Source organism: Poromitra crassiceps (genome assembly GCF_964638095.1).
Source record: "Poromitra crassiceps genome assembly, chromosome: 2".
NCBI classification, from domain to species: domain Eukaryota; kingdom Metazoa; phylum Chordata; class Actinopteri; order Beryciformes; family Melamphaidae; genus Poromitra; species Poromitra crassiceps.
In genome coordinates, this window is record NC_139624.1 from 52,424,117 (window position 1) to 52,496,205 (window position 72,089).

The 72,089-nt window shown below is 44.0% G+C and overlaps 2 protein-coding genes across 2 annotated transcripts in view; both read left to right on the top strand.

Moving 5' to 3' along the window:
- Window positions 1-2,492: 2,492 nt before the first annotated feature.
- ppfibp1a (PPFIA binding protein 1a) lies at window positions 2,493-60,288 on the top strand. The gene is made up of 25 exons (XM_083658707.1): window positions 2,493-2,627; window positions 16,837-16,916; window positions 18,676-18,881; window positions 20,884-20,973; window positions 21,107-21,220; window positions 21,363-21,473; window positions 22,342-22,434; window positions 25,211-25,319; window positions 27,817-27,878; window positions 28,581-28,647; window positions 29,285-29,403; window positions 29,619-29,698; window positions 30,023-30,080; window positions 30,425-30,578; window positions 32,077-32,212; window positions 32,315-32,443; window positions 52,562-52,715; window positions 52,929-53,040; window positions 53,644-53,732; window positions 53,849-53,971; window positions 54,096-54,221; window positions 56,327-56,515; window positions 57,560-57,718; window positions 59,453-59,518; window positions 59,659-60,288. The coding sequence occupies exons 2-25, from the start codon at window positions 16,853-16,855 to the stop codon at window positions 59,722-59,724; spliced, it is 2,676 nt and encodes an 891-aa protein (XP_083514833.1). The 5' UTR covers window positions 2,493-2,627; window positions 16,837-16,852; the 3' UTR covers window positions 59,725-60,288.
- A 4,243-nt stretch (window positions 60,289-64,531) lies between these two features.
- LOC310799808 (sortilin) overlaps window positions 64,532-72,089 on the top strand; it is a gene marked incomplete at its 5' end in the record, with an annotated part of 38,639 nt that continues 31,081 nt past the window's right edge. The window contains 4 exons of the mRNA XM_083662425.1: window positions 64,532-64,792; window positions 65,396-65,458; window positions 67,269-67,345; window positions 68,538-68,634. Of these exons, the coding sequence (XP_083518551.1) occupies window positions 64,532-64,792; window positions 65,396-65,458; window positions 67,269-67,345; window positions 68,538-68,634 (498 nt within the window). The remainder of the gene's footprint in view (window positions 64,793-65,395; window positions 65,459-67,268; window positions 67,346-68,537; window positions 68,635-72,089) is intronic.

The following is a 72,089-nucleotide window of genomic DNA, read 5'->3' on the forward strand; positions in this document are numbered from 1 at the left end:
TGTGAGAATACTGTATGTTAAGGCACTGGTTCTCAAACCTTTTCATGCCAAGGACATACTGACACAAATTAGAATCCCATTTGATAAGATTTTGTCCCAGGGTCCCCCATCTGATGAAATTTTAGCTTTTGCGACGACTCTCTCCTGGCCCTGTCTTGCAGCCTGGTGTTGTGGTCGTTAGGCTGATGGCTTGGTGTTCTGTTCCTTTTGTTTAATGTAGTTTGTGTTGTCTGTTTATTTCCCCATTATTTTAGTTAATAAATTATATTGTTTTAACTTTAACTTTTTACTTTGTAGAGTTCTCAGTTTCAGTCCAATGGGACTCGACCCAGCCCAATGGGCTTGGGCTCACAATTGATGCTAATTGGTCAGGTCGGGTCAGGCCCGGGCTTCAACTTACTAGGGTACGGGTCAGGTTTGAATTTTCAGGCCCGGTGAGAACTCTACTTTGGTGTATGACTCCTTTCATTTGTTGCTTCCTTGAGCCGGGTTGTAACATGAGGGGAGATATACCAAAGTAAAAGTTAAAACAATAATTTATTAACTAAAACTAAGGTAAAATATAACACAAACTACATTAAACAAACGAACAGAACAAAAGGTTATGCACCTTTTGTTCTGTTCGTGAGGGGGGAGAGACTGAATGGTCTGAAGGTCTTCTTAATCCCAATGCGTGACGTGCACGTCCCCGTTGCACCTAATCAGCCTAACGACCCCAACACCAGCTCCTGCAAGACAGGGCCAGGAGAGTGGGGGGGTCATACGTTTTATTGCATAAAGTGTATGAAAGCTGGGGACCCCCGGGAACCCCCCGAGTACCACTGGGGGGGGCCCCCTGACCCCACTTGAGAATGACTGTGTTAAAGGTAAACAAGTTAGCCTACAGAATTCTCCAAACCAAAGGCAAATTTCTAAAAGCTGTTGTGGTATCACAGAGCAGAGGAGGAAGCATCCAATGGACAGGACAGTTTAGTTTTCCCCCAATTATAGCATTAGCCTTTTTATTTCATTTTCAGATGTGTTTCAGTGTGTCTGTCTGTACATCACAGTGACACCAAGGCACCAGGGAATGTCCATAACATGCTCCTACTCCATGCAGTATGTTATTAGAAAGTTAGGACTCAAAAGGCAAATGCAACCTGCTTTGTCCCTGCTCTCCAAAGATCATGGGAACAACTCTACCGCCACCAGCTGGTGGATCTGACAATTACAACATGTTTCTGTCTCACTCTGTTTCAGACCACATCACCCTCTAGTTAGAGAAAGATTTCGGGGCTTTTTGTGCAAAAGAAAGTCAACATCAGGAGGATGTTCCTAATATTTTGCATAGCCTATGCATTGCATTTTTATATTGGTGAGGTGCTGATTAAAATGATCAGCAAAAAGTCGTTGTATGATCACTTTCACCATCAGTTGTTGGCTATTTGAAACAATAAAAAAGCAACTGGTATCAGAAAACTTCCACAGCACAGTCCACACCTTCCCCAGTAGGGTATTTCACACAATTGCGTCTAAATAAGGTCATATAGCCTACTCGCACTAATAGCGCTTGAAGACAGCATGATGCAAGGTCAATGTAATGTAATATTTGAAAATGAAATGGAAATGATTGCAATCTTTTCATGTGACCTTTTCAACGAGTTGGAGAAACTACGAGGTCTTGCGATTGGTTGAACCTATGCACAGTGTCAAGACAGCGTAATAACAAATAGCACTTCCGGTTATAACTTTCGAAATACAACTCCTACATGATTGTCAACACCGACTTTTTGCGGTGTGTGTGTGTGTGTGTGTGTGTGTGTGTGTGTGTGTGTGTGTGTGTGTGTGTGTGTGTGTGTGTGTGTGTGTGTGTGTGTGTGTGTGTGTGTGTGTGTGTGTGTGTGTGTGTGTGTGTGTGTGTGTGTGTGTGTGAGTGAGAGAGTATTTTCTCTTCCTCTTTGAATATCTTCAGATTTTGTGATTTATGTTAGGCTACTGGGTAACAAAATGTCTTGTTTTCTGTTTTTGATTCTTTGTAATTGCTAATATAAGTATAGGCTATGCTTTGGCAATGTAAGATGCACCTTATCATGGCAATAATGCCCTTTGAATCGAATTGAGAGAGAGAGAGGGAGGGTGGAGGGAGGGTGGAGGAGAGGAGAGAGAGAGAGAGAGAGAGAGAGAGAGAGAGAGAGAGAGAGAGAGAGGGAGAGAGAGACATGAAATAGTAAAGCAATATACAGATTTGTCCAAACATTTTGTGACAAAATGTATTTCGCTGGCGAATATTTTCGTGTCAACTAAGGTTACATTGATTGAGCTATATCATATGTAGGCCTATGAGCGGCTTTTCCCAGCCGAGAATGTATGAAAACACCCCCTCCCCCAACTGAGTCATGCGTCATGCTTTTATCTTTAATGCCAAATCGTCCAACTTCCTGAAGCATTCTGGTCGCATCTGTTTAACTTGACGTTCATGTCTTCCTCTGTTTGGAAATGGGGAATTCAATTGATTTACAAATTCAATGGAAAGCTGAACGCCATGCAGCGATGAAGCTCCGCTGAAGTGCAGAAAGTTTGGTGTGGTTAAGGGCAGGCTGCTGGAGAGCGCAGGGTCCCGTCTGGCACAAAGTCTGTCGTGGAAAACGGTAAGTGTGCCGAAGTTTCAATCAACTTGTTGTCGTTTTTAGATGATGCATGAGAGAGCTGTAACGTTATGTTAATCCAGTAGAAGAAGAAAGAAAAAACGAACCGCTATTCATAATCCCTGCATGGACGTGTGGCAAGAGATTTTAACTTAGTTATTTTTCAATGTTATAGCCACGTATTAGTAAACCTTATAGGCTGCAGTGTGGCATAACGTTAGGCATTGAGTGTATTGACCTTATTAGGCTACATACAATATCCTTTTGTTTTATTTAAGGTATCACCCCCATAACGTTATTCCATAGTGCTTTCTTTCTGTTGGGACGTGTAGCGTTGCTGTGATATTTGTCTACTAGAATCACTTTAAAATCTGTCATTGGACAAACTATAGCTATAGCCTACAAATTTGGCAAACAGCATGATTGAGCTGCTTTGCGTTTTGTGTGTATTGTAAAGGTCAAATTTCATGACTAGAACTTTGATTATATAACAGCAGAACATGTACCCAAATAGGGGAGAATGGGGTAGGTTGAGTCACTGGGTAAATTGACCCACCCCCTGTATCTAGAATCTAGATTCTAGGCAATGTGCATATGTGTTGTCATGTGACCATGAATTCAGGGGGCATGTATCATTTCTACTTGGCTCTGTTGGAGAGAAGCACATGGGATAAGTGGTAACTACTTATTTACATAAAAAATTAAAATGTTTTGCTTGTCAAAGTAAATTTTCTGCATGTCAGGTATAATCACTGTTATGTCAGAGCAAAATTATCCAGGTCTAAAAAGAAGCATGATCCATATTGATGATTTGCTAATGTATAAAACCATGTGAATCACTTAAGCTGTGTTCACACCGAGATATTTATTTGTCTTTCTGTTGCTCGATTCAACCCTTTGGAATCGCTCTGTCGCTCTGTTTAAATCGCTCGTCAACAGGCACAATAATTGACGGACATCTGGGGGCTATAACGTTACGCAATGTCATGATATTTGTCCACTACAAGCCACCGTAGTTGTTTACAAGCTAAGCCTATCAGCGGGCTCCTAATGCGAGCTCTATACCGGTAGTACAGACTTCACTTCATGTCAGCTGTCAGCCTGTCAATCAGCTGTCAATGCGGTTTGTTGCCACATAATAAACCAGCGGTTTGTTCCAAGCCAGTGTGATCCTTGACTCACTCTCACACGGCAGCCAATCAGCGTTGAACAGCGAGTGACTGATGCCAGCGTAATTTCGCTCGAGTTGGGATATTTCATCTCGGGCGAAGAGCGAATTTTCTCCCTATCGCTCTGTCTCTGTCGCTCGGACGCCCAGCGATTTTTCTCCCGGGCGAATATACGCTCAATCGCTCGTTTGCATTGACTTTGTATGTAAACTCGATGCCAGCGAAAAACTTTAATAGGTCGGTGTGTCCCGGCCTGGCCTACCCTCCCACGCCTTATGTGTGTGGGGGCGCGGGCCGGGGTGGGGGGCATCGGTGCTCTCCATCACTGGTCGAGGGTTGCTGGTAGGTTAGAATAGCTTAGGTTAGGCTAAAAGTGGCTAAAGTGGCTCATCTTACCCCACTCTCCCCTACTACTAAACTGTGGAGGATAGGATCCCCCTCTGTACCAGAAATGCACGACATTGGCAATTTGCAGTCATTTTTCTCATTCACTCCTTTTTTTATCATTCAATATTGAAATTGTTAATGTTAACAATTCATGCGCCCAGCCATCAGCTGCCATTGGCCTCCCCCCCCTTTTTTGCTAGCCTGGTAAACCAGCCCGTCACGTGAACTCACATTTCATTTGGTTCTCCATGGCGGTCTGGCCCCGACGCCAGTGGGGGGGTTTAGCAGAAGCGGAAGAGCGGAAGAGCCAATCAGCGACCCCGCTGTGATTGACAGCGCAAGTTGGCCAATCAGGAACGCCACTAGCACTGCACTAACAAAACAGTAATTGCCGCCTCCTTGCCTGATCGTCTCGAGGAGTCATGTCAGCGTTTGTCTAGTTTAAACAGCCATAAAGTGCAGTTATTGCAGAAATAGACTCAATAACAACAATTAAACAAGTACAGGGGGAGGTTCCGGTGAGACGAAGGAGGTGCCCGGCCTGGAATCACCCCACAGGGCCTTAGACCTCCATGCACCGAAGGTCTCTCAATACTGCGGTGTAGCACTAAACTCTATTGCAGCGGATTGAGCGTGATCAACCCTTCCGCGGGCAACGTTGCAGACAGAGTAGGAAGGCTGATCCGTGAGCGGCTGCTTCTGGGACGCGGGTCGGGGTCTTAATCGGCCTCGGCTGGGTCTACTGTGCGAGGGTGTATGATGTTGACAGACCCGAAACACCCCACGACCCCAGTTAACATCACTGATGACGCGTCCCAGCGCATGCAGTAGTATGTATATTTGAACCTAAACCCCTGGCTCCCCCTGGCCAGTGACACTTGGGAATAGACTAGGTGACAACCAAGTATAGTTTGGTGACAAGCTGGAGAGACAGTTGACGGTCGGAGAGACGGCATCCGGTACGGGATGGGTTTTAGCACCCCAGCCTGGCTCTCTCGTGAGGGAGAAATCCACAAACGCTACGGATCAGCATCCTGAAAATCTGCGTAAACATCGGCGCGGCCTGTGGTCCTTCAGGCTAGAGCGAGGTGCTCGGCGCAGGTGAATGACGTGCAGCGCACAGGCCTCCTTGGGGCATCCTCCCTGCCCATGGTACGGCATGGTAGGATTGCCTTTTTCTGTGGGAGGTTCTGGTGAGACGAAGGAGGTGCCCGGCCTGGAATCACCCCACAGGGCCTTAGACCTCCATGTACCGAAGGTCTCTCAATACTGCGGTGTAGCACTAAACTCTATTGCAGCGGATTGGGCGTGATCAACCCTTCCGCGGGCAACGTTGCAGACAGAGTAGGAAGGCTGATCCGTGAGCGGCTGCTTCTGGGACGCGGGTCGAGGTCTTAATCGGCCTCGGCTGGGTCTACTGGGCGAGGGTGTATGATGTTGACAGACCCGAAACACCCCACGACCCCAGTTAACATCACTGATGACGCGTCCCAGCGCATGCAGTAGTATGTATATTTGAACCGGAGTATCACCGCAACCGCAGAGTTTCTCGGCGGAAAATATGTTTTTGCCATTCTCCCGAGTGGATTTGGGTTTGATTGGATCCGACGCTGATTGGCTGAAGGAGTTGTCTGTCAAGGCAACTACGCCCGCCCATGGTCCCGCCCCTGCTAAAATCCCCCCATGGCATCAGGGCCAGACCGTCACGGAGAACCAAATGAAATGTGAATTCACGTGACGGGCTGGTTTACCAGGCTACTTTTTTGCTGCACTGGATACATTTTTAAATGGCCACCTTTTATAGCTATGTACACCTCTTTCATTTCAGAGCTGACTTTTTGACTCATGTCTATTAATTAATAATGCAAAATATGAATCACAGTGGTACACCTCCATTCAGAGTCAGTTTGGAAAAGCTAGTAGCGGCCCAAACAAAGTTCAAAGATTCTTGTGCGAGCCAACCGCTTCTGTCACTCACCCCCCCCAACCCCCCCCCCCCACACTTCTGCAGCTTTTGTTTGGGTAAACCTGCACAGTGCAGCGCTGTTCAGGAAAGACCTCCCTCCTGAGGCATTGTCTGACCTGCTGGCAACCATCCACCGTACGTCTGAGGCTGTCTTCTTGGCTTCCGCGCAGAGAGCTGAAAGCACAACAAAAGGATCCCCCGCCCCCTCCTGCCTCTGACAATAACCATATTTGTATCTTGTGCTCCGGAAAGAAACAGAGCAATCACTAGATCCCTATCAATTTGCTTATGCAAGGAATCGTGGAACTAGTGACGCGATTTCTGCACTGACCCACCGATTATTAAAACACCTTGAAGATGATAAAACATATGCAAGGCTTCTGTTTGTTGATTTCAGCTCCGCTTTTAATACAATCCATCCAGATGTCCTCCTAGGAAAGTTGGCTAGGCTGGAGGTGAATCCTTTTCTAATTAAGTGGTACTTTTCATTTCTTTCAAACAGGCCACAACAGGTGAGATTTAACTCGTCACTCTCTGATGAGACAGTGAGCAGTACAGGGGCCCCCCAGGGGACAGTTAGTTCGTCCCTGTTGTTCACTTTATACACAAATGATTGTGTCAGCTCACAACCCAATCAGTATGTGGTCAAGTTCTCTGATGACACTGTTATACTTAGTCTACTCACAGGTGAAGGAAACATCAGTAGCCATACAACAGGAGTAGACAGGTTTGTAGGATGGTGTGATGAACATCACCTACAAATTAACGTAAGGAAAACAGAGGAGATTGTGGTCGATCCCCGGTCTATAGGTGACCACACCCTGATTGGTATACATGGTCATGACATAAAACAGGTTACCTCCTACAAATATCTAGGAGTCCAGATTGATGGTGAAATGAGCTGGCACCCTCATGTGACAAATCTATGTGCAAGAATACACCAGCGCCTTCATTTTTTACGTAGGCTTAGACTCTTTGGTGTATGCAGAAATATAATGCTAATCTTTTATAGAGCCAGCATAGAGTCCATGTTAAGGTATGGTATCACAAGCTGGTTTGGAAACCTGACGGTAAAGTATAAAACTGAGATTCTTAGATTGGTCAAAATGGCAGGGAAGATTATGGGGATGTCTACACCTCCCATTACTCCCCAGGTCATTTTTGAGCAGTCTACCATTGGGCAGGCTAAGAAAATTGTGTCTGACCCCTCTCATGTACTTCATCCAGAGTATAGGTTACTGCCGTCAGGCAGGAGGTATGGGGTCCATAAGTGGAAATATAATAGGTACAAGTATTCTTTTGTCCCTCTGTCAATTACACTCCTCAATGGACTCCTTGCGGAAGGCAGACAGAGGGGTAGAAGGCTCTGAGGTGGAGTTAAGGTGTCTTATTTATTACGTCGGTGAGTGACGGGATTTACGTGTCACTGTGTGCCACATTGTTAATGTTTGTAGTGCACTGTACTGTGTATGTTTGCTGCTGGTCCGTGTCCAAGACAAATTTCTCCCTTGGGAGACAAAATAAAGTAACCTTGAACCTTGAACCTTGAACCTTGTCAGCAGCTGAGAAAGGCCATGCTGTTGTTGCACACCTGATTGTTACAGTGGGGGAACTAGTGTAAAACATCACAGCACTACAACACTGCATTGCTTGTTAAAGATGCACAAATCAATAGCTGTATTTTGAAAATGCTGAAGTTTCTCTTTCCTCGGGCAACGCACTCGTTTGTTGCGGAGGTAAAGAGGAGCCAACAGAGGTGGCAAAGTCCACTAATAGGGCCTGGTTTGCATTAGCGGAAAACTTGGCCAGCAGTAAATCAACGTATTCCATGGAGTTATACTGGACAGACCCCAAAGATCTCTTGCATTCTAGCTTATTATATTTCTTCTTATATTTCTTTCCTTGAAGCCATGTGTTCAGAGAGTTGACTGACTGGGTCCTTTCCTAGGCATTTGCATTCCTTGCGTTCCTTGCGTGATACTACAGTGGTGGTGTGTATTTTGAAAGGTGGGTGGTGTCACGTCAAGTCACACATGATATATCGGGATGCTGACATGCTTCTCTAATGAGATGCATATTTAACTTGATTTGAAACATAATTCACTGGGAGACAAATAGAGCTCAACAGTCATGTGATGTTTCTTGCCCCAGAAGTGAATTCCACATTCATTTTCTCCATAGACATTTTGAAAAATCTTTATATCATGAGTTTTAAGGCTTGAACAAAGTCAACCAGTCTTCCAGAGAATCGTGAGTGACCATAAAACATTTCACTTTCAGCAAAAACAAAAAATAAATGGAGGAAAAAAAGATAAAAATTTGATTTTTTTTGTTTTTGCTGAAAGTGAAATGTTTTATGGTCAGTCACGATTCTCTGGAAGACTGGTTGGCTTGGTTCAAGCCTTAAAACTCATGATATAAAGATTTTTCAAAATGTCTATGGAGAAAATGAATGGGGAATTCACTTCTGGGGCAAGAAATGTCACATGACTGTTGAGCTCTATTGTAGGCTCTCTTCTTTTTTAGATTAGCAATAAATTCCAATCTAAATTGGGAATAGTCCAATGTACTTTCTATGGAACGAGCAGTCTTTGAACTCTCAGCTTTTAATGCCGTTAGTACGCTGCTGGTATTGCTGGGAAAAGGGGCAGCTTGTGACTGAAAGGAAGGATTTCTGCAGAATCGTCCAGGAAATGCTTCCTGACCGAACAAGCGAAGGTCATCCTGAGTGTGGGGATGTGTCTGCGTTAGTCTTACTGTATGTTACCCCTTTCAGTCTATACAGTTCATTCACTTTAGGCACCAATAGCTTTCAAGCAAAGCTGAATGAAACTTCAAAAATATATAACTCATTCTGTCTACTGTATATGCTGCAGCCCAATTTTACAGCAGCAAGTCTGACGTATAATACACCTTGAATATAAGATCGAAGTCAGACCTCAGAATGCAGTGGTTCTCAAGAGCGTGATAGCAAACGCAATAAGAGGCAGGTCATCTTGCTTCATCTGCTGGCTCGCTGCAAGCTTACTCAGTTCCTCCAGCTTCTTTCCACCATAAGATCCTTTTCCCCTCTCTGCAGTGATTTCTTTTCACTGTGATTTATGTGGGCCACGTGGAAAAACTGCAGTACCTCGGGATCAGTATCACTTTGCTACCATGTGAGTCTCTAGAAGACAAAGAGTTGTTTGTGCGCATGGTGTCTCCGTGTGGTGACTGCAGTGAGAAGCAAGGGCGTGGGAAGCTGGGTGCGGTGGGTGCTGCAGCAGCCCCTGGTGGCAAGAGATGTAAAACATCTCTTGTGCACAGTGCACCTGAACGCAACATGCAAAATACCCACTGAATAAGTGTCCAAATGTTCATGTAATTCTGGCCAATACTCCACTTCTGTTATAACATTTCAGTCTGGAAGATATAATCTTTATGACTAAAAGGCTAAATGAATAGCTTAGAAAATGAATAGCCCCGGGGGCCCATGGTGCTATTAATCCGGCCCTGGATATATGGGAGGAATAGCAGGTAGGCTATCACTGTCCCTGATTCCTGAGGGTAAATTGAGTAATGCTGCAGAGAAGAGGAGAAGACACTGAATAATGACATCACAACAGTATAATCCTAATGTTAATATAAAATTAAATATTCCTCTAAATATGGCTAAAAGTCCAAAAAGGGTGGGAGAGAGAATGAGGATTCCAACACAACACAGCAGTGGGAGCAAGTGGTGACATGGAAGTGAGTGAGAAAAGGTGACTGAATAATGACACAACAGTCTAATCTTAATGTTAATATTCCTCTAATCTGGCGACAAAGTGGGCAAAAAAAAATTGGCGGCGACCTTTGCCAAATTTTCTGGCGCCCGCCCTCCAATGTTGAATCGGTGGCTACGGCCTTGCAGCACCCCCTACCTAAAAGTACTTCCAGCGCCACTGGTGAGAAGTAAACCTCTAAGACGTCTCAGTCAAACAGCCTGACCTCAAGGCACTGACGTCTCAGTCAAACAGCCTGACCTCACGGCACTGACGTCTCAGTCAAACAGCCTGACCTCACAGCACTGACGTCTCAGTCAAACAGCCTGACCTCACAGCACTGACGTCTCAGTCAAACAGCCTGACCTCACAGCACTGACGTCTCAGTCAAACAGCCTGACCTCACGGCACTGACGTCTCAGTCAAACAGCCTGACCTCACCTCACAGCACTGACGTCTCAGTCAAACAGCCTGACCTCACAGCACTGACGTCTCAGTCAAACAGCCTGACCTCACAGCACTGATGTCTCAGTCAAACAGCCTGACCTCACCTCACAGCACTGATGTCTCAGTCAAACAGCCTGACCTCACGGCACTGACGTCTCAGTCAAACAGCCTGACCTCACGGCACTGACGTCTCAGTCAAACAGCCTGACCTCACCTCACAGCACTGACGTCTCAGTCAAACAGCCTGACCTCACGGCACTGACGTCTCAGTCAAACAGCCTGACCTCACAGCACTGACGTCTCAGTCAAACAGCCTGACCTCACGGCACTGATGTCTCAGTCAAACAGCCTGACCTCACAGCACTGACGTCTCAGTCAAACAGCCTGACCTCACAGCACTGACGTCTCAGTCAAACAGCCTGACCTCACCTCACAGCACTGACGTCTCAGTCAAACAGCCTGACCTCACAGCACTGACGTCTCAGTCAAACAGCCTGACCTCACGGCACTGACGTCTCAGTCAAACAGCCTGACCTCACCTCACAGCACTGACGTCTCAGTCAAACAGCCTGACCTCACAGCACTGACGTCTCAGTCAAACAGCCTGACCTCACCTCACAGCACTGACGTCTCAGTCAAACAGCCTGACCTCACGGCACTGACTGAAGAAGAAACCAGAAAATATTCACGTTTAAGAAGCTGGAATCAGAGAGTTTTGTACTTTTTTCTTAAATTACTCGAACCGATTAATCGATTATTCAAATAGTTGGCGATTAATTTAATAGTGGACAACTAATTGATTAATATAGAATACTGTCAAGTAAAGAATACTGTCAATGCGAGTCAAGTGTGTTCTGGAAGGCACATCTGTACCACAGCTGGAACTAGGTTATTAGAGAGAGAGAGAGAGAGAGAGAGAGAGAGAGAGAGAGAGAGAGAGAGAGAGAGAGAGAGAGAGAGAGAGAGAGAGAGAGAGAGAGAGAGAGAGAGAGAGAGAGAGAGAGAGAGAGAGAGAGAGAGAATCCAAGCCTATTTTCTTTTCAAATGTGTTGTCCCTCCCCCTCCATATCCCATCTGGTTGATGTCAAACCACCTCATAGTTAGAAAAGCCAAGTTTGATGGCCAGAGAGTTGTTTGTCTTTCTATGAAATGTACCTAAAATAATATAGATTGTGCCAGGTCAGGAGCAGAAGAGCCATGCATATAAACCAGGTGTATAAACACATTGAAGAAGCCCTGTGCAGCTTGTTTCTCTTGACAAAAGTTCTTATCAACTCAGCTGCCTTTTGTTGGAGGCTTGATGTTTGCAAACTGCCTGGTGTGCTGGCTCTTCCCTTCTCCATTTGTATGCTGTTTTTGAATTATGCTTTTTGAGGCAGCACACCCAAAGTAATCAGTGCAAAGTCGACTCTGGCACAGTATCAAACAATTGTGTTCACAGTTTTGTTTTACAATAATGTAGCGCATATTTCCCCATGTGCTACTTGGCTCGGTAAGATACAGTGCCTACAAAAACGTATGTGCTACTTGGCTCGGTAAGATACAGAGCCTACAAAACCTTATGTGCTACTTGGCTGGGTAAGATACAGAGCCTACAAAACCTTATGTGCTACTTGGCTGGGTAAGATACAGAGCCTACAAAACCTTATGTGCTACTTGGCTGGGTAAGATACAGAGCCTACAAAACCTTATGTGCTACTTGGCTGGGTAAGATACAGAGCCTACAAAACCTTATGTGCTACTTGGCTGGGTAAGATACAGAGCCTACAAAACCTTATGTGCTACTTGGCTGGGTAAGATACAGAGCCTACAAAACCTTATGTGCTACTTGGCTGGGTAAGATACAGAGCCTACAAAACCTTATGTGCTACTTGGCTGGGTAAGATACAGAGCCTACAAAACCTTATGTGCTACTTGGCTGGGTAAGATACAGAGCCTACAAAACCTTATGTGCTACTTGGCTGGGTAAGATACAGAGCCTACAAAACCTTATGTGCTACTTGGCTGGGTAAGATACAGAGCCTACAAAACCTTATGTGCTACTTGGCTGGGTAAGATACAGAGCCTACAAAACCTTATGTGCTACTTGGCTGGGTAAGATACAGAGCCTACAAAACCTTATGTGCTACTTGGCTGGGTAAGATACAGAGCCTACAAAACCTTATGTGCTACTTGGCTGGGTAAGATACAGAGCCTACAAAACCTTGGTAATCTGAACCCAACAAATGGAGACCAGTGAAATCTTGGGCCGATGGAGAGAAATATGGAAGTCATTTTCATGTGTGCATACATGAAAAGTGTGCTGCCTGCATGTTCCAGAATGCACGTTTAAGTTGAGTTGAAAGGCTCTAGCCGTTGCGCACAATTAGGATATAATGTATTATTATGTACCCATAGACTGTCTTTTTTATTATTATTATTTTTCAGATTTTCCCCATTTTCTCCCCAATTATACTTGGCCAATTTATCCCCATGCTGCCCTATTGGCTGCCCCGATCAATGCTCCACCCTCTGCCGATCTGGGGAGAGCCGAGACTAGCACCATGCTTCCTCCGACACATGCGCAGTTGCCAGCCACTTCTTTTCACCTGACAGCGGCCAGAGGAGGCGCTAGTGCAGAGACTAGGACACATACCCCCAATCTGGCCTCCGGCACAGCCAATCGTGCCTGTATGGAAGCCCGACCAAGCCGGAGGTAACACGTGGATACTGTCGCGAGACTAAGCTATCATACTGTTTGTCTTATTAATAATTATAGTTATAAAGTTTAAATTGTATTTATTCCAAAGAACAATCTGAGGCACACATCTTACCAACAGAGTTGCTTGCAGATTCTCCTCCCTAGTGGAGAGCTGCATTCAGTTTTATAGTATAGGGTGGGGCATGGGAACATGGGAACTCAGAACTCCAAGCTATAGCGCCATCTACAGACTTTTAGCACGAGGCTAGTTTCCATCCGTAGTCCCCAACATAATGGCCATCACACCACAAATCAAAAACAAACAGGTGAACAGCAGCCTTGCTGGAGACAGTGTGGGTCGATGAACGCCAATCATTCTCACATCTTCTGGTTGTGCATAAAAATACAATCATTTTGGGACATTATAAGCGAGATTATGAAGGAAATCTTGGGTTATGAGTTCCCCAAGGAGCCCCAGATATTTGTACTTTGGGTTGTTCACAGAGGATGTCATTCGAAAGCTACACTAACCGGATGCCCCTACTGTATATCAATGTACCTTAAGTGACTGGCAAGGAATAGTCGTAGTATATATGTTTAAACTGGGATTAGGATGGTGTGGGGGTGGGAGGGCAGCGGGTCAGAGGGGGTCAGTGTTGGGATGTCAGTACCAGGCACTGTTTGTTTTTGGGGAGAAGTAACCTGCTGAGGAATGTGTGCAGCGCTCACTCCCACACTGTGGCACTATATCAGTCGTCATTACAGACACTACTTCACATGGCTGGAGAGGTGGGCCCTAATCAGCGGGCTCCTGTCGGAGTCGGGAGGTTGTGCTCAGACAATTCCTGACGGATGACCTGCGGCTGCGAGTCACTGGTGCAAAAGAAGCAGAACATTTCTCTGCTCAACCCGGCCTTTTAAAGAAACAGAACATTTCTCTGCTCAGCCCGGCCTTTTAAAGCATCTGGAGATGTGACACTGAAGAATGAACGGGACTTCATGGCACAAATTTTCAATATCATTGTATGCCTCATGTCCTGCACCTGCACAAGATTTCATCTGTGTTTGTTTCAAAGAGAACAATATTTGTGTATATTAGATATACAATATTGTGCTAATTAGATTTTTGCACAAGTAAATTGAACCAGAAACTCTGAACCACATGTTTGAACCACAATGGGAGTGCTTGAAACTCATTGTACACAGTCAATTGATGTTTGACTTGTCAGAGAGAGATACCAGAGGGCAGAACAGAAGAGGACAAATTGGATACAGATTAATTTGTTGTAATATTGTGATCTGTTTGATTTTAAAACCTCCTCATACTTGGACGTCTGGGTGGTGAGCACTCGCCTACCACAGCGGAGACCATGGTCAGACATGGTCAGACGTTCCTACAGACACAATTGGCCGTGTCTGCGGGTGGTAAGCCGGGGGGGTATGAGTCCTGGTCACTGCACTAGCGCCTCCTCTGATCGGTCTGGGCGCCGCCCTGTTCGGGGTGGAGGCGGGGACCTGGGGGGAATAGCATGATCCTCCAACGCACTATGTCCTGCCGTTCTTTTCACCTCGCTGTCAGGTGAAAAGAAGCGCCTGGCGACTGCACATGTATCGGAGGAAGCATGTGCCAGTCTACAACTCTCTCCAGATTGGCAGAGGGGTGGAGCAATGACCGGGACAGCAAGGGGAATTGGCCAAGTACAACTAGGAAGAAAAATCTGACAAAATTCAGGAAAACTTGATCAAAAAAAAAAAAAAATCCTCGTGCTACTCTAGTCTATCACCACTACTAATCTACATCTGGGTTTACACTGTGACCAGAAGACTGTATGTAAATGACAGGATAGTCTTGACTTGAACTAATTGTTCAGTAGAGCGTTGGTTTCAGCTAGCCTATCACATGGGGAGAAAATATTTTGATTCTCTCTCTCTCTCTCTCTCTCTCTCTCTCTCTGACTCTCTCTCTCTCTCTCTCTCTCTCTCTCTCTCTCTCTCTCAAAAAATGTATCTGCTCCTTTTGGAAAATGGACTAGCTTGACGTTTCTCCCACAGGGTGAAACAGGCAGCTGGTCTGAGTGAGAGTGAGGGCTGCTTTTCCATCATACCACGGAAATACCTGTGGATAGGAAGAAAACGTATTAGTACCAAGACGTATCCCTGTGGCACTCCTCCTCCCTCAGTCCCCGTGGGATCTCTTAACATTTAACTGGCAAGCAAAGTTGTCTTATGTTCAAATACGCAGTATTTTAATGGGCAGTATTTACGGGCCTGTTCATGAACAATGGGTCTGTTTTGTGCAACTTTTAAAGGACATGAGCTCCATTCAGTACAGGACAGCAGCCAGCTCAGTAATGCAGGGATTGTTTCATGTGTGCATACGTAACCGGGATGCAATTCATAGCAATCACAATGATATGTTTATGGTAGGTACTAGTGTAAAATACATAGCAGTTTTGTGAGCATGGCTTCATTGTGGAAGAAACTGTTGACCTGTGAGTCGTGTGTAATTGAAACAGGGTAACAGGGCACTTAAAGGCCCTTGTGTTAGCAGTGGAGCCCCCCTGTCTAAGCTCCAAGCTTAATTATGTTCTTAATGCCCATTTTTCACCCTACTGGGTGTGACACACTGTGACCCTACCGAGGGAGGAAATGAAGCAAGCCCAGCAGTATTTCACCCAGGTCCCTGCCCCCCTACCATGAACAAGTACAGCCTCTGTTAGTGTGTTTTTAGTTTGTTTCAGGCTTTTTCTGAAGACCAAGCGAAGTGTGCAGGGTGTTTAAAAGCAGTAACTCTATCCACTTCCCCACCAAGACGGCTCTCATTTGAGGTGATACAGTTGTGTTGTAAATTTTCTGTAAAGGAGAAACATGTGATAACGCTTTGAATTCAGCAGAGAGTGATACTGTCCAGCTTTGTTGTGGAAGTTTGAGATGCCGTGCATGCCAGGACGACGGGGCTCGGGACCCCTGGGAGAATAGTGTCATTATTCCAGACAGCAGCCCACCCGCAGCACCCGTGACTGCCTCGCCCCCGGAAACACGGCCCGGGTAATAGGTCGGGGCACTGGTCCCAGAATGCACTTTGTTGTTTTGTCTCTCAGAGAGCCAATGTCTGTGTGACACACATTGACTCCGAGCCTAATTTGATTCAGTCGACATTTTTAAAAGGACAAATTAAAGTTTTCACAATAACGCAATTAGCGATAACGCAATTATGTCCTATTGGAAATGGGGGAAAACTTGCACAGCAGAGCCGTATATAAACTAACTTAGATGTGCACCTAGGGTCATGGGTGTCTGCCATGACAAAAATGAAAGATCACTGGACTGGAGAGGTCTAGACAGTTACTCTGAATTCCAAACTATAGCTATCTATATAACCATTTTATCCTTTCCACAAATAGCAGTTTTGTTTTGTTGTTTTTAAACGGACTGAAGCCACAATGCCTCAGAAACCAGATGATTGGATTAGAACTTCCTGTTTGACGGCTTTATGAAAGCCTCCCCCAATTAAGCAGATTGAGGCCAAATGATCTCTCTCTGATTCTCCTCCCATCCAGTTTCACTACAATGCCACTATTTGACTTTGAGAATAGTTAGAAGAATCTGTGTGGAAAATGACCTGACTAAAGTGCCTTGAGCTCGTGGAGGGATGCTGTCATCATCGGGGTGTTGGGTGGTCTCTCTCTACGATGATTAGATTTTCAGAAGGCTTGCTCATTTCATAGCTGCCTAGGATTGGTAAAGGCCTTCTGGATCTCTCCTCTTCCCCCCGTCTCCTCTCCTTCTCTTAACACTCTTCTACTTTTCCTCCCATCAGATTCATTGAGGAGAGGATGATGTCGGACGCCAGCGAGATGTTGGCAGCGGCCTTGGAGCAAATGGATGGGATCATAGCAGGTAACCGCAGCGCCGCACACTTGGACATTTAAGACTGGGCCATAGCAGGTTTTTTAAGTGGGCATGGCCTACATATGGCATGGGTCGAGTCACATCTGGAAACCATTGAATTGGAAGGAGGCAGTCGTAGGTCCAGTGCATGGTAAACACAGTGTGTCCCACACATTCCACCTCTACCTGCAGTTGAATGTAGTCCTCCTGAACAGACGTAGGAGAATGGAATAATACTGGGATTGTGCTGAGAGATCGCTGGCCTTTTCTGCTTCTGCTGCATTCCTCCGCCATGAGAAATGAAACACATTTTCCATTGTCCCCGCCATGTCGGAAACTAATGATTATTCAAGCTTCTGTGACTTCTGAGCTTTTGTATACTCTTTGTATACTGCCGCAGATGAGCACAACACTTTTCCGCTGATGTGTGTAATTAATTATAGCACTGACCTTTCCAATGGGAGAGAGATGGCTGATCACATGACATCGCCCAGTCCCCCCTGTTACCGCAGAAACCACAGCCTTCATTGCTACTGTTGGGAAGCTGTGATCGTTTGGTTATTGATTTATTGATTTATTTTGCTCCCTCCTGAAGGCTGACATTTAAGATAGCTGACAGATGGTGCATAGCAGATTACAACAAATGGTGGGAACATCATGCCCTTGACTTGCTTCAGTAAACATGCTCATGCGTTTGCTTCCAATGCTGGGCAAGTACGGTTTCAAGAGTTACAGTTGGGAATTGTTATTCGCATATATATATATATATATATATATTCTTCTTTAATTGTTAGGACAGTAGGCAGACAGGAGGGGTGGGGAGAGAGAGAGGGGATGACATGCAGCAAAGGACCACGGGTCGGATTCGAACCCAGGTCGGTCGCAAGAAGGACCATTGTGGTACGCATTGTACCAGGTGAGCCACGGGGACAGTACCTTTCAGTACCTTTTTTTCCTGAGATAATCCTTCCACATTTTATGCATTTATTTTTGATCAGAAGCCACAGGCGTTTAGGAGCCAGCCTTCTGGCTCGCTGAACTGTCACCACCACCACAGGCTGTATGGGTTATAGCTGCTGTGGTAGAGGGCCAATCACACATCACTTTAAATCGAAGAATGCTTGCGTGATTGGCTGGGAATAAAACCATACAAATACTTTTTTTTCTCGGATCTGTGAAAAAAAAAGAATATCGATTGTTTGAGTGGAGAAGTTACTACCGAAAATACTACCGTACTTGGTACTGGGATATCTCGGTCGATACCTTAAACTTTAAAGTATTTAAGGTATTAAAGCACTAAAGGTATTGATTACCGATACCCAGCCCTAGCAGTAGTGCTGTTATTTTGATGACATTTTACATAATGTAGAAGTAAAATTAAGTTAAAATAAAATTCCTGAACTACTCAAAAACAAATCGGAATGTTCTTACATACTGTATGATTTCTGCCATGCAATGCAATAAAGATGAAAGAACTTGAAGTTAAAAAAATGTCTTTAATAAAAAAATCAAAAAGAAAGGTTAAACTGCATAAACCAATCAAAAGTTACAATTTACAGACATGTCAACATGTTTTTGTACGAACATTCTGTTTTTCTTCTCCAACAAACTCAAACTGATTGAATAATCCTGAAAGTACCAGTACATAAAAACAATTAATTGTAATCCATTCGTTTTGCTTATGTCGGTGAAATGAAATGTGTATCCTTATAGCGATCTCCCTCCACCATCCAACTCTCCTGTGGCTTTCTTCCTCTCCTGCCCCCAGGCTCCAAGGCCATGGACTACTCCAATGGGCTGTTTGACTGCCAGTCACCCACTTCACCCTTCCTGGGTGGCCTGCGGGCACTGCACCTACTAGAGGACCTGCGGGCGGCACTAGAGCTGATGGACACTGAGGAGAGGGACAACCTGCGATGCCAAATCCCTGACTCCACTGCAGAGGGCCTAGCAGAATGGCTTCAGGGACAAATGGTAGGGTCCATCTAGAAAGGGCTGTTTAGTCGTCACGCATATAAATTCTGATTTGATTTGGTAATAAATAGAACAGCCTGACTTTTCATGGTAACAGCAATTTTTAAAATTGAAACTGTCTTTGTGAGCTCTATTTGAAGATTTTTAGATTTTACATTTGGAGTCAATTACGGCTAAAAACGGTACGTGGGAAGTCGTAAATAATGGGAGTAGAATAAACGCATTGTTGATCTTGTTATTATTGTTGTTGTTGTTGTTATATTATTTTCATAGGATTTGTTGATGGTAAGCGATCAGTGTTGGGGGTAACTCATTACAAAAGTAACATATTACATGTAATATATTACTTTTAGCAGTAACTCAGTAATATAACTTATTACTTATAGGATTTCAGTAATATTATACCAGTTACTTTGTCAAGTAACTCAAGTTACAAATTGAGTTACTTAAAAAAAAATCAAAGCACATATTTAAATAAAGATACAATCATTTCCTAATCAAACTGTCTGTTTTTATGCAAATAACCACTACAGATGACAATAACAAAGGAAAAGAATAACATTTAGAATTCTGGGTTGTTTACACTGACTTCAAGACGGTTGACATTATTTTTCGGGATGGTTCCGGGGCAGCGATGTCATTCTGCTGCTGCTGTTGTTTTGGTGAAAGTAATGCAAAAGTAGTGTAATAAGTACTAGAGTTACTCTACACAGACAGTAATATTGTAAAGTAACTTATTACTTTCAAATGAAGGTAACTAGTAATATGTAGTATATTACATTTTGAAAGTAACTTGCCCAACACTGTAAGCGATGCATAAAAAAAAAACAGCCTTATCTTTTAACACTCACTTGCTCTGGTGTGTAGAAATTAAGTTGTGATCTGCTTTGCGTCTCTTGATCCTGCTGTATAAACTTATAGCTCAACGCTGTTTATTGTAAGAGTGCTGTTATGACGTGCTTTGTAAATGACGGAGTTTCTCGATAGGAGTCCTGCTGGAAATAGTTTCCATCTTCCAGGCTAACGTTGACTCAGACTGAGGCTCATGTTGTTTCTTCCCCCACAGTGCTGTCTTTCCATGTGTGAAATCTGATGCAGGAGCTTTTGATTCAATTTCCAAATCACTTGCACGTGAGAATACTAGTGACCCTCACATGTTTGTCTTATAACCTAAATCATATCTACTGAGTGAATTGTTGTTGAGGTTTATGCACAAGTAGTATGCACCACATTAGGAACATTAGGAAATCTACCTCACTGACCAGCAACTCGATATGACAGTCCTTTTATCAGCTCCTATCTCAAAAGAAATGACAGGTGAAAGAGGCAAGAAAGGCAACTACAGTGGAATCCACTTATAGTGATCACGGTTATAGTGATCAACTGTTTATATTGATCAAAAAGCTTGGTCTCAAATCATTCCTATACACATGCTGTTTAAATAATTCGCTTATAGTGACCAATACTCTGCGTACAGTGACCATTTTGGGCCTTGTCCCACCTGAGAACAATGGGAAGATTTTTTTAAACTACACTAATTTGATAATTTTCTTTACTTACAAACTGCCAAAAATGAGCCAACGAGATACAGCAGCGATACCCGGACCCGGTGCATGTCTATCTGTATATGGAGGGATCACGGCATCTCTGTCTGTGGAGAGATGGTGACATCTCTGTATACGCAAGACCGCTGTGTTTGAAACAGCTGGATGCCTAACTTGTATGAATTTTTAAAGTCAATAACATTCCATTACTTTATATGTACTGTATTCATGTAATACATATACAAATGTCAATTAGATGGTAATCTGCTAGACTCAGTTCTCAGTCTCTATCCGGTGTAGGTGGCGCTGTTGGCGCCGCTCACCAAACGTCTGGGAGCCGAGACTAGTAATCTGCATGAGAAATAAAACAAAAGGGGAAAGAATTTTGATCAATTTGACCCGTCCCAAGGTGATCACTATAAGAGGAGTGCACTATTTGTTTTTGCTTATGATTTCAGACCAATGGCCATGGTTCAGTGGGTGCAGATGCAGTGTACCAAGAACGCCTTTTGCGACTGGAGAGTGACAAGGAATGTCTTGTTCTTCAGGTGTGTGAGCAGAAACCCCAGGCACAAGTTGAAACAGTTGCACCTAAATAAGAAACATAACGCTGCATTTGTAGCATTGTGCATAGTGAGTGAGTTTGTGGTAGGATTTAATAATGATGTTATTATCCTCCAGGTAAGTGTTTTAACAGACCAGGTGGAGGTGCAAGGAGAAAAGATACGGGACCTAGACACGTGCCTTGAGGAACATCGGGAGAAACTAAATGCTACTGAGGAGCTGCTCCAACAGGTGAGGCCCCTAAAATGTATACTGTTAAAACGCACTATCTACATGAATGGGAATCTCCATTCTATTTTTCCATCCCATCTGAAAAATGCGATCCTGTAAATGTTTTTGTGCGGCTTTACCAAGTGTGCGTCTTCTTCCATAGGAGCTGTTGAATAGGACAGCTCTGGAGGCCCAGAAGCTGGAGCTGATGACCGAGGTGTCTAGCCTGAAGCTGAAGCTGACCACTGTGGAGAGAGATCACAGGGGTAGCGAGGTAGACCCTCGTCATTAAAAACACACCATGTCACCTATGATATAGTTACAAAATAGTTGAATATTCCAATCGCAGCTATACCCTTTTTTGTCATGGGTGAATCTTGGCAGCCATGCAGTCATTGTTTAAAAGTCGCTGGATCTGGTCAGAGGTCTGTCTCACTTGGTCGGAGTACCCAGAGATTTGTCATGTGGTACTGGGTTAACTTTTTCACCCGGCCCCCTTTGCTCCAGCAGCTGTTTCCTCCTATGAACCTACCCTTCCCCTCCTCTCTGTTGTCTGAGGGGCTCGGAGGCTGTGAGACCTATAGTTTCCATAAACTCTGTCTACCAGCCTGGACATAAATTTGGAGAATATTGTGTGTTGTTTCCAGCCACTAAAACCTGTAGGGAGTACAGCTGCACCTATTTATTTTTGTTTCGATTTACACTCCGTTTATCTCTAAATCATGCCCTGCTGAGTACATCATATTAGCACTATGGAATGGATCATATATTTGTTTAAATATGAACAGGTTGAGAATCGTATTGAATTATCCCCTAAATGACAGTACACATTCCAGTTAATATCTCTGTTCAATGATAATTGCTCCAAGGTGCAGTGCTCCTCCTCACTGTTGCTGATTGGGTTAAAAGCAGTTCAGTAATTGACCATGACGGTTCCCTTTAGTCCAGATTTTGTCTCCATGTGTGGAGTGGGCTGCTCAATTTCTCTCCTGAGGGACATTTATCTGAAAATAATGTCTGGTGCCTGTGGGAGGAATTCAAAAAAAGAAAAACACTCCCACACACTCGCCATAAAACTGCCCCGTGCAAGTTGCTCTGACACAGAGTTTAATGCCTAATGGGAGTTCCTTCTTTTTCCCTAGGGCTTGTACCAGGAAGTAACGGACCTGCGGTTCAGAGTGACTGATATAGAAAACGAAAGGCTGCAGTGTGAGAAGAAGCTCAAAGCCACCAAAGTGAGTGACTAGTCCACTGCTTAAAGTCATCAGCTAGCACAGTGAGTGGCTAGTCCACTGCTTAACATCAGTTATTATCACAGTCTTTCAGATGTCAATAGACCCTTTTCACAGCTGCCATTTTGTGTCTAAAAGGCAGAATAAACACATCACTAATTAGGGCCACAGCACTGGAACACCTAAATGGACTGGAAGTTGGGAAACCCTAATTAATGTTTTGGTACACCTGTGTTTATCCTGTCTTTGAGACACAAAATGGCCACCGTGAAAAGGGTCTGTCCTTTTCACATTTGACTGCATGACAGACGGTCTGAAGTGTTCCACCCTTTCAAATGCATCAGTATGTATACAGGGCATTTTCTGTTACCCTTGCCTTGCGATTACAGCTGTGACATTGTTTATCTGCTCATCCCTCCCCTCCAACCCCCCCCCCCCCCCCCCACCCCCACCCCTTCCATCTGTTTTTGTCCACCGTCTCCCTCCCTCCTCTGATTTTAACATCTTTCCACAACGTGTTAACCTGTCAAGCCTCCAAAGTGGATCACTGAGCGCTTCACTGGTCCAATCCAGCCTGCTCTCTGCTCCTCTCTGGCCCTTAAGACCCTCTAAACCTGCTCTTTCTCCACTGCTGCACACTGCTTTCCTGACTTTCAGCACACTTCCTGTAAGTGCCTCCACCAGCTCACCGGTTGCAGGATTTGTCCCGATTTCAAATGCTCCCTTAGCTTTTCTTGTATTTGTTGTAATGCAATTGCGTGTAGACTGATGCAGTATATGAATTGTATCGTTTACCCAGTGCACGCCAGAAGAGAATGATTTTACAGTGTGTACATGAAACAAGTGCTCCCTTTTTAAAACTACAAGTCCTTCGACCATATAGTTACACATTTTCATCTTATTAATCTGTGCAGCTCTTTGATTTAAAGGAATATACTTTGTTTTTGACAAATAAGATCTTTTTTGTACTAGATAAAAACAGATTTATCAGGAATAAGTAGGGATGCACCGATCGATCGGCACGTGACCGGAAATGGCCGATTTTCACGTGATCGGCCTCGATCGGTGATCTGTTCCGGTCACTCTAAATAGCCGATTCTGTGAGCCGATTTTCACATGACGTGCGCGCACCCCAAAGCACCGAGACAGGCACCCAGCCACCACACCACACACGCCAGCATAGTACTTCCTCGTTGTGGATTTTTTTCACCGTCAGTGAAGTAGACAAAGCTCGCAGTTTGTCACACATGCAAGTCGAAAATAAGCCGTGGAGACAGAGATGCGGCCGAGTCCCGCTCGGCTGGAGTCCAGTCAGAGCGGCTCGCTTCACCTCACTGGCCCCTCTCTCTCTGCTCTCTCTCCCCGGGAAGCGGTGCTCCAGCAACCCGCCACCGCGCACAGCCGGCTTGGCGAGGTGAACGCGAGCATTGTGTCCAGTTTGATAACCATTCCCCGACCTGCTTTTCCATTCCACATCAGCGCTGCTGCCTCAGCCTGTCAAGTCATGTTGTAACGTGACGTGGATACAGGAGAGACTATTTGTTTCGTATTGCAAATAGAACGACATGAGAACGACGGACATAATAATAAAAATGCATCGGACTCACAAGTGTGCAACGTTTTCTGTGCGTGACGATATTTTTTCGGATGGCAGATAAAAATACGCATACCAAACTTCGGACTGTGTGTAAACTCCGCCTGATATTCAGACTGAAGATCGTTACTGTAACTCATAAACTCATTTCCCCTCTACTCAAGAGGACTGGTCTGGAGCCAGTCTATAAACTCCTTGTCCATGGATCATTTTGATGTTCTGTTGCACCTGTTTTCTTTTGGAAAAGTAAATGCATGATAGCTGTGGGATATAGGCTATTGGATTTAATTTAATTTTTGTATTCATTGTATTTGCACAAAAAAGCTCTGTCCAGTAGCCTAACCTGGAACACTTTTATTTTGAGTGTTTGAGTGAGAAGGTCCTACTTCATGCAAATGATAAGAATTGTTTATTTGTTTATTTGGATCCCCATTAGATGTAAGAATTGTTCTATGAATCTTAATTTTTAAACAAAGTTCAAAAAAACGTTTGTGTAAGCTGTCAATTGTTGTTTTTAGAAAAAAAAATCGGAATCGGCAAAAATCGGTATCGGCAAGTCAGACTATTCAAAAATCGGAAATCGGAATCGGCCAAGAAAATGGCAATCGGTGCATCCCTAGGAATAAGTCCATAGATAGAGACCGCACACTCAAAAATACACAGTTTATTTGCAACAGGAACAATGCAGATGCGCTTCATCAGCGTCAATTAAAGTACATCCTGCGGATTTGTGGAGTGTGCGGCCTCTATCTATGGACTTGTTCCTGATAAGTTTTTATCTAGTATATTGATTTTTCTTGCTGTGACCAGCACCTTCAGCTTTGGATGTGCACGAGTGCTCTCCGAAAGATCTTTTTTGTATTGTATGACAAGAAATTTAGTAGCAGTTTGACCTCTGTGTGGACAGTATTTATTAATTTTGCTGCTGAATATTTAACGTGGTATATTGGTTCAGTGGATGGTACGAGCTAGCTTTGAATCATCTTAAAAGAACTGTAATGCATTAAGTACTGAACACAGAGGTGAAACTACTGACCTTGTTGCACCGTTGTGAGTTTATCAAAGAGGTCAGTTACCACAAAAGTTGGCAGTATTATGTCAAGTAAAACCAGATTTGTTTTTGTCTGTTTACCGGGGTGACAGTGGGGTGACAGTGGTGACTGGCTGTGTTCTCTCCCCAAACAGGAAGAACTGCAGCTTCTGCAGAACGAGCTGGAGGAGAGAGAGGTGGAGCTGAGGAGGCTGCAGGATGAGACCAGACTCCCGCTGGAGAGCCAGGACGGAGCCGAGCGAGGTGGGAGCCCTTTTAGTAGTTGTCTGGATAAGAGTTCCGTTCTAATATTACAACAGGTTTTATGAGGATTAGACCAAAAGACCTTTCACATTCCATAAAAACAGTAGATTTCCGCCTCGAGCGTCCTTCCCCATGTACTTATGCATACCTTGCCTTCATCGGGATTTAAGAAATGGAATTTCACCATAATGATTTTTGCAGAACATTTCACCAACATAGTCAAAACTATAATGAGGTGAATATGGGGGCCTCTTTGTACTTTCCTCCTCTGAGCACCTTATCTGTCTGCAGGCTCCATACCAGACATGTTTGAGCTGGATCTCCCTCTCCTCCCACCAGCGGCTGGCTTCTCTTATCAACTCTTTTGGTAGAGGCATACCTTTATTCAGAGGGGAGTCACTCGTACTGCTCTGCTTGTAAACACGTGCCATACAGTAAGCCATGAGATACATGTAGCCAGTTGTCTTCTCTTCCACTCTTCTTCAATGATTTTTGATTTCAGAACAAAAGGAGGGACACGTCAACAGACAGTCATTGGTGGTGACCGTATTGAAGTCGTACATGAATACAAATATCTGGGGACGGTAATCGAGAGAAAACTGACATGGGATTCAAACACAGGTGTCATCTACAGGAAGGGATTACAACGACTCTACTTCTTACGGAAGCTCCGACAGTTCGGAGTGGACAGAGACATAATGATTCTTTTCTATCGCTCATTTATAGAGAGTATCATCAGTTTTTGTTTTATTGCTTGGTTTTTCTCACTGTCAATCGCTAACAAGAACAAACTAAATAAGGTTGTTAATATGTCTAGCAAGATTGTAGGCCAACAACAACTTAGCATGACGCGGCTCTGTGAGTCTCGTGTAACCAGGAAGGGGAGGGCAATCTTTAGTGACACATCACACCCTCTCAGCGCTGAATATAAACTGTTGCCATCGGGACAGAGGTACAGGGTACCGCCTTTGCGGACCTCCCGTGCCCAGAGATCTTTCATACCATCCAGTATTGTCCTGCTTAATAAGCTCTGAACACATGACTAGTGTTCTTGTAATTTATTTATATTTATTTTTCCACTGGGGTGGGGTTGGTGCGAAGCACTTTGCGATCATATCCGTTGTAATTGTTTGACGTATTGTCATCGCATTGTGCTGTACTGTACAGTATTGTATCTTGTCTGTACTGTATTGTGTCTTGTCTTGTGCTGCGTTTTGTCTGACTGCTACAGATGCAGGACAACTTTCCGAAAGGACAAATAAATAAATACTAATACTAATACACTCACTGTATAGGTTCTAGTAGCCCTTCGACGACGCAGTCGACGCCGGTGCCGGCGCCATCTTGAACTGTTGTTTAGAAAGAATCTACCCCGGTCGACCCGTTTAAAAAATAATAATTAAAAATGTTTATCAGCCTCGCTGACTTTCAATACTCTGCGCGCGAGACTGCAAGACTGTCCGGTAACAGAGGGTGAGTTTGAAATTTCGGTGCGAGACTTGTAAAGTCCAGCGCGGACAACATTTTTGTAGCTTGAGAATTAATTGTGAACCCCAGGTGCTTGTCTCATAAAGGCTGCTGGATTCAGGTTGTATCTACGAATGTGAATATACCAATGTCCTGAGAAGTGCTAAGGTTCTAGTTGTTTGTTCAACCACTCATGTAGCTAGCCTGTAGTCTAGACTGACTATAAAAGAACCATAGTGCAAAAAAATGTATGATTTTGAAATCGCTTGGATTTTGCATAGTGGTATGTGGGGCTCTTGTGCTTTGATACCTTATTTATTCCTGTAGGGGAAATTCTCTTTTTGCTCGCTTTCCTCCAGGGAGGTTGAAGGTCAGGCTCGGTTACAGAGCCGCGCCGCTGAAGTCTGTAGGGATTGAGTGTCTTGGACACTTCAGCAGAGTGGAGGCTTGCCAACACATTGCTTGAACCTGGCTTGTGAAGTTGGACAACGGCTCCTCTAACCACTAGGCCACCCGGTCTCATATATCCCACAATAAACTCCAGACAAAATCATCACAGGGGCATGTGTGTTCCTATAATGACAGGCTCTACCCACGTAAACAAATGTCACGTGTTGTCGTTGAGGCTAAGATAAGTCTGGCTAGTATTGGGCTGTTACAAGCTGTCAGAGCTTGAATGGAGTAGTGAATGGAGAAAATCTATATAAGCTTACTTGCATAGAGCTGGTAGTGACAGACATGCACACAAAGTCACCAGTTATTTTTTGTATCACATATATTTTTATTGATTTTAAACATGGTATATCTTCTTACAAAAATGAAAAGTCACCAGTTCTGATGGTTTGTTGTGATCATTCAGCAAAGACTTAGTGCCCCATTCACCATCACAGTAAGCTCCAGTGACTTAATTGCTGGTGGTTTCTGCTGGTGGGCTCTCTGCTGGAACGAACTGGCTGGCTTCAGACCCAGTGGGAGAGAGCTGAACTTTGCCTTCCACATGTTTGATTAGCATGTCTGTTGTTTTTTTCAGATGCAGAAATGCTGAAGATGAAGAGGGCATTGGAGTCGCTGATGTCGGCCAATGATGAGAAGGTATGGTGCACTGCACTGTGACGCCAGTCATCAGTAGCAGCTCAACAGCCTCTTTGATATGCTAAAAGGATTTGTCATGGGAACTTTATGCTTGCTGACTTTGATTTAAAGGCACTATTTGTAATATTTTTTATATTTTTGCCCACTAGATGTCACACTAGAGCTGTAACGTCAAAATGTAAACACAGTCTATAAAACACATAGGCACGGCTTCCCATGCCACCGTAAACACTCATCGCTCTGATATAGCATCTGCTATCTACGCTATGCAACCCCAGACACTCGTCTGCCATCGAGACATGCATAGCGAGCCACACAGCCGACATACCGCATTGTAAACACAGACCAGGAAATACACAGTGCCACACCGCGATAAAAACGGAGACTAACCTTGTTTTCACAGCCATGGCCGCTTTATTTTCTCAATCACAGTCACGGCATGATCCGGTATATGCTGTCAAGCCTCGCTGGGTCACTCTGTCCATTTATAAATGCGGAAAAGAGCTAAATCCACAGAAACCAAGCAAGAACCTCGGACCGAAGCAGCAACACAGAGAGGGGACGTGGCTTCTTTCACTGCTCAAGTTACACAATAACTGGCATGTCTCGCTAGATATATAATAGCCTTTTTTGGGCATCTAGTGGTGCTGAATATCGCATTTAGTGCCTTTAAAATGCAATCTACAATCCTTTTATCTACAGGAGCAAAGGATAGAGGAGCTCCATGAGTCTCTCACAAAGTACAAGAAAGTGCAGGAGCGGGTTCAAGGTGAGACACCCACATTTAATTTGGGCAAACAGGGCGGGCATTGGATTAGTGCAGCGGTAGATTCCCTGCCTACCAACACGAGGGTCACAGGTTCGTGCCGCCGTGTCGCCTCCGGCTTGGGCGGGCGTCCATAGAGGCACAATTGGCCATGTCTGTGGGTGGAAGCCGGATTCAGGGTATGTGTCCTGGTCACTGCACTAGTGCCTCCTCTGGTCTGTCAGGGCACCTGTTCTGGGGAGGGGACTGGGGGGGATAGCGTGGATCCCCCCCCACATGCTATGTCCTGCCAGTGAAACTACTCTCTGTTAGGTGAAAAGAAGCGGCTGGCGACTGCACATGTATCGGAGGAAGCATGTGCTAGTCTACAACTCTCTCCAGATCGGCAGAGGGGGTGGAGCAATGACTGGGACAGCAGGGGGAATTGGCCAAGTACAATTGGGGAGAAAATGAGAATGGGGGCGGGACTTGTCAGGGAGGGCATAGGGCAGAAAGGGATCCAGCAATGATCACATTGATCATTGTGCAATCCCCCCGCCCAGCCTAAAACGTTCCACAAATAAAGAAGTGGATAAACTGAGCTTGGTGAGTTTTCCCTGGAGCACATTGCTGATGATCAGTCACAACTGTCCCCTCCCAGAGAAGCTAAACGAAGATGACTATGACGATATCCCAGATGATCCCTCGGATCCCGTTGCCATGGAGGTGGATCGGGTCATCCTGGCTTTGGAGGGGGAGACAGGAAGAAGCTCCGGCGAGGTAAACACCGCCTCTGTCAAAACAATCCACACACAGGATGGACCCCAGACTCTAGACTTCCTTAGCAAAACCTAATTTTGGCCTCCCACTCCGAAAACTGCTGGTCCCAGGAATTCAGAAGGCCTGTTTTGGTTATTAGTTCAGCAGAAAGAGATATTTATTCAAATGTTCCGCACTAAGTTAATGCTGCTGTGTCACTGTCTGCCTTGTCCCAGTCTATTCCATGTATAGCAGTGCTTTCAGAAATGAATGAGCTGGACCGGGAAAGACAGTTACAAGCACATGCAGCAGAAAGGTAACACTTGGTCATCCAACTTTCCTCCTCCTTTTCCTTTCCTCTTCCTTAACTACTACAGATTCTGTTAAAACACAGCTGTCTCTGCTTTCTTTTAGTCCCATGGGTGAAAGCAAATAATTACACTGACTCTTCTTACTGTAATTAAGAAGTATTTTTGTGTACTTTTGACTGAAGTATTTTACTTTTCCGTAAGCATTGCATCAGAAATTGGCAAAAATGTCAAATGTCAAATTGTTGAGCCATTACTTTACAGTAACTTTGTACGTTCAGTCTTTTGTGTTTTGACCATAAAGACTTGAGTAACTGGCCTTGTCCTTCCAGTACCCTAGACGTCCCACACCCAGGCAGCACAGGCCACCTAACCAGCAGTATTGACCAGGTAAGAGCATCCTCTCTCTGATGTGGGCAGATACAAGCTGCAGGCTTCCTGGGGGAAATGGAGAGACCCAAGATTACAGCAAAAACATGGGGCTTATGTAGTCATGTTAATTCCAGTTTTTCGAACACTGAAAGTCTTAATATGTCCTTTTGACCTCAAATTGTGGGTAACTTATGAGAGGTATGGCGCCAAAGACACACAAGTATAAGCCTGGGACTCGGATAGTGCTGACACCTGGTGTTTGAATGACGCAACTACAACTGTTGTCTTTTATTTATTGAATTTGCAGGTGATTTCTCTTTTGCTGTATGCTGATTGCTGTATTTTATCATTTTTCCTCACAGACCACAAATAAATCGGGACCCAATTCTCCCTCCGCCACTAAACCAAGCACCACGGGCGACGAGACCTTCGGCACCAAGAAGACTCGTTCTTCCTTCGGCCGCGGCTTCTTCAAGATGCGTGGAGGCAAGCGCACAGCCAGCGCCCCAAACCTGGGTGAGCCTCAGCCTCAAGTAGACAAGGAAGGACAGAGATATACCGCGTCTATGACAACTCGGACCGCCGAAAAAAATGGGTTCCAACATGTAAAAAGTGAATTGAACGGTCATCCAGGCTGGAATAGACCCTTTTCACGGGGGCCATTTTGTGTCGGAAAGGCAGGGTAAACACAGGTGCAAGCAAAACACTAATGAGGGTTTCCAACTTCCATGATTGGAATTTGGAAACCCTCATTAGCGTTTTGCTTGCACCTGTGTTTATTCTGCCTTTTCGACACAAAATGGCCCCCGTGAAAAGGGTCTATTACGGATCGGAAATTCGGGTATCATTCAGAGCTCTACTTTGTCCGAGTTGATGTCATAGCCACATCAAAATGGCAACTTGTATCGTTAATGGTAATCACAGAATTATTATAAAGACGTTTGTTGACGTTTTAACACAAAATTGTATGTCTTAATTATGCAATGTTAACTTCAATATGTGTTTGTGTCATCTATGTTTTGCTCTGCCCCCGAGCGGGAAGTGCAGCGTGAATGTAAATATGTTGGGGGCGGAGCCGGAGGTTCCGTGTTGAATCTTCCGGCGGTCCAAGTTGTCATGAACGCGGTAATAGCTCGCTCCATCAGATCAGCATGGAGGATGCCCTCTGTTGGTCATTATATATTATGTTATGTTTGCCACGTGACGTGTCACACCGTTTTGATATTTGTGTGTTCTGTTCTGTTGCCACTTCTCATGTTGCTACCATGGATGTGTAAATTGGGAAGATCGCAGCCGGAGTGCCAGTGCACCTACGTTAAGTACGGTAGAGCAGAATGGCCTTATGGGTCAGCCGGGCCTGCAGTATGGCCGCTCTGGATGATACAGCTGGATGTGCATAGGGATACCGCTGACACGGCAATGTGGCCATCTAGCTCGCATACACTGATCACCCTGGTCAGATGGTAAATGATCGCATTGTTGTGGGTCAAGCACCCCCCACTTTCTATACTCACAACACTGAAACGTTCTGGTGTTTCTTGAATTTTGCTCTGGTGTGAGGTGTTTCTGCCAATGATCTATATCATATCCAGTTGTCCCTTATCCAATGATGTGACACCATCTGCTATTCATAATTCTTATGGAGTTGGGGGAGCATTTATCATTTGCTGTCTCCTAAGCCTATGAATTGTCTTGTCATACTAGGCAACTAGTCCTTTGCATGTGTGGACTTGGTTGTGTTGTGATGCTTGTGTCTGGCAAGCAAGACTAGTTTACTGTCATGTGGTAACCTTTGGGTCTAGTGGTGCTTGTTTAGTAGGAGATGTGCTGTAGTGTTGTTATTGTTGGAGGCTGTCTGAGTCCTTGAGTGTTGAGCTGGGAGGGATGTGATCTGTTTTCACTGGTGATGGGCTGTGCCATGTTGTTCACATGCATGTTTGCTGGCGTGTTAACGGATATATATTTACAGCTGAGATGGAACTTAATGGCACAGATAACGGATATATATTTACAGCTGAGATGGAACGTAAAGGCACCGATCACTTGGACTTGGCCGGTGTTCCTGCGCGCAAGTCCCAGGATAAAGTCCCGCTGCCATCCTCACCAGAAACCAAGAAGAAGTCCAAAGGCTTCAAGAAATTCTTTGGCAGGTAACGTTAACGCTCCATCTCTTCTGTCTTTTATGTCAATGTTGTTTCTAGTGACGAGTGGAGCATGTTTGGTCATTCACTGTGATTGTACTCACTTTGCAGGCTAAAGAGGAGTCAATCTACCTCCTTCAACCTTGATGAGGCATCAGAGATGGAGTTTAGGAGGGGAGGAGTCAGAGCCACAGCTGGTCCTCGCCTCGGCTGGTCCCGTGACTTAAAACATGGCACCAAGTAGGTGTCACTCAAAGTCACAATGCTCAACCATTTTCATAAATACAAGACAGCACATCATGGCATAATACAATACAAAACAATTATAATGGCAGGCACAAGTTTGTATGCTTTACACTACAGGTATCCCGCCCCCCCTTAATTTGTTTCTGAGTTTACTTCTGGCTCGTAATTATATTTCAATTAAGATATTTTTGTCGAGGCAAATTTCAATGACTAATGAATAAAACAGTTGTTAGTATTTAGCCCCTGTCAGAGGCTGTTGGATCATCCTACCTGTCTGCCGTGCAGAGGGGAGAAAAAAAGGCAGCGCTGCGGGAGAAAATGAAGCAATCCATTCTGTCCAAACCTTCACCAATCTCATCATGACATCCAGGGATAGGCTATATTTTGCTAGCCGATGCGTTTAGAAGAACATTCTCACTTTGTTCAGAGTGACAGTCTTGCTATAGTGTAGCGTTATATTTTACATGATTGCTATATTTTAAACTGCAGTGAGATTTGCTTGTGGAGCATATGGGAGACAGTCTGGGATGAAAGTGGGCAGAGAGGGAGAGAGAGGGGGGATCTCAGAGCGCTTCGGTCACTGCTGGAACCTCATTTGGCGTTTGGGGCTTTATATGACATGCCCCACCCCACCTCAGCCCCGCCTCCCCCCGCCCGCTCTGCTCGTCCGTGCCCCACCCTTCGACCAAACCACACAATATCATCCAACTGAAGCGCCGGAGCTTCTCTCCATGTTTAGAAAGTGATGAAGTGGTTTATTGAGTCATGTCTAGCAGGGTACCTGTGGGGGATAGTCAGACCTGATTATATGGCTATGATCCACAGTTCATGTTTAGAAGAGGCTTATGATAGCTTGTTTCAAGCCATTGAAGCAATTTACAAACCCAGATGGTCTAAAGGGAGCTTTTCCATGTAGAAAAAAAGAGTTGCCATATCCTTTAAACGTATCCCTCATCAAGTATAATCTTATATCTCCTCTTTCGAATGAATTTAATCGTCAATTAACACATTCACTGCCAGACGTTTTTTTTTTACTGTAGTTAGCTTCTGCCAGAGGGGTTTTTTGAGGATTCTGGCTCATCTTTCAAGACCCGAGGATTCTTTTCTGCTAAGATTTTGTGAACACACAATATCTCAAAAGAACTAATAGAATGTGTGCTTTCTCTGTCTAAAAGAGTTAGTTTGTAGAGTTAGTAGTTATGTAAGCATTAGCAGTTGAATACAGCATGGTTTCAGCGTCAGAAAAATTATTCAGAGATAAACGGCTTTTTGTGAAATTCGATAGAACAGTCACTTTAACCATTCATTTTTGGCATCAGTGAGACGTCAGACATCTAAACAATAGTTTTGAACAGTAATTTCCTCCATAACAGCAGGAAACCCCCCTCTGCTTCCAACTCCTCCCTCCGTGGGCGTTCTTCTTGGCTGCAGCGGCCATCACAAGCTTGTCACCAGTCTCACTGCTTTGCTGCTGCTGCTGCCTGTCTGCGCGGCCGCTGTTTGAGGAAGTCTGGATGGACTTGCTCGCTTCTTGGAGTTTTGGTTGAGAGAAGCTTTTGCGATTCTGGTCATATTTATGCTGCGTGTTTCAAAGTGTGTTCCACCTGTAATCTATTATGCAAATTTGCAATCCCGCATCGCCAGCAATCAGCGCGAAAACGAAAGCGTTTTCCCCCATCCATTTTCATGAGAATGGCTGCTTTTTGCTTGCCTTCCTCTAGTCAGGAGAGCACTGTCGCCACTTAGTGGCTCGGTGGAATGGGTTGTAAACGTTCGGTGGCTCCAATAATTATATAAGAGATGTAAAAGGGTTAGATGCACATCCCACGGTCAAAAAAAAAAAAATCATTTTTTTGACGTATTAACTCATTGGGTGCCAAGGACGCCGTACGGCGTCTTTTTATTAATCTCGCTTGGGTGCCAAAGACGCCGTATGGCGTCTTTTTTTCGAAATTGCTTTTATTCAATTTTTAGATCGTTTAGGACCTTGGGCAAGTATTCAACATGAATCCCTACAAGAATCGGATGCGTAAATCGGCGCAATCTTGACGCGATGCAGTGCTGCCCCCCCCCTTCCTGCGTCAGGGCGCTGCCTTTCTCTTCTTGAGAGCGCGACAATCGGCCATTCCTTCCTTGTCTTCCCTTCCTCTCGGTCCGTGTATTTCCTCTTGAGCATATCCATAGCATAGCGAGTATTTAGCGAGTATTTAGCATAGTCATTAGCGATAGATTATATTTAGATCAGTTTGTGAGATTGTGTGGTGAGTAGATTTGAGTGTTTGGCGTGTTTGGTGAGTGGTTTGTGTGTCTGAGACACACAAACCACACACAGTGTGTGTGTGTGTGTGTGTGTGTGTGTGTGGGAGATCGCGTGTGTTAGTTAGCGTTAGCAGTAGATTAGCTCTTAGTTAGTAGTGTGTTTGTGAAAAAAAAAAACAAAAAAAAACAAAAAAAATAAGTGTCGGTGTTGGTGTTGGTGTCGGTGTGTCTGTCTGTCTGTCTGTGTGTGTGTGTGTGTGTGTGTGTAGTTGTCTCTGTCTGTGTGTCTGTGTTAGCTAGTTTATAGCCAGGTGTAGGCGTGTAGCTATAGATTAGCTATGCCCAGGCGCAGACGGCCTAGGCCCGGAGCTGGCCAGCTTACGCTGGAGCAGGCCCTCTGCCGTGCCGTGAGGAAGAGAGATCTTCCGGAGACTGACTCCGAGGACCCCTCATCCGATCCTTCATCGGATCCTGTGGAATCCAACACGAGGGATGGTGACTGGCATCCACCACCTCGTCAGGCCCACCTGGATTCCAGCGATGGTGAGATGAATCGATTTTCAAAAAATCATCTGATATTGAAAACACATATCATGTATCTTATTTTTATAAACTCTCACTTTGACTACAGACTCTGACGAGTTTGATGAGGAGGAGGAGGAGGAGGAGGAGGAGACTGATCTGGCGCCTCAGAGAGGCTCAGAGGAGGGGGATGTGGCGATGGCGTCTTCTTCAAGAGGTGAGAACCTATACTTTGCAGGAAATTCATGTCACGTATACAGCCAGCTACATCTATAATAATAATAATTGATTGGATTTATATAGCGCCTTTCTAGACACACAAAGCGCTTCACATATCAGGGGAGGGAGGGGGAGGGAACTCAACTCATCCACCATGTATTTGTCAGGACAAAAGGAAACCATGAGAACAATCTAAACATGTGACTTACAGTACAGTATCTATATAGGAACAGGCATCACTGGCCAGCAAGTAAACAAACCATTGGAGGTAATAATGTAAAAAAAAAAAAAACGCACACACTTATTCATCAATTTATTTTTGTCAACACAAAGCTTGGTAAGAATAACAATCCTGAATTAGCCTACTAATACCATGTAAAATATAAAATTTCAGAGTTGCAGCACAGCTCTGAGGAGGGGACTGACGATGAAGGGGCAGGTGCTCCCGCCAGCTTTCGTCGTGCCCGCTTGCAGTCCAGTGACGAAGGTGAGATATAAGCCATTTTAGAATTACAATTATTCATCTGATATTGAAAACATAAACTTTTTTCCCTCAAGAATGTATCATATTTTATAAACTCACTTTGACTACAGGGGAGGAGGAGGAGGAGGAGGAGGTGGTGGAGGAGGAGGAGGAGGAGGAGGAGGTGGTGACGACTGAGCGCGTGCGGGCATCTGCAGTTGGGAAGAGAGGGTCTTCAAGAGGTGAGAATCTATAGATACTTTACAGGAAATTCATGTCACGTATGCAGCCAGCTCATCTATAATAATAATAATAATAATATCAATTATTATTATTATTATTATTGTCAACACAAGGCTTCTAATTATTGGAAAAAAGACAGCTTTTTTACATATCACAATTGTCTGAAGAAAAACCTTTTATTTCATTTTTCAGCGGGCAAGCCTCGTCAGGAGGACTCTCCACGCTGGCATACTATGCCAGACTGGAGCCCCAAAGTCTTCCCCTTCACAGCAATGCCAGGTCCCAGGAATGCGGCTGCATCACTACAGTCAGACAAGCCGGCAGATTTCCTGGAGCTGTTCCTCGGTGATGAGCTGCTGCAGATCATTGTTCAGCAGACCAACATCTACGCTAAACAGTGCATCGCCGTGCTGGATCAGCTGCACATGCCCTACACCCGGGTAAACGCCTGGCAACCGCTGTCTGTGGGAGAGCTGAAGCGATTCCTGGGGCTCCTCTTCCTCACTGGCCTTGTCAAGAAGCCCAAGATTGCGGACTACTGGTCTCTTGATGTGGCGATGGAGACCCCATACTTCAGGAAGACAATGTCCCGCAACAGGTTCCAGCTGATATGGCGCTTTCTCCATTTCTGTGACAATGAGAGGGTCGATGCCACCGACCGGCTCCACAAAGTGCGGCTCATCCTTGACTTGCTCCTCTCCAAGTTCAAGGAAATGTATCAGCCCTCCCAAAACATTAGTGTGGATGAAGGGATGCTGTTGTGGAGGGGGAGGCTACGTTTCCGTGTGTACAATCCGGCAAAACCGATAAAGTACGGAATAAAGAGCTATATTCTGTGCGATTCAGAGAACGGGTATTGCTATGCAATGAAACCCTACTGTGGAATTCACAGCACCCTACTGGACACCGTGCAGTTCCTCATTGCCGGCCTGGAGGGATATGGCTACCGTCTCTGGATGGATAATTTCTACAACAGCGGGACCGTGAGCCGACGTCTCCTCAGCCTCCAGATGCACTCAGCTGGGACACTCCGGGTGAAGAGGGGCGAACCTGCGTCCATCCGGCAGGTGACCATGTCGGATCTGCGAGTAGGTGAACGACTCGCTCGTCATGACGATGGGGTGATGTTCCTGGCATGGCGGGACAAGCGCATCGTCAGGATGATCTCCACCTTCCACCAGGATGTCATGAAGACGGTGGCGGTGAAAGAGAAAGGGCAAAGTGAACGGGTCCTGCAGAGCAAGCCAGCATGTGTTGTCGAGTACAACCAGTACATGAGTGGGGTTGATCGACTTGACCAGAAGATATCATACTATCCATTTGTGAGGAAGACGTCCAAATGGAGCTCCAAGTTCGTGGTCTACCTCATGCAGATTGCAATGAGCAATGCATTTATTCTGTACAGGAAATGCAACCCCACGTCCAGCTGCAAAGTCCTCAAAGAATTCACCCTGTCTGTGGTGAAATCGTGGACGGAGGCGACATCTGCTTGCCCCCCCCCTCCTCCTCCAGCAGACGAGCCACCTCCTCTTCCTCCAGGAAGGACGCCAAGACACACACGCCAACGGTCCAATTCAGTGAGGCAGAATGTGGACTTTGCGGGTCATGTGCCACAGCCGGTCAAAGTCCCGCCCACCAAGAGCAAGGCAAATCGAAAATGTGCCCACTGCGCAGCGAAGGGACACCGAAAGGAGACCAAATTTGTCTGCCCCCAATGTGACCATGTGCCTCTCTGCCTCTACCCCTGCTTTTTTGAGTATCACTCACAGTGATTGTTGTATCTTTATACAACAATCACTGTGAGTGATACTCAAAAAGAGACTAGATAACAGTACTATTATTATTCTATAGTTATTTATAGATTATTATTATATATTATTATATATATTATTATTATATATTATATTATTATTATATATTATTATATATAGATAGTTATTTATAGATTATTCTATCCTATTCTATAGTACTACAGTACTATAGACTCGCCCCCACATCTCAAAGCAGCAGTTATAAAAGATCTGTATGTTTTGTGCTAACTCCACACAGGTCATCTGAATATGGCTGTCCGGACAGGGGGACGACCAGAGAGGCCACGGCCCATTGTTTATAGTACGGTACAAGACAATAATATTTTCTATAACAGTGATGCTGATGTCATAACTGTCCTCAATGTCATAGGCTCGGATGATGTCATCGGTACAAGTGTCCAGTGATGTCAGCAGTGATGATGTCATCGCTCGTGACCTTTTTTTGCCTCCAATATACAGCATGTGTTCATTTCCAACTCCTGTGAAGGTTATTTTCAAGAAAATAAAACAATGCAGGAAATTTTGTGTTTGACTATTTTTATAATGTTACACAAAAAATGAAAGCTTAGAATGTGTAGTTTCATCCAGAAAAAGAAAAAAAGTTGATATCTTCTTTCTTTGTGGAAATATGGACTTCAATATCCAGCATGACCCCGTGAAAGTGAGCATTTTGATGTTAGACCAAGTGGTATACTAATATTTGTAGAAAATAAACAAAACATTCTTTTGACATACTTTTTCCCGCAGGGAAACTAGACATTCTAACCTTTCATTTCAGCTATAGCATTTTGTTCAACTCAAAGGAGAATTCATTATTTGGCCTATGTTTACATAAAGTTGTCTTGCTTTCCAACTATTTTGAAGGTCCATGTGAAGAAGATAAAACAGTGCAGGACATGTTGTGTTTTGAATATTGTTATTATGTTACACATCAAATGAAAGCTTTCAATGTGTAGTTTCATAAAAATAAAAAATAAAGTTGATATCTTCTTTCTTTGTGGAAATATGGACTTCATTATCCAGCATGACCCCATGAAAGTGAACATTTTGATGTTAGACCAAGCTGTAAACTAATATTTGTAGAAAATAAACAACACATTCTTTTGACATACTTTTTCCCGCAGGTAAACTAGACATTCTAACCTTTCATTTCAGCTATAGCATTTTGTTCAACTCAAAGCAGAATTCATTCTGTCGCCTTTCTAACATAAAGATGTGATTATCTCAGAAACTAATTTCACCATGCTGTTTTCGGTCGAAAACACTCTTTTTCAGAGGGGTGTATTTCCAAAATGGAACAGTTTATAAACACACTTTTTTTTTTTTTATGAAACAGAAGGGTTCAAAGTTTCATTGAGGCTATTGGTTGTCCATATAAGAGGAACACAAAAAATGATATGGCTATATTAAAATGCATTGCGGCCTATGTGGCACAGTACAGCAACCTTTTGCCCAAGGGCCGTGGCACCCAAAGTGTTAACACATTGACTGCCAGCCGTTTTTTTTTGCTGTAGGTAGCTTCTGCCAAGCCGTTTTTTGAGGATTCTGGCTCATTTTACAAGAGCCGAGGATTCGTTTCAGCTTGGACTTTGTGAACATACAATATCTCAAAAGTACTAATAGAATGTGTACTTTCTCTGTCTAAAAGAGTTAGTTTGTAGAGTTAGTAGTTATGTAAGCATTAGCAGTTGAATACAGCATGGTTTTAGCGTCAGAAAAAATATTCAGAGATAAACGGCTTTTTGTGAAATTGGATAGAACTGTCACTTTAACCATTCATTTTTGGCTCTCTCTCTCTCTCCCTCCCCCTCTCGCTCTCTCTCTCTCTCTCCCTCCCTCTCGCTCTCCCTCCCTCTCTCTCTCTCTCTCTCTCTCTCTCTCTCTCCCTCCCTCTCGCTCTCCCTCCCTCTCTCTCTCTCTCCCTCCCTCTCGGGAGGGAGACGCACTAGGTTTAATCCTAGTGAGAGGGGGAGAGGGAGAGAGAGAGAGAGAGAGAGAGAGGGAGGGAGGGAGAGAGAGAGAGCGAGAGAGAGAGAGAGAGAGAGGGAGAGAGCGAGAGCGAGAGTTGCTTCAACTCCTCCCTCCGTGGGCGTTCTTCTTGGCTGCAGCGCCGTGTAACAAGCACTTTCCTACCTGTGCAAATTCACTTTCTCATACTCTCGACCTCTCAAATAAATTTCTGAATAGAAATTAAATTACTCTAAATTAGAGCGAAAAAGAAACAAAAAAGAATGGGTTGAAAATCCCATTCTAAAAGCCTTTTATGGCTGTTTCCAATTTGGTGCTATTTTGCAAGGCAAAATGGCCTGCTGCTTGTCACCAGCCTCACTGCCCCGCTGCCGCTGTGCCTGGCTGTGCCTGTCTGCGTGGCCGCTCCCCGAGGAAGCCCGGCTGGACTCGCCCGCCTCCCGGAGCCCTGGCCGAGAGCTCCGATGAAGCCCCTGCGACTCTGGTCATATTTACGCTGCGTGCCTCAAAGTGTGCTCCATCCGCAATCCACGATGCAAGTTTGCAATCCCGCACCGCCAGCAATCAACGCGAAAACGAAAGCGCCTCCGCCAATCCATTTTCATGAGAATGGAAATGGATCACACTGCTTTTTGCTTGCCTTCCTACTTCCTTGTCGCCACTTAGTGGGTCGGTGGAATGGGTTGTACACGTTGTACACGTCCAATACTTATATAAGATATGTAAAAGGGTTAGATGCACAACCCCCCGTTAAAAAAAAAAAATCGATGCCAAAAACGTGTTTACACGTTGTTGGCAGTCAACAGCTGGATTCTGAAAACGTGTTTACACGTTGTTGGCAGTGAATGTGTTAACACATTGAGTGCCAGCCATTTTTTCAATCCTGTAGGTAAGTTGTGCCAGGTTTTTTTTTGAGGATTCTGGCTCATTTTACAAGAGCCGAGGATTATTTTCTGTTAAGACTTCGTGAACACCAATCATCTAAAAATAACTAATAGAATGTGTGCTTTCTCTGTCTAAAAGAGTTAGTTTGCAGAGTTAGTAGTTATGTAGATATTAGCCGTTGAGTACAGCATGGTTTCAGAGATTTTCAGAGAGTTTGGAGATAAATGGATTTTTAGAACCACCTCACGTGCCTGTGATTATGGGTGCCCTTGTCTCCCACTCTGTGTGCTCTCTCTCTCTCTCTCTCTCTCTCTCTCTCTCTCTCTCTCTCTCTCTCTCTCTCTCTCTCCTCCATTGATAGTACATTGAATGGATAAAGCCAGCGTGACGTCACCCATTGTGTTTTGATAGCAGAAAATGAGGCTTGAATCTCCCGCTTCCTGCTCATCGTTGATTGGTTGAATGGATTAACTTTACACGGAAATACGGGGAGTCGGGGGAGAGGGGGCGGGGAAGTAGTGATGTAGACGCTACGTCAGGCTATCGGGGGCGTGTCCGAATAGAGTCTCACGAAAAATATCTGCCTGAACTGTCAGCCATCTTTTCGTCCGCTTCGAATTTTCTCTGAATTTTCTTCACACTCGAGATGAATGCACTCGAGTCACCAGCTGCCTGCCTGCCGACCGGCTTGACGTCAGCTTCCACAACTTCGAGGTAATCTTAGTTCTTAAATAATTAATATCATTAGCCTTACCCTGCTAGCCGGGCGCTCCTCGTTTGTTTAGCTAACGTTGTATGACGATAATTTCACTCCAAAAACGATAATTTTGACCCTCTGGTACGATAATTCAACATTTGCCATCTGGCAACACTGGCGAGGAGCGCCCGCACATCAGGGACGTAGTGGAGGGTAAACAAAGCAGTTCTGTTTACCTGTATTTGAGAGGAGGCAGAGTTTACTCCACTATTTTCTGATCAACAACCGTATCAATCAATGAGGGGAAACAAGGTGGGTAAACTACTACTCACCTTGGATAGTTTATCCACCTCTGTATTAATTGTATTTGCCGACTCCACCCCTGATACAAATCAACTATCTCTCTCTGCAACGTGATAGCGATTCTACCATATGATTCAACAAAATTTGAGTCGTCTAGAGCATGTTCTTAACGTAACAGCAACTGTTGTTTTGACCATAGACAGCCATTCAGATTGCAGATTAACATTAGCCCGTTAACGTTATACCTGGTTACACCGCAGAATACTGTGGGAACAATATACTGTATTGTGGGAACACGGAGAGTGCACTCTATCATTTAGGATAATGTTAATGTTCAACGTTATTGCATGCTGCACATCAAGGACGTAGCGTTAGTGGAGGGTAAACAAACGCAGTTATGTGTATGTCTCTTGAATTAAGTACAGTTCAACCATAGACTGTAGAGTTCAACGCTGTGTGTGTGTGTGTGTGTGTGTGTGTGTGTGTGTGTGTGTGTGTGTGTGTGTGTGTGTGTGTGTGTGTGTGTGTGTGTGTGTGTGTGAGAGAGTGAGAGAGAGACAGGCGTCAAATCATTCGTCAAATACATCTATTGGAAGTATTATTTCTCTTTCAGGAAGAAGCTAGTCTCGCTTGCCACTGGAGAAGAAGCAGACCGAGACCAGATTGGTTCCATGATGGCATCTGCACCCACATGCTACAGACGTGAGTAATAGTTACATTTCTAAATAATGGTATTCAGTAAAAGAGTTCAGCAGCTGTTTTTTTTACTACTAAACTGAGGAAATAAAGTTTTTTCTGATAAATGTGTGGAGAACGTCCAATGAGAGTGATGTTTATTTCGCCATCTTTATAATCTATAATATGATACATTTCTCACCACAGCATTACTTGTCTCTAACCCCCCCCCCCCCCCCCCCCCCCCCCCCCCCCCCCATGCAGGCCTTTGGATCATTGGGGACAGCTACGTCCGACGTGGGGAACAGAGAGCTGAAGAGACCGTGGGGAACCACCTTGGTGTTGGATGTAACTACATCCATTGGTTCGGCTGGGGTGGTCTGAGGTGGAACAGCCTTCTCCCCCTTTTCAACCTGTGCCTACGAGGAAGAGCAGTCCCAGAAAAGACAAAAAACACCTTTTCAGGCTCCACCTGGGCCCATCTTGAACAAACATTTTTTTTTTAAGTTAGTCAAAGGTGTGGGAACCCTGATTTCTAGTTTGTGCAATAATATATTTTTTTTACTTACTGTATATATGTGCAAATAAACAAACATAAACACATAATTGTTGTTTGTGAGCTTCTGTAAAGGCTGCTAGTTCTCAGTGTCGTAGCAGTAAGAATAGAGCTTGATCCATGTGTCAAGATCAAACTCTTTTCATTATGCAAACATGCCTTGTCACAGTAATAGTACACCTTTCATTTGATCCACATCTGTAGTTGAATTCTGTAGCTCTACATAAATTATTGAATTACATTATTTTATACCTCTTTGGTATTAAAAAAACTGTTTAAATCTGTCATTTTAGTGAGCAATAAAGGCATTTGTGAAGCTCTTCCCCCAGGTTTGTTTTTATGGAGAGCATACAGTTGTTCATGCTAACTTTCAAATTCTAAGCAACAGAAAAATAGGCTCCAAAATGAGGAAGGCACATACATGTCAAATAAGTAATGTAAAAGTTGTTGAGTCAGAGGTTCAGCTTACTTGAATATATTTAATGATTTAAGGTCTCACGAGAGGGAGAGATGTAACAAGCATCGAGGCTGCATGGATACAGTTCTTCAAAGGAAGACATTGATACAGTATTGTATGTGGTGCAATAACACACAGAAAGCTGACATACTAGATACGTTATTGCTGAAACGGGCATTGTACAGTGCAGTAAACTGGTACAGAGATTTCATGTGTGATGAGACATTGACATTACTGACATGGCAGGACATCTGAACAGTTCGGGAGAGATTAGGATTCCTGTTGTTGGACGTGAGAATGGGGTACAGAGTTTAAGACTGATTGTTAAGGAGAGATGTGCTTATGAAAGTATAGATTATGTGTATGCATTTAAGTGAATGATTAACGTCTGATGGCTACATGTTTCACATCACAAATATTTTACTTACAATAACTGAATAAATCCAATGTATGGTATGAGCTGTACTGACATTTTGCTTCTCCCCACACAAACAGCCTCATAACCTGATCTCATATTCAAACAGCTGAAATTAGGTAAAAAGCACAAAATTTAAAATCTGAATACTATGAACAGAATTATAAACCGATTGCTGCATTTCTATGTTCAAAACAATGCCGCACTAGCCTACTGTAGCAACTTTTTCTTTCTTAGACAGTTACAATTGAATCAGTCAATAACTTTGGCATAACAAAGGTGCAGAGTAGGGTAAGTTGCCCCACTTTTGGTGTGCATTCGGTTCAGCCATTTAAAACAATAGGAGGACTTTCAGTGCGCTTGGGCCTTGAGACTACAGGTAGAAATTGTAATGGACGGTCACCATGCAGCCCTGAGCCGTTGCAAGATGAATCACCCGTGGAGTCCAGATACTTGGTGGTGATGCCTAGTGGCTCTGGTACGACTGCTGCAGCTGATGAATCAGCGAAGATTTTGCAGAGACGATGACGTAGAGGAGTGCGTGCAGCAGCATCAAGTTGAAGACTAAAATGGAAAGAGAATCATATTTAAAAAGACAACAGCAAGATTATCTAACAATGGTGGTGGGTCACTGTGTTTGGATAGATGTGACCAGACCAATATACAGTAATAGAAGAGTTGAGACATGTCCATTCTGGATTAACCAGCGCTGTCGAGTTCAAGGCAAAATTGACCTTTTGTGATGTACAATTGAAAGGGTAAGACGGTTAAATAATCAAATAGTATATTATCAACTTCATTGTATGCATTCAAACGTAGCGCGAGCCCCCTTCCTGGCTGTTAATTGGCTACTGAGTCATGCATTTTGGACCTCCCCTAGGCACCACTCTTACTAGATTGATCTGGATGTGACCAGCTAAACGATGAATGAGCATGCGTGAGAGATGGGATGACAGGGTGGTATGATAAGTCCCAACTAACTACAGACCTACAGTATAAGCATGCAAAATATTGTATTCCTGAATTAACCTTCACTAGAGCTCCAGTTGTCTGTGCAGTCTCCCTTCTCCACAACGAGATGACTGGCACCAAATACGCCGCTCCAATACATGGTCTTCCTTCTGTTGCTTGGAGGACAACTCAAGTGTTCAAGTTAGCAAAACCCAGAGCTGATGATAGCGCAGTCAAGTAATCCTGAAAAACACACAAAGGTTGGTTTAACACATTTCAAGTAGTTATCGACGGCCTGTCTTGGTTTTAAGCCTGCTCACCAACGACAAGGTGCAGGCCAAGAGCAGGAACACGAGACTGGACAGAAATGGCAAAATAAAAACTTAAAACAACAACACAACGCACTTTTCACGCACAGAAGACATTACAGAAAACATACAACAGGACATGTAAAAAACTATAAATAAATGAAATGGATAAATCATGGATTAAAGGGATTTGTCACATGCTATTGAACATGTAAAACAACAGCAATGTAATGGAGATGATCAAATGCATAACGTAAATAAATAAAGAAAAATACATACATAGCGTAAAATAAATACATAGATCTGTTAACACATGTAAATATATACATTATATACACCAAACACATAGGCATATATACAGTAAAGAGAACAGGCAATATTACAGCTCAACATTACAGGCAAGATAACATTACAGGCAAGAGTACATTACATTACACATAGGCATACACATAGGCATTACACATAGGCATTACACATAGGCATATATACAGTAAAGAGAACAGGCAAGATTACAGCTCAACATTACAGGCAAGTACATAATACATAATAAGTACATAAACAAATGAATGAATGACTTTATTTGACAAATAAAATGAATACAGTACACCAACTACACACATAAATATTTATAACACACAACATAAACAAAGGGAGCAAAAACTTTGTATATTTGGGTTTGTTTGAAGTGGGGTCCTATGAGGTGCTTGCATACAGTCAGTGTACTGGGTAAAGCACTTTGGACGCATCGCACACAGAGATAGGAGAACTGCACTCCAGCTGTGGCAGGCACAGAGAGCTGTCTGCTGAGTGTGAAGGGAGCCATGGCCATGTTTTTTAGGTTTTTGCTCATGGCCCCCCTCACACTCAGCAGACAGCAGTTGTCCTATCTTGGTGCGCGATGTGTCCAGAGTGCTTTACCCAGTAGACTGACTTTATGCAAGTACCTCACAGGACCCCACTTCAAACGGAGCTATCTCTTTAACCACACTCTTCAAACCTTTCAAAAATAACCGCGTTTTTTTTGTTTTTTTTTGTTTTAGTACTTTAATGCCTTTTGTTTTGGTCTTCATAAAAAGTAAACAACACATGGGGACTATGTACAATAACCTGAAGGTGGTATTATTTTCACATGCTACAAACGGAACATTAACTACTTGTGCCCCTTAGATGTAGGCTCCAAGAAATAACAATGAAACTGAATGAAATTTTGCCACATCCTCCTCAATAGCTGAGTGTATAAAGGGATATTCCAGATTTTTTGTTGGGGGGTTGTATGAGGAGCTTGCTGCCGGCAGTCAGTGTACTACATGCAATAGAATTCAGCCGGCGCCATCCCAGTTGGGAGAGATGGAGACAGGCCACATCAGGGAAGTAGACCTGTTTGTTGCTGTAGACAGCACAGGGCGGCCGGCTGCATTCTACTGCATGTAGTACACTGACTGTCAGCAAGTTCCTCATACAACTCCACAACAACAAAATCTGAAATATCCCTTTAATGTGAAGATCAGAAGGGGTGGGCAGTGTCTGGCTTTAGTGTTAAAATACTGAATACTTTGGCCCCGTAGAATCTGACTCAAAGAAAGTATATTAACAGAGGCTGGAGAAAATGAACGGGGAACTCACTTGCAGGGCAGCAAATGTCACAGAAAGTCACGTGAATGTCGAGCTCTAATCACCATAAAAATGGATTAATTTGGTGAGCCGCCTGCGGACAATTTTTCCTTCCTTAATTTGTTCCGTCTGCCTTCTTGCCAAATGATTGAGCCGAATTTTACAGAACCAGGCAGACGCCATCTTTACCAGAACATGGACATGGTTTGCTTCAACGCACATATCAAACATGTGGTTGTGCAAATTTGGGAACAGGGTTTTATCCATAGTACCTGCAAGGACTTGAGTAACAATTGCTGCTGTTGTTCCCCGTCCTGCTGGAGCTTTCCCCCCGTTCATTTTCAAAAGCCTCTCAAAGCACTTCTCAGTGGCCTGGCAAACTGCAATGACTCCGGCTGATGGTTTCTGTAGACCACCTCTGTTCTTCAGAGTCAGAAAAGGATGTGTGGAGTCAGCTGATGTCAGTGCCTGGGAACAAGGCATGCAGGTAACCTTCTGCTTCATCTTTTTCACCACAAAGCCTGTGATGTAGCTGATGGCTGCCTCCTTGTATTCTGAGAGGTTGTCTACATCTGGGAGGTCAGCGATTGTCTTCTTCAGGCAAAAGCACTTCCACGGGCGCCACATCCATCCTGCGTGCAATGTTGACATTTGCCGGTGTGGAATCCAGGATGTCGGTGTTGTCACGAAGAAGACAGTTGCCTGTGCCCCTCTTCACCTGGTGCCTCACAAGGAGTCGCTTGTAGGCCGCGCGGAACTGCCTTGCATTGGGGTTGTTGTTAAAACCCCCACGTGCTCTGATCGCCGAGAAGAACAGCTCCAGGTGATCCTGACTCAGCTTGTATGTCAGAAGGTACCTGCACGGTGCACTTGGTCCCTCCACAAGATCTTCGTAGATGTTAAGCACACTTCTACAACAAGCAATGAAGCCCAAGATAGGGGTCTTCTTCTGAGTGGCGTGCATGTAGACCCAGTTGTTGCTCTTGTTTTTCACCTTGAGCCCACGGAGACATGACTCTGCCCATTCCAAAATAGCCCTGGCACGATGGATTGTGAATGGCTTCATTGGTGCTTTGAATCCTTTCCCAAATGGATTGCGGCTATTAAGGACATCAAAAGCTGCATCAATTGTTTGCAAGAACTCAACTGTAGCCGCGCAGCCTCTGAACTGGGGATAGTTGAGCCCTTGCTCACAGTACTGCAGGGCATCAGCCACACTGCTGCTGAACAGCTGGGCTGCAAGGTGGACCTTCATTTTTTGTTGTCGCCACTCGATGTGTGCCATACGAAGCTTGTTGCCAAGCCGCAGACCTTGGATCATGGACATGGATCCAAGAGCACATGCACTTTTTGAGTTTGATCCTCTGGATGGAGAAAATGAGGACTCATGGTTGTGATGTTAAGTTTGGCACCAAGCTCATGGATCATGGCAAAGTTTTGTGCTGGTCCATCACATGTCAGCGAGACAACCCGGACTCCGACAGCATGGAGGCGACGAAGGCTCTCCCGGACGATGTTTGCCCTCTCTGCTCCAGTCAAGCTGCTGATGAGGAAGTATCCAATGGGGATCTTCCAAGACCCATTGATGGCTACAACCATGATGACTAATGCCTGCGTGGCGACGGTGTTTTCAATTTCACCAGCACCGACATCGACGTAGCCATGGATCTGGTCCCCCCCAAACTCAATTTGCTGGTGGATGTACATTTCATCCAACATCAAAGAGCAGATGGTTTCCTTCCCCTCTTTCCTCTCCTCAGCGACATGGCTTTGCAGAGCGTTGAAAGATGCGACGGTAAATCCAGGGTCTGCCGAGACGCTGCTGTACCAATTGCGAATGGTTTGAGGATGTGGCAACGCAAAATTGAACTTCAATCTGACATAATCATAAGCCTTTGGAGAGTAGAAGTGTAGTGTAGTCGCAAACTGTTTTAGTTCTTCAGAAAAAGCTGCTGTCTTCTTGTTCTTTTGGATTCTGGCCAAAATTTATCTGGGAACATCATCCAGAGAATCCAGAAGAGAAGCACATTCACTTGAGATCAGCATCTCTTTCTGAAGAATCTTTGTCAGATCTTTTAAGGACGCGAGTTTTACTTTCAATCTCCTTGTCTGCTGACTCGTCATCCTAAGTTTTTTGCGAGCTACAACTAGCTTCTCCTGTACACGCTCATATTTCCACTTGAGTGTTTTTGGAGACTCTGCAATCATGTAGCACTGATGATCATGCATAACGATCTGTGGGTCTCCACCTGTGCTACACGTCGCAGTGTCATCCGCAACAATCTCAGCATGGACATCAGTCATAACTATGCCATCATGAGGGACACTGTCAACAACAATGGTCTCCTCAGCAGTGTCCTGCATCACTTTGGCATAGTCATGATCATCCAAGACAGAAAAAGGTGCAACAGGTGCAGGCTCCCCATAAGGCTGAACAACATAGCTTTGTGAAGAACATGAAGGGACAGAAGTTGGAACCAAACTGTCACTTACCTCCATACTTACCTGCTTCCGTGGGCCCCTGGTAGGTGCTGGCTTTTTCTTCAAATGGTCTGGGAAGTTGAAAATTGTAGGCACAGCAGTCCTCTTCAGCTTCCTCTGTCCCTAGAAAATCCAGATGACATCGGTAGGTAGATTATGATACATATCATAGCATTTTCCCCCAGTGATGCTAGTTTGTGTGCCCAACCTGGATAGAAAATCGTCCAAGTGGTCCTTAATGACACTTACATGTGCACCAAATTTTGGCAGTGGTTATGAAATGGTGGCATCATCATCACACACCTCACGAAGGATGACTGATAAAATCAGATTAAATGTTGTCACACATTCAGACCCTGAATTGTTAATTAAGTTGTGCCATGTTAGGTTTATTTGAGCAATTTTTATTTGAGCAATTTTCACCACTAAGTATTTGTAGCAGTTTATGAAATGTAAAAAATATTTTGGGGGCAACTTTTGCCCCCACTGTCTAAAAACTGGGGGCATTAACACATTTTTGGGGGGGCACTTGAAGCATAGTGTAAACAACAGCACTGTTTGTGTGAGTGTGTTCTTCTTCATCATTGTCTTCTGGCAACCAGCTTGCAGGTGCTGAGTGTGTGTGTTCGAGATGGAAATTAAATTAATTTAATGAAAATCAAATTAGCGGGTGCAATTTTTGCCCCTGGATGATGGTTTTCTGAGATTTCTTGGGGGCATTTTTGCCCTTGCTAAATTCCTACAATGATTTGTAGATTTGATTTAGAAAAGTTAGTGAGTGATGTGTACTCGACCTTGTTGTCTGTGAAGAACTGATCCTCCTCGAAGTGTCCACAGCACAGACGTGAATATATGGACGGGGTCCAGTCCTTTCTCCTCATGTTTATCACCCATTGCTTCAGTCTGCACTTGTCACCGAAAGGAAATCTTGTTAGGGAGAGAGAGAGAGGGGGGGGGGGAGGATTTATTACTTGCATTCTGACTCCAGAATAATGTATGTTTTTGTTATTCATTTCTATTCATAAGGACAGCACACATGAATCAGCATTTCATTAAATGTGCATGTTTTAAACTGTAGTCATTTTGGGTAAATGTTTAAAAAAAATCAATAAAACATACAAAGCCAAAAACATTTACAGACAAGACAGTAAGATCGTGCCATAAAGACAACAGAACAAGAATTCACAAGACAGATCAGAGCGAAACATCAGTAGGCTATGATAGCACATAACGCTGGTGTGAATTGGTCGAGCATTAGAATAATGAGCCTGTTATACTACCAGCTCCATTTGGAAAGCGGCTTGAGATAACTCTCGTTATGGTTTGGCGCTATATAAATATAAAATTGGTCGGTTGGTTGACTGATAACGTTAAGCACAAACAAATACTAAAAGTATGCATGACGTTTTCATGGATGGTTAACTTATATAGCGTTACATTCACGCAGTGCGTTATACTATCCCGAGATATTAACGTTAGGTCACGTCACATCATATGCCAGAAGCCAGAAACACAAAGCGAACGAATATTGGTCAATTCAAACGTCCAATATTATCTTTTCAACTTAAACGTTATCAGGCTTTGGATATCCTAACGTTATCGTTATGTTGAACACTGCTAACCATAACACAGGTACCTACAGGTACCAGGTAGCGTTAGCATCGTTAGCATGCACTACATTAGCTACCATGCTAGCTAGCTTGCATCTGTAATTCACGTTTAACAGCTACGTGGTAATAACTGGGATTATAATTTTGGCTAGCGAAACACATGTAACGTTTACTCACCTGTAAAGCTTCACAGACGACTCAGAGGAGTATCTTTTTGAACATCCAAAAGCTGTGCAGGCCATTTTCACTTTTTTTCTTCCACAAAACACAGGTCAAAGCAGGTCCTTCAAAAATGTAAAAATGGTTAAACTATGAAAACGGCTATTTAAAAGTACGCAAAGATGGCAAAGATAGATAAAATATGAAATTGTTTATGTGGCTAAAGATTTCGCGACTGCTCCCAAATCCCAAGACTGATACAACAGGATACAACGACGAGATCATACGATAATTATCGTACGTCTGGCAACGCTGTTGTTGGGAGTTTTTTTTTTTTAAGTTTGCTGGTAACCACGCCCACAAAGTTAGTCTTCTTTATCGTCTTTTCCCCTCGAAATGGGACCATAATTTAGAAAGCGGACTAGATGAGAGCTTGAAAAAAACTTGAAATTGTTGATTCAGACCATAAACTCATTTGTAAAGTGTTTATTTAAGACAGAGATCGAGAGAGAAGTTGGCTCGTTTCACATAGAGTTACATGGACGTTTCCGGGATGATGTTACACAAACTGCGCCCCCCACTGGCCATTTGAGAGTATGGCAACTTCCGGATAGGACTCAAAAAGAGACTGGCTGTAATGGCCACTGCTCTCCTCTCTCTCTCTCTCTCTCTCTCCTCTCTCTCTCTCTCTCTCTCTCTCTCTCTCTCTCTCTAGAGAGAGAGAGAGAGAGAGAGAGAGAGAGAGAGAGAGAGTGTGTGTGTGTCTCCAAACTCCTCCCTCCGTCTGTGCTGCGGAGTGCTCTGCTGCTGGGAGTTTGAGCAGCGAGTTTGAGCAGCCTCTCTCCCTGGCAGCGAGTGTGGATAGGTCTCACTGTCTCTTGGGTTTGAGAGCCCCGATGAAGCCCCGTGCGACTCTAGGCTTTATGCTGCTCACCCAGTCCATTTCTGGAACCCCCCACCGCAGCAGCGCGAAAGCGTCCCCGCCTACAGTATGAGAATGAGGCTCGTTCGTTTCTGACTGTAAAATCGCCAAGCCATTTCCGCGGGAGGCGGCTGCTTTTGGTTGACTTTATCTCTGTCGGGAGAGGACCGTCGCCACCTAGCTGGTCGGTAAAATAGATTATACACATTCAATACTTCCAATATCTCCATAGGAGACGCGGGGGGCATTGATCCACGTAGCACCGTCAAAAAAACGCCCAGCTATTTCCTTGAAAATTAGAATGCTTTCTCCAGCACGGAAAGCCACAGCCACGGGTCCCGTGGCTGTGGCTTTCTCTCTGTCTCTGTCTGGAGAGAACTGTCGCCACTTAGTGGTCGGTAAAATAGATTATACACATTATACACACAGCCGAGATATCTCGGCTATGGCACTCAACGTGTTAATACGTCATTGGCAGTCAACCGTTGGATTATTTTTGACGTATTAATACGTCATTGGCAGTGAACGTGTTAATCAGTTTTTGAGATCTGATGACTCACTTACTGTGACTGCTGTTCTTTGTTCTTCTGTCTCTAGCAGTGCTGTTGATGTTCCTTTCTCCCGATGGAGTAAGGAGCAGGTGTGTGCGTGGCTGCAGGATCAGGGCCTGGGACTATATGTTGCCCAGGGCCAAAACTGGATCCGCTCTGGACAAACCCTGCTGCAGGCTTCACAACATGAGCTGGAGAAGGTAGGGATGCCATCAGAACAAGACAACTAGAACTTTTAGGGTTTGTTTGGTCTCTTTTTGTTGTTGTAAATGCTCCAGAGTTCAAATAAATTGCTCCAAACATGCTTGGTGTGGACATAGCCTTAGATATCGTATCAGTTGCATGAGCCTCTGCTGTTTGTGGAGGTTTACTGTGTGTAATGTGGTGCGCCTGTGTTTTTTTTACCACATCAGGAGTTTGCAATCAAGCACCCTCTCCACAGGAAGAAGCTGCAGCTGGCCTTGCAGGCTCTCAGCTCAGAGGAGGACGACCTCAAGGGCAAACTGGACCACAACTGGGTGACCAGTGAGTGATCAAAGCATGTGATGCCATCTCAAAGCTCCATTGTTGAAGCTGTCGTCACAAAAATTATGTAACTCTAACCCATGACTGGGGTTTGAGAACTTTTTTCTACCTCCTGTAAATTAGATGCATTATATTGGCTTTTTTCCGCTATCCGATACGCCAATATTTTCCAACTCTTTTGGCCAGTTGCCGATACTGATATAATTTCAGAGAACATCAAGTCTCTCCTGTAGTGGAATTAATACATTATTATGCTTACTGTATCATGATGGCCCACTGGCAAATGCAGACATTTGTTTATTTGCTTAGAATTACAATGCTTTTCAAAATGTACACATCCACTCGACAAAATAAGAAAACTACTTCAACTTAGGTTAGGCTTTTTTTCTGTAACATTTTCCAAAATAAACTGTAAGATTAATCCTAAACAGGGTTGGGCTTGGATGATATCGGCCTGTCATATCGGCAGAAATGTCATATTGGGCCGATGCCGATATTTCATTTTAAAGCCTTTACCGGCCGATACCGATGACTTGCCGATATCATCGTACATCCCTATGAGGAATTGTTGCCTATGTTTGTTTTTGTTTTTTGTTTTTCCAGGATGGCTAGATGACATTGGCCTACCACAGTACAAGAGTCAGTTCGATGAAGGCCGTGTTGATGGACGAATGCTACACTACATGACAGTGGTGAACTGATCATTCTTTTATATTGTCTTTTGTTCTGACTGACCAAACTGGCCCAATGATTTAACCATCCAACAGATGACGTGACTTGGTGATACGACTTTGTTGCTGTTTCTCAGGAGGACCTGCTGTCTCTGAAGGTGGGCAGTGTTCTCCATCACCTCAGCATCAAGAGGGCCATTCAGGTTCTGCGGCTCAACAACTATGAGATCAACTGTCTCCGACGACGGCCCTCTGACGAGGTATCGCACAAGGAGTCTCCACGCACACCTCTGTCTTTGTCACCTCTTTAGAGCCTTTTTTAAAGCTATTTTAGCTGCATATACATCTGAAACACTGTGTCTGTATTCCCTGGTCATTGTCCAGAACAACATCACGCCAGCAGAGATCTGCCAGTGGACCAACCACAGAGTCATGGAGTGGCTCCGGTCCGTGGATCTGGCAGAATACGCCCCCAATCTGAGGGGCAGTGGCGTGCATGGAGGACTGATGGTGAGAGGGCTTGCACAAAGGACAAGGACAGGGTTACATTACATGACAAACACTAGAATGGCCATGGCGGTCATTTTGACATTTTTGAAATGTATATGTTTATATATTTATATGCACAATAACTTTGTTGAATAAAAAATACAATGCTGCTGGTACCTGACTTTTCCTAAAAGTAATAATAATAATAATAATAATAATAATACATTTTATTTGCCTTTCACGACACTCAAGGTCACCTTACAATATCAATAAAAAACATACAATGAAAAGATAAAAAACAGTACATGCAGTAATGCACAAGTAGCAATAGGCAATAATAAGACCGATAATAATAATAATAATACTAGTAAAGTGACAATTAAAAGTGCAAGGGTTAGCAGGGGCACACGCACACGCACACACACACACACACACACACACACACACACACACACACACACACACAGGTGAACAAAATGGCAGGAAATCAGTAAATCAGATGTCAGGTTATGGAATTACAGGGAATAGGCAGATTTAAAGAGATGGGTTTTGACTGCAGTTTTGAATTCGGTGAGTGAGTCCAGTGTATGAATATGGGGGGGGGGAGGGAGTTCCAGAGTTTGGGTGCAGCATGGGAGAATGCCCTGGCACCCATTGTGGTGAGATTAAAGGGGGGGATTTCCAGTAAGTGAACGGGGGCGAGTGTAGGTCTGAAGGAGGTCTGTGAGGTAAGTGGGGGATAAGTTATGGAGGCTTTAAATGTTAATAACAGGATTTTGAAATGGATTCGTTGGGATATATAGGGAGCCAGTGCAGTTGAATCAGTACAGGTGTTATGTGGTCAGTGGATTTTGTGCGAGTGATGATCCGTGCTGCAGAGTTCTGGATGAGTTGGAGTCGGTGGACGAGGGTGTCTGTATTTTCATTTAAAATAGTATATATATATATATATATATATATATATATATATATATATATATATATATAAAACGGCTCTCTCAAATCAAGCAATCTGATTGGTTCACAGCCATTGTATAAATCCAGTAACCCACTCCAATAACCCATGGCCATGGGTTATTGAGTTGCCATGGCAACTCTCTTACTAAAAGGCTTTGGTTACCTCAAATGACAATGTAGAAAAAACAAATGGCGGAGACAGCTGTCAGATCCTTGTGAATCGATCTTCGCTTATAACTTTACTAATACTTCGCAGAAAATTATGTCTTATGTCTTCTTTGCAAAAAAAAGGCTGTTAACCCCGCATTTAACCCCGCATTTAACCCCGTAACGTTAGTTGGTGTCGGGCTTTGCAGAAAAGCTCTCAGCTTCTCAGCAAGCGCTGAGAATGCAGCGCTGCGCTCGAGCTGCGTGTCGGGCTTTGCAGAAAAGCTCTCAGCTTCTCAGCAAGCGCCAGGATTGGCCAATGTCAACTTCAGTCTCCAGAACGATCCAATCAAATCACCCGCACGTTCTTGCGGTCCCGCCTTACAGTAGTGTTTCAACTGACTCTATTAGAATGACATGCCAGTCGGACTTATAGTATTATTATTATTATTATATTATCATACTTGGAAACCGTTTTATAAAAGCAATATAGCACTCGAGCAGCGTGTGTTGTGGCATATATCCCGTTGATCAGCTGTTATCCCATGAGGCCGCAGGCCACAACACACTGGCTCTCATGCTATATTGCTTATATATATATATATATATATATATATATATATATATATATATATATATATATATATATATATATATATATATATATATTATACACACACACATATATATATACCAGTGTGTATATATATATATATATATATATATATATATATATATATATATATATATACCGGTGTATATATACACATATATACCGTATATATACGATATATAGATTCTGATTAATAGTGGATGGGTTGTGAGCAGGTGAAATGATGTATCATTAATGAGAAACATTAACATTAATTACGTTATCTAGTCTATGAACGTATTTTAAGCTTCATTTTTCTTCAGGCACAAGTTAGCCGGTCAGTGATGTCACCAGAACTTGCTTTTCTGTTTGTCCTTTTTGGCCCCCTACTCTCCCTGATGTTTTTCTCCCACGTCTACCTGCTCCCAAGGTGCTGGAGCCCCGCTTCAACGTGGAAACTCTGGCCCTCCTGCTGAACATCCCTTCCAACAAAACCCTGCTGAGACGCCACCTGGCCACGCATTTCCACCTTCTCATCGGCTCAGAGGCGCAGCGGCTCAAACAGGACTGTCTGGAGAACCCAGACTACACCGTCCTCACCGCTACCGCCAAGATCAAGGTGGGTGAACCTCCACTGGCTCACACAACTGTGCTGAAGTCCTCCCCAGTTCCTCTATTACATTGACAGTGGGTGACAGACAATACAGTATAATTGGCTTTATCCTCTTCTCCTGCAGTCTACTATGTGCTTCTCTGAGGCTGTTTACACTTGGTTTTTAAATGCATCTAGGGCGATCGGATCACAGTGGACAGCGCTAAATAAACAACCACGAAGATGCATTGTGATCCGATCACCACTTGCCGAGGTGGTTTGGGATGCATTTGATCACCTATCTTTAGTGTATAAACACTAATGCATCCTCAGGATAGCATGAAGGAGCACCTACTCAACTGACGTCGTCTGCATTTGTGTCACTTCCATGCATCTAGGCAGAAATAGCCTGCAATTAATTGGAAGAATCTGCACATGTTCGGTGCTACTGAGTATCCTATACAAATACTGTAGGAAACACTATAGAACATATTTTAAGCATGGGGTGGCAACTTTACAGTGTTGCCCTGCCACAGTAGAAGGGGAAACATGTTGCTGAATGACGTGTTCTGATTATTCTCAGAAACGTGTTCAGCAGAGACATCCTCTACGATATATGCAAATTCATTGTGGGGCAGTCCACAGACTGTGTTATTGTCTCTGGAGTTTTACTGATACATGAACAACATGATATTGAGGATCCTCCCTGACCACAACTACATCAAAAGTCTGTAAAACTGCATTACTTAAAAAATATCCTAAATTAGATTTTCTTTGCACACATATGTTTTTCCTTTTCTTTTTGTACAATCATTGTTCAGTTAAAGGTCTAATGTGGTCCTTACCATTGAGTAGATGGGGATCTCTCTGCCTTTAAGGAACAGCCCGCGGCCATTTGCTACATGTCCCCCCTCTCTCTCTCTCTCTCTCTCTCTCTCTCTCTCTCTCTCATGCCCTCTTGTCTCTCTTGCACTATGACTCTGTCAAATAAAGCATAACATGCCTAAAAATAAATCTTTAAAAATATCTGTATTATAAAAGCTCATATCAGTCTCCCTGTTCCTCCTGCAGCCCAGACGCCTGTCGTTCGGCGGTTTCGGCACTCTGAGGCGGAAGCGGCAGGAAGACGGCGAGGAATACGTCTGCCCCATGAACGTGGAAATGCCCAAGAGCAGCAGCTTCCAGATGGGCCTCTGCATCTACGAGGACAGCCTCGACCAGCTGGAACAGGTAGCGGGCTGGACCTCAATACTCCACTGTCACTCTCACAGAGAGGGCTGGACCTCAATACTCCAGTGTCACTCTCACAGAGAGGGCTGGACCTCAATACAACACTGTCACTCTCACAGAGAGGGCTGGACCTCAGTACTCCACTGTCACTCTCACAGAGAGGGCTGGACCTCAGTACTCCACTGTCACTCTCACAGAGAGGGCTGGACCTCAGTACTGCACTGTCACTCTCACAGAGAGGGCTGGACCTCAATACTCCACTGTCACTCTCACAGAGAGGGCTGGACCTCAGTACTGCACTGTCACTCTCACAGAGAGGGCTGGACCTCAGTACTGAACCTCAGTACTGCACTGTCACTCTCACAGAGAGGGCTGGACCTCAATACTCCACTGTCACCCTCACAGAGAGGGCTGGACCTCAGTACTCCAGTGTCACTCTCACAGAGAGGGCTGGACCTCAATACTCCAGTGTCACTCTCACAGAGAGGGCTGGACCTCAATACTCCAGTGTCACTCTCACAGAGAGGGCTGGACCTCAATACTCCACTGTCACCCTCACAGAGAGGGCTGGACCTCAGTACTCCAGTGTCACTCTCACAGAGAGGGCTGGACCTCAATACTCCAGTGTCACTCTCACAGAGAGGGCTGGACCTCAATACTCCAGTGTCACTCTCACAGAGAGGGCTGGACCTCAATACTCCACTGTCACTCTCACAGAGAGGGCTGGACCTCAGTACCTCACTGTCACTCTCACAGAGAGGGCTGGACCTCAATACTCCAGTGGCACTCTCACAGAGAGTGCTGGACCTCAATACTCCACTGTCACCCTCACAGAGAGGGCTGGACCTCAGTACTCCAGTGTCACTCTCACAGAGAGGGCTGGACCTCAATACTCCAGTGTCACTCTCACAGAGAGGGCTGGACCTCAGTACTCCAGTGTCACTCTCACAGAGAGGGCTGGACCTCAGTACTCCAGTGTCACTCTCACAGAGAGGGCTGGACCTCAATACTCCACTGTCACTCTCACAGAGAGGGCTGGACCTCAATACTCCACTGTCACTCTCACAGAGAGGGCTGGACCTCAATACTCCACTGTCACTCTCACAGAGAGGGCTGGACCTCAGTACTCCACTGTCACTCTCACAGAGAGGGCTGGACCTCAGTACTGCACTGTCACTCTCACAGAGAGGGCTGGACCTCAGTACTCCACTGTCACTCTCACAGAGAGGGCTGGACCTCAATACTCCACTGTCACTCTCACAGAGAGGGCTGGACCTCAGTACTCCACTGTCACTCTCACAGAGAGGGCTGGACCTCAATACTCCACTGTCACTCTCACAGAGAGGGCTGGACCTCAATACTCCACTGTCACTCTCACAGAGAGGGCTGGACCTCAATACTCCACTGTCACTCTCACAGAGAGGGCTGGACCTCAGTACTCCACTGTCACTCTTGCAAGACTGACTTTTCCCCCCTCACAATTCTGGCTTTTTATCTCAGAATTCTAACTTTATATCTGAGAATAGTCATTTTCTTTTTTCTCTCACAGAAAAAGAAAAGTCGGACTTCTGAGATATAAAGTCAGAATGTAATCGCTTATTTTATTGAGTGACGGGAATGGTCTTCCACATGCAACAGCCAGCGTTTTTAATTAGTCTCTTTCATTCCGTTATTTGAGTTGCCTCTGATGCCCTCTCTCTCTCTTTCTCATGTGCTGTTTATATTGTTTGGCAGATGGAAGACTCAGAAGGGACTGTTAAACAGATAGGAGTGTTTTCTGAAGGCATCAACAATCTGACGGTAAGAAATTATTGTAATGCCCCAATGTAATTTAAACTTGGTAACAAAGCAGCTCACTGGGACAGCTGTGAACAGTTTGAAGCTGTTAATGAAAGCTGTGTTGATTCTTCGTCCTCCACTCTCCCGTGTGTGTGTTGCAGAGCATGCTGAAAGATGAGGAGCTTTTCGGGGAGATCTCACCCTGCCCTCCAGAGGACGATGTGTGATGGAGCCTCGAGCGGCTGTGCTGACCCGGCACTGTGAAAAGGAACCAACTGTGCCACCACCGTCTCCCCCGACCCCCTCCACCTCCCACAAACCTCTCACTAGAACTATGAGACCCCTGCTTTCAAAATAATTTCATCATTCCCAACTACAGCTGTAGCTGCCGTGACCATAATATATTTATTGAAGCTGTCCATCAAAATGTACTGCATGAACTGAAAATGCAACATTTATTGCATTCATGTACCTCTTTCTGCATTTACTTTATTATTGGAGCATCTATGTTTTGGTTTGTTTTCAATAATCACAGCATACTGTACTTTAGCTTTGTCCCATTGTAAGTCCCCCCCCTTCCCCCCGACAGCAGTGTTCCTCTTCAAATGTTGTACTGAACTCTTGTGTTTTCATGTCCTCCAGTCATGTGCATTTTTATTCTTGGTACTCAAAGTTGCCCTATGTTATCTTAACAAATACCATGAGTGAAAGTAAACTGAGAAGCCAATTCTCCGTAGTCCCTATTTAGGTATCATCATGCAAGCCTTGGCTGTATCAGTTAAGATTTTATTCTATGCTCTATTCTGTTTTTTAATTTTTGGTAATAAAATTATAAAATGCATATTTCCTTTAGAAATTGAGTCTTACTTTCAGCAGCTATATTGTTCATTCTAGCCTCAATGTCAGGGCTTCATCTTCATTCGCTGCAAATCACATTTGAGAGCTACAATAAGGGACTCTGCTCTTCCATGGAACATTCTGTATTGAGTGCTCTACACTAAACATCCAGTAGAGGGGCACTAAACATTTAAACCTAAAATGAACAGCCAATCTGCGCACAAGTCATCCTCTATTGCTTCAGACCCATCCAGATAAATTTGATCTAATGCAACAATCCAGAGGACAACCCCAGTTAAATGGACTGCATTTATACAGCGCTTTTATCCAAAGCACTTTACAATGTGCCTGAATTCACCGATTCACACACTGAAGGCGGCAAGCTGCCACGCAGGGTGCTGGCACAGCCATCGGGAGCAATTCGGAGTTCAGTGTCTTGCCCAAGGACACTTTGACATGCGGACTGGAGGAGCCCGGGGATCGAGCCACCAACCTTCTGATTAGTGGACGACCTGCTCTACCTCCTGAGCCACCACAATTAGCAGATCTAACATTGAGTCTGGGGAACCAAGTGCCTGAAACTGCCTGGTGTATAAATAAGCTGATGAATGAGACAGAATAAGTCTTTGGCTATAGCTCAGAGCGATAAGTTGATGTTTGTCATGTAGAAGGTTGTTGGTTCTTCTAGCCCTCTTTATCATGTTATTGTCAGTCGTGTGAACCCTTGGATGAATGTAAGCTCAGAAGTAGCTCAGCAGAATAAGCAGCTCGTTTATCATTCACTACCTGTGAATGTTGAGTGTTGTTCAATCCCTGATCGGGGAGATGTGTTCTTGTTCAAATGCAATGTCTTTAACCTGACTGGCTCTTACAGAGCAATATACTGTCCAACATGTACAGTATGTATCTAGAGAGAGCAATACCAAATCTTAGTCAATCATACTTGCTGACATCGTTGGCACTGCTTACAGAGTAAACCTGGGGTCTTGGGAAGTGCTCTGAAGTTGCAGTGATATAGGACAAAAATCTAACCCAATACAATTACAAATTACCTGATACAAATTGTAATCAGTAACATAATCCAGTAATGTAACTGATTACTTTCCATTCATTTTGGAATGGATTACTTTTGAACAAATCCCCTGCACTTGATTACTGGAGTCTGGGGCATGCTCATCACACGCGCATGCACACACACACACACACACACACACACACACACACACACACACAGACAGAGTGTGTGTGTGTGGGGGGGGGGGAGGACTGGATTCATCAACTACTGGGTACCTATTCTGTTGTTACAGGGTACATATGACCTATGAGAAATAATTATTTAAATTGAATTTCAATTTAGGAGAACTTATAGCCTACTGTAGTTATTCCGCAACTATCTGGTACCTACAGGGTAACTACAGGGTACCTATTCTGTTGTTACAGGGTACATATGACCTACGAGAAATGATCATTTAAATTTAATTTCAATTTAGGAGGACTTTTACCTGTAGGCTACTGTAGTTATTCCATAAATATTAAGTAAATACAGGGTACCTATTCTGTTGTTACATGGTACGTATGACCTATGGGTAATAATCATTTCAATTTAGGAGAACTTATATACTTCATAACTACAGCGTAACTACAGGGGCATGGGTTGTATTCTAAAGCAATGTTAATTCCCTCCTACTTACATGTAATTACAGGGTAACTACAGGGGTGCAGATGAGAAATTTAGGAGAATTAGAACATGTGGCATAGGACCGCGGGTCGGATTCGAACGGATTTGATACGAAGTCAAGTCAAGTCAAGTCAAGTTTATTTGTATAGCACATTTCATACACAAGGGCAATTCAAAGTGCTTCACATAAAATGGTTGACACAAGAAAATAAAAGAATAAAAGAAGAGAATAAAATAGGCATTTAAAAACATCACAACAGAACTTTAAGAAAGAGCATAAAAAGTGCATTAAGCGACAGGTGCAGCAGTTACAAAAAGAGCTAAAAACTGACAGAGGACTCATTGGGTTTGCATAATAGAATAAATAAATGTTTCTATATTAAATCCCCCGACATCATGATAAGAAACATGATTACACACACATGATTGGAAAAATGTCCATAACCTTTATAATAGTTGGACTCGAGCCTTTAGAGGCCACATATATCTCCTAAAACAGCTGTCAGCAGTTAAAAGCGACGGTAAACATAAAAGTCTTTAGTCTATTTTTAAAAGTGAGTAAAGTTGGGGCAGATCTGAGGTCTTCAGGCAGTTTGTTCCACCTAGCAGAAGCATAGTGGGTAAATGCAGCCTTCCCATTATTTGATTTGATCCTAGGGACAGTTAGTAAGCCGGACCCTGCTGACCTGAGAGGTCTAGACGGTTCGTAGCGTGGGAGCAATTCAGCGATGCATTTTGGGCCTAGGCCGTTAAGTGATTTGTAGACTAGTAACAGTAGTTTAAAATCTATTCTATGACACACTGGCACCCAGTGTAAGGACCTAAGAACTGGAGTAATATGATCAGCTTTCTTAGTCTTTGAAGCGTTCTCTTTGTTTTTTAACAGAGTTCAAAAACAAAGAGAAAGCCTCCAGGCTAACTCTGTTGAACTCTGTTAAAACTCCAAACCCCAGTAGAATGCTTACCACTAAGGCTTAGGCCTTCGCAGTTCGAATCCGACCCGTGGTCCTTTGCCACATGTCATAATTCTCCTAAATTACTCACCCGCACCCCTGTAGTTACCCTGTAATTACATGTAACTAGGAGGGAATTAACATTCCTTTACATAATAGGTACCCTGTTACCCTGTAGATACCCGATAGTTACAGAATAACTACACCTATAAGTTCTCCTAAATTGAAATTAAATTGAAATTATTATTTCTCATAGGTCATGTACCCTGTAAGAACAGAATAGGTATCTGGTAGTTACAAAAATAGGTATGGTATGTAAGTTCTTTATAAGTTCCCCTTTATTACCCCCTTATTCCATAAATTCAGATTTTGTTACCCTGTACTTACCTGTAAGTTCAGATTTTGTTATCCTGTACTTACCCTGTAAGTTGCAGGCTGTATTCTAAAGCGTTACCCTGGCAATTCTAACTGGAGCTCCAAGGGACAGCATCTAGCATCTAGCCATCTAGCTGACACCGACGCATTTACAGTCATGTTAATTAATGTGCGTTGTCCCTCAAATAAATACATTTATTAAAGTGCTTTGGATAAAAGAGCAAGGATATAAATGCAAGCCATTTACCTGTGGGGGGGGGGGGGGGTGTAGCTACTAGGCTATGTGGAATGGTGGGGGTCAACTTTACTGTAGACTTTCCATTAAATGTATAATGCTTGTTCTTAAATAGCTGTTATGTGTTTTTGTTATGTTATCAGTGACATTTTTATTAAATCATGTAAAAGTGCAACTATTGCTTAATACAGCTAAATGAGTAAACGGCGCCCTCTTCCGTTCAGACATACACATTACAAATCAATCAACTAAGCAATGCGTGCATTCAAGCCTCCACGCAAACTCCTACTTTCACCCTCGGGAAGTCCCAAAACAACTTGTGCATAATTGTTAATTTATTTGTCACTAATAATAAAAATGAACCTAATTGTTTGACTCCTTTTTTAACTCATGCCTATTATTCACATAGCATGCCAAACAATACCAATAGCCTATCACATTACTATTGTTGACCTGGTTTGTGCCCCCCCCCAAACCCCCCACTAGCCTACTACTGAAAACTCTCACTTCCTAGGTCACATATTCGGACTGTCATCTTATAGGGTAATTCCAACATTTTCTACAGCACCTGAACGCATCAGAAATTAAATGTATGCTATGCTATTTAGAGAAAATAACCTTTGTTAAAACGATCACACTCCCAGCGCGTTAAACCGTCTTTTCTGCCATTGGCGGCTTTGTGAGCAAATAGCCATGAAGTGCATAGTGCACATAGGCTACTTGATGCAAATCTGCCATCAGCTCAGGTCACCTGGATGCGGGCAGAAACACCTGTTAGCGGGTGACACACACAGCGCCTCACACAGCACTTTTTATGTTAACGACCCGTCCAGGGCAGGCACGTCCCCACACCCACTGCCTTTAGAGCGAGACACAGGCTACTCTGCGTCAGGAGCGCTATAGGCATCACGGTCACTGCTACTCATTTGGGGGGCCTCACTGTTATCGCACCGGACATGATCTGGAGACTTGTGGTCCTTGGCGGGGCTTGTATCCTCTTTCTGGGCGCCGCCGGGGCTCAGGGTGGCAGAGGCCTCCGGAGGACGGTGACTTTCCAGCGGACGCAGCAGGATCAGAGCCAGCAGCGCCAAGTGCGCACACGACCCAAGAGGGACAGCGGCAGCTCCAAGGAGCCTTCTCACGGTCCTCCCTTCACCTGCTGCCGGACGCCCCTTACCCCGCAAGAGCACAAGCTTCTGGATCACAACACACACGAGGTGAGATGACCTTCAATTGGGTCTTCGCCTGGGAAGGTTTGGTTTTGGTTGCTTCAAAACTGTATCCATCTGAGCAAATCATAATCTGTTGGTGAATGTAACGCACATTATTTCCCAACACATCTTCATGCATCATTTTTCTTGATACTTACTAGTGTAATGATCTGCCTTGTTCTAGAAAAAGGTAACATTAACCTTGTTCTAGAAACAGATGACATTTTCACCAGAAAACCAAGAAAAATAACATGAGATGACTAGAGACAATTAATGGACTAGACTTGTTGATGGAGATTTTTGCAAAAATAATGGACACATATCCGCTGTGGTAATCAACCAAAGTGAACGTTTTTGGTTATTTTAATAGCTATTAAAATAATCAAGAACTTTCACTTTGTTTTTGTTTTTTGTTTATTAATGTTAAAGAATGTTATTTGATGATAATGAAGTTTCTTATTCATCAGCCGATATGGACAGTTAATATGCTGGGGCTTCTTTCCTCTAAACCTGAGAGGTGATGTGGTCATATGTATGAGTCTCTCTCTCTCTCTCTCTCTCTCTCTCTCTCTCTCTCTCTCTCTCTCTCTCTCTCTCTCTCTCTCTCAGACAGGGTTTAATGGTGATGATGGCTCCAGTTTTACTCTGACATGGGTGGGCGATGGAACGGGGGTGAGTATGCTCCCCTTATCATCACCATCACCATCATCATCATCCTTGTCAACATCACACAACATGCCGGCTTGTTTACTTGGAGAGTGGAGACACTGATTCTGAAATATCAATGTACCATTATTGGTCTATTTGAGGACAAGTAGTTCACTTGAACTTCCATTTTGTGTCTATATTCGCAACATTTAAACCTCTTAACAAATTACAACCAATTAAAACATATCTGACCAAATCATTGAGAGAGAGAGAGAGAGAGAGAGAGAGAGAGAGAGAGAGAGAGAGAGAGAGAGAGAGAGAGAGAGAGAGAACTGCTGATTAATTTAAATTACTTTCTCAATCCAAATGACATCCTTGTGAAGGATAACCATATTACTGCATTACCTATAGCACAGGGTCCTGGTGGTGGATAGCCATATTACTGCATTAATAGCACACTACAGGGTCCTGCAGGATAACTATATTACTGCATTATATAACACAGGGTCCTGGGGAAGGATAGGCATATTACTGTGTTACCTATAGCACAGGGTCCTGGTGAAGGATAACCACATTACTGCATTACCTATAGCACAGGGTCCTGGTGAAGGATAACCACATTACTGCATTAACTATAGCACAGGGTCCTGGTGAAGGATAACCATATTACGGCATTACCTATAGCACAGGGTCCTGGTGAAGGATAACCATATTACTGCATTACCTATAGCACAGGGTCCTGGTGAAGGATAACCATATTACTGCATTAACTATAGCACAGGGTCCTGGTGAAGGATAACCATATTACTGCATTACCTATAGCACAGGGTCCTGGTGAAGGATAACCACATTACTGCATTAACTATAGCACAGGGTCCTGGTGAAGGATAACCATATTACTGCATTACCTATAGCACAGGGTCCTGGTGAAGGATAACCATATTACGGCATTACCTATAGCACAGGGTCCTGGTGAAGGATAACCATATTACTGCATTACCTATAGCACAGGGTCCTGGTGAAGGATAACCACATTACTGCATTAACTATAGCACAGGGTCCTGGTGAAGGATAACCATATTACTGCATTACCTATAGCACAGGGTCCTGGTGAAGGATAACCATATTACTGCATTACCTATAGCACAGGGTCCTGGTGAAGGATAACCATATTACTGCATTACCTATAGCACAGGGTCCTGGTGAAGGATAACCACATTACTGCATTAACTATAGCACAGGGTCCTGGTGAAGGATAACCATATTACTGCATTACCTATAGCACAGGGTCCTGGTGAAGGATAACCATATTACTGCATTACCTATAGCACAGGGTCCTGGTGAAGGAGAACCACATTACTGCATTACCTATAGCACAGGGTCCTGGTGAAGGATAACCACATTACTGCATTAACTATAGCACAGGGTCCTGGTGAAGGATAACCACATTACTGCATTAACTATAGCACATGGTCCTGGTGAAGGATAACCATATTACTGCATTACCTATAGCACATGGTCCTGGTGAAGGATAACCATATTACTGCATTACCTATAGCACATGGTCCTGGTGAAGGATAACCATATTACTGCATTACCTATAGCACAGGGTCCTGGTGAAGGAGGACCATATTACTGCATTACCTATGGCACATGGTCATGGTGAAGGATAACCATATTACTGCATTACCTATAGCACAGGGTCCTGGTGAAGGATAACCATATTACTGCATTACCTATAGCACATGGTCCTGGTGAAGGATAACCATATTACTGCATTACCTATAGCACATGGTCCTGGTGAAGGATAACCATATTACTGCATTACCTATAGGTAATCCTGGTGTTGTCAACAATCAGCGCTCCCCTTGATTCTTTCCTAGAAGGAGGCTCCTCACGACTTTACCGGAGGTGAGTCAGCATCTGATATCAAAAATGAGCAGTATATCACTCCCACCCTCTGTACAATTGAGACACTCAGAGCTTGATTTGAGTTTTTATCCACAAGAGTGAACACGGGGTATGGGAACGTGTATGAGAGAGAAAGAGAGGGACAGTGAGTGAGTGAGTGAGTGAGTGGGTGGGTGAGTGAGTGAGTGAGTGAGTGAGTGAGTGAGTGAGTGTGTGTGTGTGTGTGTGTGTGTGTGTGTGTGTGTGTGTGTGTGTGTGTGTGTGTCTGTCTGTCTGTCTGTCTGTCTGTCTGTCTGTCTGTCTGCCTGTCTCTGTCTGTCTGTCTGCCTGTCTCTGTCAGTCTGTCTGTCTGTCTGTCTGTCTGTCTGGATCAGTGCCTCAATTGGACCAAAAAAGGTGTCTGTACCCCAATTTAGCAGATGCATAGCACGAGCATAGCATGTGTCTTGGACATATTTATATATACAATACGCATATCTTGATAATATATCCCACTTCAAATGCAGTTTTGTATGCATTTCATTTCATACAAATATAATATTACATATATGCTACATAATATGTTACAATAAAACCAACTGAAAATATACTTGTTGGCCTATTGGATAATGAGAAGGAATACCAAAGGCAAGTCCATAATATATGGGCAAGACTGCATTTATTTGCTATGATGCAGTGAATCAAATGTCACCTTGAAATACGCGTGTTAAATTGTATTACTTTTATACTAGTGGAGCCATGGGAGTTGGACTCCCCCCGTGGGAGGAATTAGGGCAATTACCTAATAAAAAAATCAGGCTCCATCAGGTCACCCGCACGGGTACTCTTTACACTTCCTGAAAGTTTCAGCCCGATCGCACGTAAAACGGCATAGCTGTGGCCGGATAACATTCTGCTCACACACACACACACGGACACTTCTCATTCTTATTAGTAGATTAGTAAATGATGCATGCATTCACTTATTCATGGTGTCAGATTATTGCAGGCAAAGAACAAAATTAAACAGCAGTCAAAATGACTAGAGAGAATTTGCATAGGCGGTACGGTATAAGAAGTAAGGGTACTCATGTGGACAAAAATCAGAAGTGCTGGTACTCAGTATACTGGTGAGTACCATATAGGTCAATGGTACCAGCCCATTCCAGGCACCGATTTAGATGTGGTCAGACTTGATGTCCTCTCTCCGCAGTACGGACTATGGCAAGTCCTTCCATGACATCTCCTACCGCATCAACAACACCTTCATCAGAAAGGAGTTTGGAGTCACCGATGGACCAGGGGACTCTCTGCATGTGAGTTATTAGCTGGCTCCCCCACTCCGTGTGTGTGTGTGTGTGTGTGTGTGTGTGTGTGTGTGTGTGTGTGTGTGTGTGTGTGTGTGTATGAAGTTCCATACGTCTCAATAAACATGCGCAGCTACGACTGAACGTGTCACACAACGCATGCTTTGACACCTGAGTAGCATAGTCAATTTCGTTACGCGTTCACACACACACGCGTTCGCAGTTTTTGATACTACGCGACCAGATCCGAAGTGCCAAACGACTCAATAAACATGCGCAGCTACGACTGAACGTGTCACACAACGCTTGACGTGTCATGTAGTTTCCCCATTGACTTGTAATGGTCATGCGTGTATGCGTGCGCTTACGCGCTCTGACTGCGCAACCCGCGTACATTTACGCGTAAAATTACGCGTTCATGTTGTGCGCGATGCAGATACACTTCCGGTTGCGTAACACTCAAAACTGCGAACGGGTGTGTGTGTGAACGCGTAACGACATTGGTTCTATTATCTTCATGCGTGCGTTTACGCGCTCTGGCTGTGCACCCCGCGTACATCATTACGCGTAAATGTACGCGTAATGATGTACGCGGGGTGCGCAGCCAGAGCGCGTAAGCGCACGCATGAAGATAATAGAACAATTTTGTCACGCGGGCACATGCACGCGGACTATGATGTGCGCAAACTACATCACGCGTAACAACAAGCTGCGTAGCACAGCTACTTCCAGCGTGTACACGTGTGACCAGTGTTGGAGAAATTTCGTTACGCGTTCACACACATGCGTTGGCAGTTTTGAGTGTTACGCAACCGGAAGTGTATCTGCATCGCGCACAACACTGCGCGTACATGAACGCGTCGCGTAATTCTGTTCTGTTTTATTCTATCTCTTTCTATGTTACATTTTCATCCAGTAGAAGGTGCCAGTGACCAAACCAACCAGTTGATCAAGCATGTCGCTTAGAGGAGCTGTCCTGCTTCTGAAACAGAGCAGCGTCACAATCACATAGCCTGCTATAATGTTTATTAATGTTCCAGATGTATTTTATTTTATTGACAGTATTTCATTGTTAATATGAGCTGCTGCAAGTGTTAATGCTCTGCTGTTCCTTAACAGCAACATGTGAAGTTGTTATTTTTTATTTTGTAGCCTATTATAAAAGCCTGCTGCTCTCTGTTTTTGTTAACTTTATTCCTCATTCATAGGCTATATTTTTATTTTATTTATTTATTTATTTGTTTTATTGCCTAAACATTTCAGAGGCCATTTAAAAAATGTTATGCTACATGCTGAAAGATCGCCTGGTTTTTTATTTTGTGTTTTGTAGCTATAGCCTATTATATGTTAACACTTTACAATAACGTACACAAATACTATAGTAGTTACTAGTAAACTAACCATTAACTAATAGCCAGTTAATGAGTAGCTAATGAAAAATTTGGCATTAGTCAATCACTAGTTAATCATAGTTAATGAGTAGGTAGTCATTAGTTAATGATTAGTATCTATTTTCCTGAAGTATTATTGCCTGAACATTTCTGAGCCATGATTAAAATGATCTGTTTATGAATTGCGTGGTTTTGTATGCAGTGTGATCAAAGAATAGACCTAGAATGAGTGTGTTTACTGTCATGCACACAATAAACTGATAATGAGAATTACTGAACTGAGAATAATCAGTTTATGAACGAAAAAAGGGCTCGCAACACAATTTCTTGATAGCTCCCGTGGTGGACATTTATTGAGATGACAAACAGTTTCGGCCCAATTCGGGCCTTCGTCAGTGAAGGCCCGAATTGGGCCTTCGAATTGGGCCTTCAAAATCACAGGCAGCAGCGGTGCGGCCAGGGGATGCCTGTTGCAGCCAGCGACACGGCGCGTGGCCTGAGGGGAAATTGATGAGTTACAATCAGCAGCTCATATTAACAATGAAATACTGTCAATAAAATAAAATACATCTGGAACATTAATAAACATTATAGCAGGCTATGTGATTGTGACGCTGCTCCCTTTCAGCAGCAGGACAGCTCCTCTTCCACTCAGTGCGCTGTGCGCAGCTGCGCCGCTGCCGTGCTGACTCTCTGTCTCTCTCTGCTGCTGAAATTGTGTTGCGAGCCCTTTTTTCGTTCATAAACTGATTATTCTCAGTTCAGTAATTCTCATTATCAGTTTATTGTGTGCATGACAGTAAACACACTCATTCTAGGTCTATTCTTTGATCACACTGCACACAAAACCACGCAATTCATAAACAGATAATTTTAATCATGGCTCAGAAATGTTCAGGCCTATGAACCCTATGAAGAATAAGGAATAAACAAAAACGATGGCCTTTATCAGAGAGCAGCATAATAGTAGTAATATAATAGGCTATAGCTACAAAACACAAAATAAAAAACCAGGCGATCTTTCAGCATGTAGCATAACGTTTTTTAAATGGCCTCTGAAATGTTTAGGCAATAAAACAAATAAATAAATAAATAAAATAAAAATATAGCCTATGAATGAGGAATAAAGTTAACAAAAACAGAGAGCAGCAGGCTTTTATAATAGGCTACAAAATAAAAAATAACAACTTCACATGTTGCTGTTAAGGAACAGCAGAGCATTAACACTTGCAGCAGCTCATATTAACAATGAAATACTGTCAATAAAATAAAATACATCTGGAACATTAATAAACATTATAGCAGGCTATGTGATTGTGACGCTGCTCTCTTTCAGAAGCAGGACAGCTCTTCTAAGCGACATGCTTGATCAACTGGTTGGTTTGGTCACTGGCACCATCTACTGGATGAAAATGTAACATAGAAAGAGATAGAATAAAACAGAACAGAACTACGCGACGCGTTCATGTACGCGCAGTGTTGTGCGCGATGCAGATACACTTCAGGTTGCGTAACACTCAAAACTGCGAACGCGTGTGTGTGTGAACGCGTAACGAAATTTCTCCAACACTGGTCACACGTGTACACGCTGTAAGTAGCTGTGCTACGCAGCTTGTCGTTACGTGTGATGTAGTTTGCGCACATCATAGTGTCAAGTCAAGTCAAGTCAAGTTTATTTATATAGCCCTAATTCACAAGCATGTCTCAGAGGGCTTCACAGAAAGTATGTCTAGCTAATTCTAGCTGACACAACAGTAACAAGAATATACAGAATAAAGATAACATTTGAACAATTGATAATATAGAAAATATAGGAATGAGGGGAGAGCAGAGGAGAGCGCAGGAGAAGGGAGAATAGCAGGGGGAATGTGAGAGAGTGATGGGGTGGGGAGGGAATGGGAGATGTTGGAGGGTATAGGAGGTGGGGAAGGAGCAAGAGGAGAGAGCAGGAGAGGGGAAGGGAGGGGAGGTGTGGGGGAGAAGAGAGCAGGGGGAGGGAGGAGGTGGGGAGAGAATGAGCAATATAGACGGAGGAGAGGGGGGAGGTGGGGAGAAAATAGGAAATGC

What these genes read in the sequence shown, in the direction of transcription:
- ppfibp1a (XM_083658707.1), top strand. Translation starts at nt 16,853, where the DNA reads ATGATGTCGGACGCCAGCGAGATGTTGGCAGCGGCCTTGGAGCAAATG. An exon ending in AATGGCTTCAGGGACAAATG is followed by an intron (nt 18,882 to 20,883) that starts GTAGGGTCCATC and finishes TTATGATTTCAG; the next exon opens with ACCAATGGCCATGGTTCAGT. An exon ending in CACAACATGAGCTGGAGAAG is followed by an intron (nt 52,716 to 52,928) that starts GTAGGGATGCCA and finishes TTACCACATCAG; the next exon opens with GAGTTTGCAATCAAGCACCC.